Source organism: Diabrotica undecimpunctata, chromosome 8, assembly GCF_040954645.1.
Source record: "Diabrotica undecimpunctata isolate CICGRU chromosome 8, icDiaUnde3, whole genome shotgun sequence".
NCBI classification, from domain to species: Eukaryota; Metazoa; Arthropoda; class Insecta; order Coleoptera; family Chrysomelidae; genus Diabrotica; species Diabrotica undecimpunctata.
In genome coordinates, this window is record NC_092810.1 from 135,983,335 (window position 1) to 136,044,282 (window position 60,948).

A 60,948-nucleotide genomic window follows, 5' to 3' on the forward strand; every position below is an offset into this window, starting at 1 on the left:
AAAATATTAGAAAATTGTAAAAAAGTTTATATTTTACAATTAAAATGTAATTCCCCATATTTATATGATATAAACCATATCATTCATTGTTTAGAAACCATCCCTCTATAATAGAACAACTACAACAAAAAATCGAATACACTTAGACAGATAGCAGTCAATGACGGATATGATCCCAACATCATCAGTAAACTCATTCGCAAAAACAACTCAGAATCTTACAAAAAACTGCATTCCCCAGAGATCTGACCACCACACCCATTTATACTTCTTTATCATACCATCATGAGAGCTTTTCTACAGATAGCAGAAATCTCATCAAACGATCAGTTCATAACATCCAAATTTCTTTCAAAGTACCTAATAACTTGGGCCAGTATCTCACCAACTCGAAAGATCCTAACAACTATATGAATCGAACTGGTGTTCACAAACTCGAATGTTTTAACTGTGATTCTACATATATAGGGAGAACCTGTAGATTAATATCATCACGCTCTCTAGAGCACACCAAAAGAGAAAACACTTCCACTGTCTCAAAACTTAAAACAATATAACCACACCCTCAACATCAAAGAAGATATATCTCTTAGACACAACATTCCACAAAAAAAAATTAAGAATGGACCTATACGAAGATTGCCACCGAGATATTCTTCTTCTCCATCGGCAATTATTTTCATAACCCAAATCTTATACAACTTCTCTATACTTCCAGCTCTTTCCAACCATTTCTTCTTTAGTCTTTTAAAACCTTCTAGTCTGCCTAATCTTTTCTTAAAGCCAATTTCCAATCAACTAGCACCTAAAGTATACACGTCAAACTTTTTTTCTTTATTCTTCCTCTTTATTCCTTCTCTTAATCTGTCTTTGTTCTTTATGTACAAAAGTATGGAAGTAGTAGAAATAGATTTTCTAAGGAGGCGTGTGATGTATCCAAAAAAGATCATATTAGAAGGAGGACAAATACTGTATATTCCAGTATAGACAGAATTGAAACGAGACAACTAGTGTGGTATGGTCACGTGAAGCGAATGAATGGAGATAGATAGCCAAAAAAAGCTTTAAATTACCACAACAAAGAAGAAGAAGGGGAAGGCCTTCAGTTGCCTGGGAAGAAAATGTACGGCACATAATTAAAGATAGAGCCATCCAAGAAGACGAATGGACCGACATCGTTTTCTGTATAGAAAACGATTACGGTCGAAATGCGAGAAGCGGCAGAGGCTGTAGGAACCTTGCTTATATATATATATATATATATATATATATATATATATATATATATATATATATATATATATATATATATAATTAAAAATATTTTCCGAGTACCAAATGTCTTAAAACAAAAAGGGCTCAAATATTATTATGCGTATTTTACATTTAATCGGTTCTTACAACTGCAACCTTACACATAGTGTTATAGACTTACAAACATACCCTGATCTTTCAACATGAAACACCTAATCTATATTTATTAACACCTAATACCTTTCCATTCTCGATTATAGTACACTTTTATCTAATCCTTTTCACACATTCTTTTGTTGTTCGTAGTTAAAGCCCTGAAGATCTCAGTTTCTTTCCAGTTATTTCACCCCGCCCAACTCTCTTTTCAGTTTCAGTTTCAGAATTCAGTTATCAACACTCTTGTTTTTCGTTCTATAAGATTTAGCGACAGCAATCACAGATCATCCGTAATCAATTCAATAAGGCAAACACTTTTATAAAATGGCTACCACAAAACCCAAATCAGTAGGAGCATTCAAAAACATCTAAGCCCCATTCCACCCAAAAAAAGAAACCTTGCTGCCTGATCAACCCAAAATTTTTCTACCTTTCGTCAAAGGTGTCATTTACAAGATAAATAGTCTCCAAGTTTTCCAATCCTGTCAGATTCGTAAAAGACCAAATGCCCAATGAAGATGGGGTGTCTATGAGATACCTTGTTCCGGTTGCCCACGAACATACATAGGACAGACAAACCGATGAATCCACAACCGTATTTATGAATATTCTATATGTAAAATATTCAGATACCACTTCAGCCCAAGCCAACATCATATTCACATATCGCTCCTATCCGCTCCTTAAAATCGAGAATTATTCGTGAAGCCATCGAAGTGGAAAATTTTGTGCGTGCCTGTTTTTTTTTGCTTCAGAGAATGAGTAACCAGTTATGTCCTTTATTTGGTCCCACATCGTGCTAAATAAAGGACATGGCTGGTTAGTCATTCATTGAAGAAAAACCACACGCAAAACTGCAAAAATTATATTTGCATTATGTTAGTAACATTTTTTTTTTATTTTTTAGGTATTGGCTACCAGAAGTGATATTTAAAACGATATTCTACTTTTTATTTTTATGGATTTTTATGTACAAATTAGATTTTTTTAATTTAGCTACTGATAAAGTTATTTGTTATTTAAAAAATTTTGGTACAAAAAAAATATAAAATGTAATGTACAAAATAAAAATATGTAAAGATCGACCATTATGTGTGTGTTTTATTTTAAAGCTTCTTGGATGCCGTTCCGCAATAAGCTACAGAGCGAGATGATTTAATTTTTTCCAGTACGGTAACTGTGATTTAATAATTAGTGTTATTAATACAGTGTAAAATACAATGTGGCATTTGTTTCTAAATTTTCAAAAAAAAAACTAAATGGACAACGGTGAGAATTGATTGCTAAGGTGATTCACTTTATGCAGCGTCAAGCAGAGAGTAAGGAACCAGTTATCGATTTAAAAAAAATCAAGAATGTGAAGCCCATGCAACTGGGATAAAATTGCAAAATGTAAAAAAAGTAGTCCAAGAAATGAGGAGAAAAACGTTGGTGGATAAGGAGTTTGCAACGCCTGACAAAAGAAGAAAAAGTGACACCGCAAACACAATTGGTCGATTTTGATATTAATGTTTTAAGACGATATCGTTAACTATTATATTAAAAAAAAATAAATACAACTTTAAAGAAAATTCATCAAAAATTTATAACAACAAATAGTTATAATGTAAAACGTAAAAGTTTATGTAAAGTAACGAAAAAATAAATGTTGTTGGATAGGAAAAAGAAACAACAGAAAACTTCTGAAAGAGAACCCGTCATTCAACAAAAAAAAACGAATTTTTTCGAAGTGTAGAACGTTATCTTGCACAAAGGCAGCCTTTATAGCAATATTAAATAACACTATGACCCAAAAAACCTAAATAGAGGATCAATATTTGGAAATAGATAAATTCTTCTTCTTCTTCCTTCTTGTATGTAGGCTTTAAAGCATGTTTCTTCTTCACTATTTGCCTCATAAATTGTTTAAATTATTGCACCATATTTTTCTTGGTCTACCAATACTTCTTCGTCCATTTGGTGACTTATCTCGTGCTATTCGTACTATCCTATCTTCTGCCATTCTACTAATGTGTTCGTTCCAGTCCTGTTTCCGTTTTGTCGCCCATCCATTTATGTCTTCTATATTGCATGCTCTTTTATGTTCTCGCTTCTCTCCCTATCCAACAGACTTTTCTCGTTTTAGATGTGTCAGGTCTTGTTTCCGCCTCTCGCCATGTATATTAATATAGGTCTAATGTCTGCTTTATAATTCTTGTTTTTGTATCTTGTCTTAGGTGTTTGTTATTCCAGATTGTGTCATTAAGAGATCCCGCCGCTTTTCTTGCTTTTAAGCTTTGTTTTCGTACTTCTTCTTCAACATCTCCTAGTTATATCTATTCCCAGATATCTCAACCTTATTTCCTATATATAGGACATATAGGACAGTTTCAAATGAGGCTCTATATGTCACTGGAGCGGTGATACCGATCGTTTTGTTGTGTAAAGAGCGAGCAAAGATGTATGCGAGGAGGATGGATGTATATGTAAATTTATACAATCATTTAAATTAAAATTTCTTTTGGATTTGCATTATAGAATGTTTATAAATTATTTATATTTAAAATTTTATACTACTTGTAACGGCAAAAAATTTTGTTGTGGTAAAATATAGCGATATTTTTGGATTTATTTTTAAATGCACTTTTTGAAATTCATTCATCAATATCTTTGTTGAAAGAATATAAAAAGCAATGAAAATGGTACGCTAAGTACTTGAAAGTGTGCTTTTTCTAAATAATGTTTTACTTTTTTTTGTATTTACATTATTTTTTAATTAAAACTCAATTATTACATTATATTTTTTAAAATGAATGAAAATTTGATAGTGTATTTAAAAAGACTTGACTTATATAAATATGTATATATATATATATATATATATATATATATATATATATATATATATATTGTTGTGGTATTCAAAATTGAAGAGTAAAAATGTTAAATCTACAATGAAATCGATATTTCAGAGATTATAGAAAGTAAAAATACTCCAAACTGCCTGGAATTAACCAAAGGTAATCTTAGTCATAAATAATCTTTTGTATAAATATAACAAGTGGATAGTGCGGATACAATGAGTAGAAGTTAACGATGGTTTTTTCCCATAAGCCATAAAGTGTTCCGTAATCCGGGTTTGCGCCATGAACAGGACAATAAAAATAGTTAATAAGTAAATGGTTTTTCGGAATCTGTAAATACCCAGTAGAAATTAAGTGTCCTTGTAGAAATAATATGAATTAGGAAAGTTTGTAGGTATTTCTGATTTTATGTGGGGAGTCGTATGCAAATTTCTGATTGGCCGAGAATTTGGAAAGTGGTGAGATGGGTGTGTATAATGAGAGGTTGGATTGATGGATAAATGAGATGAGAGAGGTGGTTAGTTCCAGTTTCTTAAATCTTAAAGTGAATGGTTGGTTTTCGAGGTGGTCTCCAGGGGTAGTAAGTGATAAAGAATAAGTTGTGAGTTGGTGAAGTAAGTGTGTCCGAAGGTAGTTGATCTGGTACAAATTTGTAAGTAAACTTTTCCTACTTGTATTCTACGTATCGCTGTTTATTTCGGAACGAGAGATTAAGTTTGGCGAGAGGAAAAGAGGCTGGCATCATTGGAAAGGTACTTGAATTCGAAGGAGAGCATTGAAGAAACTAAATTGCAATATCTTGTTTAATATTGCCAATTACATAGGAGGCTGCTGAGAACCGATAGTTAATTTTGCATAGAACGAGGAATTGGACAACTCAAGGCAGAGGAAGCGTTTCAACGGGAGAAACATTTATAATATATTCAATTTGAGAATTTTGGGTCAAATAATATTATATCATATTGGTAACGTGTGAATAAGTTGTCGATAGTTGAAGGAGATCAAATTTGTTCTGAGAGGGGACACGGAGCTCTGGAGAGAATTGGATAATTCATACACATTTTTCTTGGTACAATCGATATACCAAAATTAGGAAGGACACTGAATATTACTTGATTTGTTTATGTAGAATAATAAGCTGGATTGTAGATTGTAATTGTATTATATTATCCATGCATTATTGAAGGTTCACGTACGTAGAACGAATTTTGTTTGATAAACATTGTATGCTAATAATTTTTGGAGGTATTTTAATCAGTTTATTTTATTACATTATTTTCATATCATATTATGTTGTTTTATTCCGTTATTCTTTGGACCTAACCCATCAGCTGTAAGGTATAGATATTGAAGCACGAGTAAAACCTGAGATAACAAAATTGAAAGGTGTGATATAAATCATAAATCAAAAATTTAAATAATGTTTTATATATTTTTTTGTAAAGTTTTAAAATTAAAATTCTTATTATTTTGACGTTTATTCAGTGGTTAGTGTCATTCGCACATTTTATAATAAAAAACCTTCTTCACGTAAAGCAAAAGTCATACTAATTCGGATATTTTTAGTTTAATTTATTAAGTTTAATTAAATACTGTTTTTATTTAACTAACTTTAAAATAAGTATCCCACCAATTGGACACTATGATGAAGCCCAAGTAGCACATATTGTAATTTTGTACAAGGAAGAATATGCACAAAAAGATATCGCACGACGTCAGCAGAACTGAATTTATAGTTTCGAATACTCTAAAAAGATACCTCGAAACAGGGAATTTTGTACGAAGGGCTGGTCAAGGGCGCCCAAGGTGCACAACCGCAATTGATGATCGTTTTTTGGTTCTTAATTTTACACGAAATCGTTCATTGACATCGATGCACCTCAGAAATAAATGAGCTATTAAATGTTAGACAAGTTAATTTGAATTCACAAACAGTTAGACGAAGATCAAAAGAAGAAAACTTAGAGCCCAGACGCCCCGCCAAAGTTCCACGTTTTCTCCAAAATCATAAAGCTCGTCGTTTGGAATTTGCAAGATCACATTTTTTTTGTGGCATAGGCTTTCGTCATTCAGCCAGTCTTGAAAGGTTATAATATATTTGTTAAGAAAGTATATACACATAAGTACAGATTATTTCTCTCAGATAAATGCACAGCGATATCCCTAAAACGAAATAGACGAATAATTAATAGAAGAACACGTCAAAGAAAAATACAAGGACACTCGCTTCTCGTCTAGGGGTCCGTCAAGACATTTATTTTAACAGACAAACAATACTGGACCACGGATAAGGTATTGTTACATATAGGATAAACAAAGGGTACAAGTCTAACCCTATACACGCTCATGAAAGTTTTCATGAACGAGTACCAGATTTTTAAAGCTATGCATGTGTCTGACAAAAATTCTATAATTAAATTATATATTGTTACAGAACCTATGGCTAACAAGCACTGTATATTATATGGAGCTTATGTATTGCATTTAGTTAATTTTGTATACAGGGAGTTTGAATGCTGAATAAATTTAGAATATTCAAAGAAGATGTGATCGAGGTCACCTAGCTTACCGCAATGTTTGCAGCTATCATCATCGATGACTTTTATTTTAAATAAATGGCATGGGTAGCATGCATGTCCAAAGCGTATTCGATTTATAGTAGTAATACAAGAACACATATTTAGTGAAATATCGACAACTGGAAAAACGTTCTTTTCACCGATGAGATCAGAATCCTATTACGGAAGCCAGATGGTCAAAACTACGTCTACAGAAGAGTTAGAGAACGATTCGCCAACAGCAGTCTTGCCTAGACCATTAGTTTTGGAGTTGATGGCATAATTATTTGCGAAGGTATTAGTTGGGAGGTACGTATCGCACACAGTGGAAGTGATTGGACGGATGACTAGTGATTATTACGTTTAAAACATCCTGCAAGATCTTGTTTTGTCATATGTTGGTTACAATGGATATGAAAGATTCACGTTATTGCACGATAATGCTCGACCACATGCCGCTGCCATAGTGAATAATTATCTTGATGAGGTCTAAATTCGAAGATTGGATTGGCCGCCGTTTAGCCCGGATTTAAATCCAATAGAGCACATGTGGGATCACCTAAAACGCACCATAAGACAAAGAAATCGCGTTCCAAATACAATAGAGTAGCTTCGGCTTGCTGCACAGGATCAATGGAATGCAATTTCCCAAGGATATGTCCAAAATTTACTTGCAAGCATGCTGAGAAAGATGCAAGCAGTAATAAGAGCTAAAGGCGGGAATACTCGTTACTGATCATGCACTTCTTATAGTTAAAACGACTTGTTTAAGCAATTTAAATTATTATTTAAGTTTAGAGTAAAATAACTTTATTTCTCCGTATTTATTAAAAATTTAAAATTGTTCATTAAACATTGTTAAAATAAACTCTATTTTACAATAAACGACTTGATTGACCAGAATTTATTTTGAAATATAAAAAATTAGAAAATTCCAAAATATTCGATATTTTTATCCATGAATGTATATATATATATATATATATATATATATATATATATATATATACATATATATATATATATATATATATATATATATATATATAATATAATATATAATATATATATATATATATATATATGTATATATATATATATGTACATATATATATATATATATATATATATATATATATATATATATATATATATATTCAGGGTTTCTACAGTATTCACTGCCTTCCCTCGCTCAACCGTTTCCATCTCTCTCTGTTGTCACATTCTCCATCGTTTAGGCCTCTCTTAGTCATGGCGTCGTCTACTTCGTTCCTCCAGGATTTTCGGGGTCGTCCTCTTTTCCTCCTTGCTATGGGGCTCCATTCGGTTATTCTCTTTATTCATCTGCTGTCACTAGTTCTTCTTACATGTCCATACCACTTTAGTCTTTTTTGTTCTATGTATGTTAGTATGTCTGTTTCTATTGACGTTCTTTGCTTTATTCCGTCATTACTTCTCCTATCCATTCTTGTTACTCTGTAGCATCTTCGCAGGCATTCCATCTCTGTTGCTACTATCTTACTGCTGTTTTTCTTGTTTATGATCCAATTTTCAGCCCCATATGTCATAATACTTCGCACTAATGTTTTATAAATCTGTGTTTTTATCTTCATATTTAGGTGTCTATCCCACCATACTGAGTAAAGTTGTCGGATTGCTGTTCTTGTTTGTCCTAATCTTTGTGTAATTTCTTCCTCTGTTGTTGCCTTTTTCGTGATTATAAACCCCAAGTATTTGAATTTATCCTTTCCTTTGATTGTTACGTTGTCATCAATCTGTAGATCTTCTATGTCTTCTTCACTTGTAGATAGGTACTCTGTTTTCGCGAGGTTAATATCTAGGCCAGCCTTGGTATATTCTTCTTGTAGTTTCTTCATTATGTAGCTGAGGTCGTCTTGGTCTTGTGTAATCACTACTTGATCGTCTGCAAAGCTTAACGTATATAGGTATTCGTTCCGTACCGGTACTCCCATGCCTTCGCATTTTCTTTTCCATGTAGTCAAGGCCTTCTCTAAGTATATTTTGAATAGGGTTGGAGACGTGGAAAAACCCTGCAGGAGCCCTTTTGTTGTGGTGAAGTCTCCTATGATTCTTGTTCCCATTTTAATGGACACTTTATTTTCTTTATACAGAGCTTTTGTAGCTTCTATGAGTTCCGTCTGTATTTCTAATTTTAAACTAACTAAACTTTGTAAAATTGGTTCGCAGCCACTGTTAGTTGTAATTTAAACAAATTAGTGCCTGTAGTTTTACCGAATTGAATCCAACGTCTATCCTATTTAAATTTGATATGCTGTTTAACATATGCAATTAAATCACATATTAAATCCGCAATACTATTACCCAATTTAACATCATATGATAAATTTGATATATGTAAACTAAAAATAATTTGATCAAAATTAAAATTTCATGGATAAACTGGCTCTATGTAGAATGTTTTCCAGCCTTCTGCTTGAATATGCTGGACGTAACTTCAAGCCCTTTGGTATTAGGTTGTTGTCTATACATCTTCGTAAAAATTTGATTGAATTTTGACAATGTGCCAGTTTCTTGTATAGAATTTCCAATCAGCGAAAATTTTGAACAACGCTGGGCCCATAACGGTTTCTTAATATTGCTGATAATTTTAGTAACTGTTAAAAAATTTTTAATATATATTGCTGTTAATTGTGACTTTAAAAGTTTTGTAATGTATTTAATACTGATAATGAATGAGTTCAAACGACAATTTTGTTCCACTGGTTTTCACAACACCATCCAAGGGCTTTATATATAGCACATGCTTCAGCGGAAAAAATGCTGGATTGATGTTTTAAAGTAAATGCTTTTTTAGTCTTCATTTTTGGTACAAAGTAAGCACTGGTTGTACATGTTACTAATTTTAACCCATCTATATAGATTGCAATGTAATTGTTTAGCAGAAAATGGTTGACTTTAATTAGTGCTGTAGATAGAGTAGATAGAGTTGGTCTTTTGACAATTAACACTGACTAGACGGTACTCCTATAATAAAGCAAAGGATCCACAAAATTTACAATAATTACAACGACAAAAACAAAAAACGGATGTAAAATATATTGCTTTGCTTTATATACCCGAAATTAATGTTTTCAAATGAGTTTTAAAATTAAGTAAATCTATTTTAATTGCTAAGATTATAGATAATCAAACAGTAATAATAATTTGTTGTTCTAAACAGAACCGTTATATTATGATCTACATGTACATATGAATTTTCTTTACTTATTACGTGTCGGACTGAATTTCTCCAACTACTTGGAAGGATATCATTGACACATTTTCTTATTAACTCTAGAACAGTACTACTTAACGTTGGAGAAATATTTTGTGACCTAACGTTAGACTTCAATTCGTACCACATATGTTCTATAGGATAAAACATACAATAATAAGGTGGAAGCCACAAAGGCACAGGTTATTTGGAACCCAACCATTTTCTGATCCAGCATGTAAAATCGTTATTCTTTTACCTTTATTTGACGGAGCTTTTGTCTTACATTTACCGGAGGAATCGGCAAATCCTTAAGGTCGCGTTGAATGTGTGTCAAAGCATGTCTCGTCGAAGTAAATTATCGGACGATTTTCAGAACGGAATTTTCTTATCGAAGTTATATACTTATAACGCCATTTTTGTAATCTATTAGATTCCATAATCACTTGTCTTTTATCAATTATACGATATCGAAAGCCCATACTTTTCAAAATTTTTCATAAGCTGGTGAGGCTACAGCTTATTTGGGTTTCGTCAACATTGAGCCGTTGCTTTAGAACTCTTAATGTAGGTATGCGTTGCTCTTCGTACATGGTATAGACTTTTCGACGTATCAAGTCCTTATCGGCTTCGCCCATTCATTTGGTGGAACTGGAGTCTTTACGTTTTTTTCTTGTTTCTATGGGATTTGATGTAATTCTTTTTACAGTGGTCAGAGGTATTTTAGTCAAATCGCATATTTTACTCGTAGCGGAAGTTGTGTGAAGTCCTCTTTTAAGTAAGGTACTGTATATAGCTTTTACAATTTGCTTTGCATCTTCAGATAAATGTTTCTTCTTTACCGGAACACTAGAAGAAGCCCCATTATTATTATCACACGGACGCCACATAATGATAGAAAACGTAATGAATAAAATGAGTAGTACTACTTAACACTTCCCGTGATACATAAAGACAAACAAATCAAGAACTCGTATTTAAATACTGGTTGGTGTTCAGTTCCATAAACTTATTATATAAATACCTGAAAACCACTTAAAAGGTGATTAGCAAATCAGTCGCGCACTACCATCATCATCATCATCATCCAGCCTCAAGAGTCCACTGCTGAACATAGGCCTCTTCCTTATGTTTCCAACCCCGTCGATCTTGCGCCGCTCTCATCCAGTTTTTATCGAGTCTTCTTAAATCGTCAGTCCATCTTGTAGGTGGTCGACCGACGCTTCTCTTGTCTTCTCTTGGCCTCCATTCCAATAACCTCTTTGTCCATCGCCCATCTGTCATTCTGGCTATGTGTCCTGCCCATCTCCATTTTAGTCTGGCTATCTTCTCGATGATGTCAGTCACTCCGGTTCTTCTCCTGATGTCTTCGTTGGTTATTCTGTCTCGCAGAGTTATTCCTAACATGGACCGCTCCATTCTTCTCTGCGTGACTCTCAGTTTGGTAGCTGCTGCTTTTATTAAGGTAAGTGTTTCTGCTCCGTACGTCAAGACTGGGAGGACGCACTGATCAAATACCTTTCTCTTTAGGCATGTGGGCAGCTCACTTTTAAAAGTTTCTCTTAGTTTTCCAAATGCTGCCCACATAAGGCCGATTCTTCTCTTCAGTTCATGAGTCTGGTTATCCCTGCCAATCATAATTTCATGTCCCAGGTATTTATATCTATCTACGAATTCTATTTCTTTTCCACCAATACTGATGTTCTGGTTGGGTACCAAATTGGTCATGATTTTTGTTTTCGATATATTTATATTTAAACCTACACTTTCTGTAGCCACAACGAGTTCCTGTACCATCTCTCTTACCATACCTAGATCTTCAGCTATTATAAGTATATCATCGGCGAAACGTAAGTTGTTTAGATATTCTCCATCTATTTTTATTCCCTTTGTCATCCAATCCAAATTCTTAAAAGCATGTTCTAGCACCGTATTAAAAAGTTTAGGTGACATTGGGTCTCCTTGTCTAACCCCCCGTTCTATTTTTATGCGATTACTGGTAGTATGTAATCTGACAGTGGTTGTTGCCTGCAGGTATATTTTGTATAATAATTTAGTATATAATCTAGCCTGCATTCTTTAAGCGCCTGTAATATTTTGCTTAGCTCAACTGTGTCAAAGGCTTTGTGAAAATCGATAAATATTAGAACTAAAGGTTTATTGTATTCCACTGCTTTCTCTATTAAGGTTTTTATACTTTGTAGATGGTCATTTGTTCCGTAACTTTTTCGGAATCCTGCCTGTTCCCTTGGTTGATAAGTCTCTAATTTTCTTTCCATTCTCTTAACTAGTATTCGCGTAAACAACTTATATATATATATATGGCTGAGGAGGCTAATCGGTCTGTAATTCTCTAAATTTGCTTTGTCTCCTGCTTTGTGTAATAGAATCATAGTAGCGTTGTTCCAGTCTGTTGGAATATTGGCGCTGTGAAGGCAGATATTGAAAAGTTGTTTAATTTTTTCAAGTAATACATCCCCTCCAATTTTTAGTGCTTCTGATACTATTCCATCTTCACCCGGGGTTCGATTATTTTTCATTTTCTTCAGGGCTTCTTTGATTTCTGATTTTGTTATATCGGGCATTAAATCTGACCCTTGGTTTAATACCCCAGTTTTTAGTGTAATTGGAGGTTCCGTATTGTTATCTTTTTTTCTTGATCTATATAACTCTGTGTAGAACTCTTCGACTATTCTTAATATTTCATCTCTGTTCGTTGTTTCTTCTCCAGTGCTGTTTCTCAGTTTGTTAATTTCTATTTTCCCCTTTTGTACGCTCCTCTTCAAAACTTTCATGTTCTTATTGTTCTCTATTGCCTGTTTTGTTTTTTCTACATTGTAGTTTCTTATGTCTTTTCTTATTGCCTTTGTGATCGTCTTATTTATTTGATTTATCGCTTCTTTGCTTGTAGTGTTATCTCCTTTCATTTGTCGCCTTAGTTCTATAAGGGTTTTCGTGGGTTGACTCAGTTTTTCATCTTTTTTGCTTGTCGGACAATATTTAGTTTGAGCCTATTGCATTGTGTTGACTATTTGTTTGTTCAATATATTGATGTCTGCTGTTGTTGTATCTTTCAATGAATTACCAATATATTTTTCGAACTCCTGAATGTTAGTTGGTTTTGTCCATTTCTTTGGTTGTTTCTTGTTTATCATTTTGAGTCTTTCTTTTTCGGTTGATATCGTTATTTTAGCTCTTACTAACCTATGATCACTGCTTGTGTTGAACTGGTTTAGCACATTTACGTCTTTAAATAATTCTTTTTTGTTTGTTAAGAAATAGTCGATTTTGTTCCTTGTTTTTCCATCAGGACTTTCCCATGTCCATCTTCTGTGTTTTTTCTTTTTAAAGAAGCTGTTCATTTGATAGAGATTGTTTTCCAAAAGGAAAGTCAGTAGTTGTTTGCCTCTATCATTTCTGCCTTCGCTTCCAAAATTTCCCGATATTATTTCAGAGGGGTCTTCCTTAGTGCCTATTTTGGCGTTGAAATCACCACCTATTATTAAGAAGTGGCCAGGATTTTCCTTGATTGCACAGGATATTTGGTCGTAGAATATTTGGACTTCTTCGTCTGGATGTCCTGTAGTAGGGGCGTACACTTGAATGAACTTTAGGATATATCTGGCGTTTATTTTGATGTTTATCAAAAACCTTCTTATCAGTACAATTTTGTCAATATAAGCCTTATCTGTACTATTGAATTTATAATGAGTTTGTATTGTACGCAATTAAATCAACATTAAGAAATGAAGATTGACAAATTTTACCATGAAACATATTTAATTTTTATACTATTATCGGTTAACTCAGGATGTTTATAGTCGGTACTAATTGAAGTCAAATATTTACTACTAAACAAACTGTAATGTCAATAGTTACTTACTTAAGATTTTCTTGAGAGTATTATGACAAAATTTAGTTTGGTATTTAGTGGTGGGGAATTTTTTTTAAGAAAAACGTAATTTAATTGATTAATTATTTTAGCATTATAGGTGCACCAATAATGTTGGATTAGGAACTATTTGCTTGCCAGATAGTCTCTGCGTAATGAGAGTGGATTTTCAAAGGCTAAAACCAGTGTGGCTTCATTTGGAGTACTTTTCATCAACCCTAAAAAATGTTCAAAACTTTAAATTGGATTCTATCAAGTTTATGTAAATTAGTTATTCTACCTGACCCATATACCAAACAGCCGTAATCTGGATAATGGAATATTTTGGTCTGCACCCCGCGATCTCTTACAAAGCATTTTAAGTAAATTAATACCTTTTTCGCAGCGACTACTTGTGTAGTTAAGTTGAGTCCAAAGCAGTTTTCTGTCAAGTATTACACCAAGATATTTGTATTCCAAAACAATTGGTATGGAATTGTCCTGTACGGATACAGTGTCGCCTTTAATAGGGTGTTTTCTAGGCAAAAATTCCACAGCACACTTTGGGTACGAAACAGTGAGGCCATTTAATAAAGTCCAGCTATCAAAGTTGTACATTATATGTTTTAGTTCAGTAATACATTCAATGTACGTTTTCTTCTGTGACTAGATGACAATATCATCAGCATATTATAAACAACGAATATTGGGAGGCCATAAATTGTGCAAATATATGTGTACAGATTAAAAAATAGTGGACTTAAAACAACTCCCTGTGAAATGCGTTTTGATGTAATTATTAGTCCTATGATATTATGACCTACTCGCATCAATACGTTTCTGTCTTTATATAAATTTGATAGTAAATATACCATATATTTTGGAACTCCAAGAAATACAAGTTTATCGCACATGGAATTGGGAAAGCCTATAAATCAATCGTCAGACCTGTAATAACATACAGATGCGAAACGTGGACCATGACCAAAGCAAACGAAGAAAAGCTCAGCTTTGAACGAAAAATCCTTAGAAAAATTTTCGGACCTCGCCATGACATCACCACAAACAAATTGGAAAAAAGTTGTACAGTCAGCCAAGACCCACCCAGGGTTGTAGCGCTACGTGATAATGATGATGAATTGGAAAAGCCAATTTAAACATCTGTAGTCAGACGAACGACTGCATCCATCGTATCATAGCCTTGTTTGTAGCCAAATTGTGTTGTAGTATACTTTGCTGCCTTATCCAAGTTTATCTTTATTTTTCCCGGTTTTAGAATTAACATAACAAAGCAATCATTAAATTTGTAAGGAAGTATTCCAGTTGTAGTATTCCAATCTTTTGGTCAGCCTACCCATTTTTTGTAACATAATATACGAAATTTGATCTTGGGCTGTATTTTTAGATATCTTTATAGCATATTGCAGTCGGGATGGTTACTTATTTTTAGTTAAAACCGTTATTAGAAGGTTTTTTCTAAAGGTATCAGATACCTGTGATAAATTTTCAAATATTCATATTTTCAAATCTAAGTTATATCTAGTTGTCTATGATCGTATGCTATTCATTGCAAGTCACTCCCAAATTTACTACGAACCGATAGATTAACAATTCCGTGTTTTGGAATACAATAGGACTAGCATAATTGTAGAAATTACAAATGTAGATTCAATAGATGTTAATTTTTTTTTCAATTTAGGGTGCCAGTATTCATAGTAAACACCAGAGTTCCTCCACGTGTTTTAATAAGCAGAACATTATTTCATTTTTATACCTTTTCGAACTCACACTCTCTATAATAAAGTTTAACCACCATTTAATTATATTGAACATTGTAAGTACAAAAACGTTATTTAATATTCTGAAGGTTTTTTATGTATTTGATAAAATAGTTGTATAAAAAGCTCATAGGTAACATGTTAAGTTAAGTTTAAATATGAACTTTAAAATATTAAAATTTTTAGCGATGATTTCAAAGATAAAAACAAAGATGTTAACTTGACCTTCTTCTTCTTTAGGTGCCGTGTCCATAGTCAGACGTTGACCGTCATCATAATTAATTAATGTCCTGAACTCTATCGGCTGCTGTGAGAAATAATTCTTCTACTGTGGAACCACACCGTTGTCTAATATTACACAGCCGTGATATATTCTTTCGACAAATCCATCTCTTGTCCTTCACTTTTCCTTGTATTATAAGGCTAGTTAGATGGTATTTAGGTCCTCTAGTTATGTGGCCGAAGTACTCTGGTTTTTCTTCTCTTTATGATGTTTATGAGCAGTCGTTCTGAATTCACGTATTAAGAACATCCGTCTAAGTATTTTTGTCCTGATGGTCTAACTAATTCCTGGTTTCCCGTACAGCTCTCCGATCTCATTATTTCTTCGTCTCTTCCAAACGTCTTCACAGTCTTTTACTCCCCCGAATATCTTTTTTAAAACACTCCGTTCCCAGATGTTTTTTTATTATTCCATAATCATCACTACGATGATGATTATTATAATTACAATCTGGTCATAAGTGTCCAATGAGCAATTTTAATTTAACCAAAATTACTACTGTTCTTTAAAATTAAGAGCGTCTCTTATCTTAACTAACAAACTAGTGCACCACTCTAACATGCACATGCGCAAAAGCACTATGCTCTGCTTTTTACTATCACCTATCACTCAAACTAGTACAAAAGGCTTTGTCCTCTTCAATCTTATAGTTTCCCCTGTAGTATCGAGGAGCTGGATTGCCTCAATATTTTTGTGTCTATGAAGTCGTTGCTCGTGACTTCCTGCCATCTTCTTGATGATTATGTCCAGTTTCCATTCCTAGGTCCTTATGGAGGTCCTTGGTCCTTGGTCTAGTACACCGCCATAGTGGGCATCCATAAGTTCATACAGGTCTCAATATTTGTTTGTAAAGTAATAACTTATTATGCATTGACAATGTGGAGTTTCTTGCAACTAGCCAATACATTTTTTGTACCTTATATTTAGTTCTTCCCTTGTTTTCTTTACGTGAGCCTTCCACCGTAGCTTTGCATCTAATGTTATTTCCAAATACTTAGCAGTATCACCATATTATGGTACTTGGATATTATTGATTATAACTGGTATATATTGTATTTCATTGTTGGTGAAATTAACATGGACAGAGTTAGCTTCATTCAGCTCCCAGATGTTCAGCATATTTTTTTGATTTTTGTTCATAACCCATGTTTTGCTTCTGTATAGGGCTGTTGGTTGGATCACTGTTTAGTATAGTTTGAATTTTGTCTCTTTGGAGATGTTTTTTGCGCTTAATAGTTTATGTAGAGCTTTGACCGTCTTCCTTTCTCTCGAAATCCGCTTCTTAATTTTTTGGCTTTCTTCCCCACTATTTATTAGAGTTACTCCTAGATACTTAAACTTCATCAACTTTTTGAAGCAATACTCTTTTCTATCGTTGTTTTTGGTTATCTTTAGCTGTGTGTCTTCATATGTGGTTTGCTCCATTTCCATATACTTTATTTTTTATTTGGTTCGCTTCAAAGAGTTTGAAAAACCTCAGCAGTTCACCTCTAACAAGTTCACTGTCCACAGACCACATATGGTCTGTGGACTAAAAGCACTACCAGTTCACAGACCATATGTGGTCTGTTAGTTCATCGATACAATTTTCAGGTTGTTTATAAAAGTGGACGTAGGGAGAATGGCCTTTAGTAGACGTGGACTTGACAAAACATATCCCATATATTATAAATAGTGTTGGAACAAAGAGAAAAAATGTGTAATGTTATCGTAATTGCGATAAAATGTAATATCGAAACTAAACACCTAAAATTTTTACATTTTATTGCGTTTTCACTTTAAGCGAACTAAATAATGGATATGTAAGATAAAATAATATACAATATAATGAAAAGTAAATATTTATTAAAAAAAAAGAATCGAAAAAAAAGTTACATGTTCAATGGACTTTTTGAAAACATTGTAGACAATACGGTTTGGTACAGATGTTGCATATTTGTGGAACTCTTTTGGCTTTATTATTGGCAGCTGCTCATGTTTCTCCTTTTTGACGAAATTCATTATAGCATCCGGCACAATTGCGTCTAGTAATTTTTCCATTTTTTCTCTCCAGCGGTTTAAGAAAATGCTGTACTTGTGACGTGGACGGCGAAGGTATGGCAATTTGGGCCTGCAATATTGTACATTTATTTTACTGGTTCAATTTATTGAACAAATAAACTGTATTTATGATACCCACTCCAAACAGAACATCGATAGCATCTTTTTTGTACCAGGTCAAGGTCTTGCGAATTGGTGAATAGTAGCTAACCAATTCGTCAGAAAGATCCATACCTTTTTTTCGATTATTGTATTACAATATCATATTAGGCTTTGGACGCGGATTTAGAAAGGTACTTATCGTTTGTTCATCTGCATGACAAATAGATATCATAAGGACATCCCTCTTGTCCTTCCATTTTGGATCGTCACATTATTTTTTTGTGCAGCAATTTGCTCTCCTCACTTTATTTTCTTGTTTTTGGCCAATAAAGGTGAGTTTTTAAGATTTTTTTCTCAATGTCCCACAAAGATTAGTTTTGCGTTGAAGTAAGTATTCAGCTAATGGAACACTGGTATACCAATTATTTGCAACAATCATTTTCCCCTGGTCTAAAATTTCTTCCCAAAGCTCGACAATTACGTTTCCAGGTTTATCAAAATTAGAGATTTGAGGATCTTGGCCAGAATAAACTTTATATTTCCAAACATATCTATCATCAGTTGTGGCTTTGTAAATCCTTAGTCCATAGTGAGTCTTGTTTGGATTGACACTTTTGTTCGGTTTGATACTGACGAATCAGAAGTCGCCCTTGAAAGGGAACCATAGATTCATCCACAACAACTTAATCTTTTGGCGAAAGAAACTTTCTGCAGTTTCTTATTACAATGTCTATAACTGGTTGGATTTTGTATAAGCGATTATTGGTATCTCTTTCAATTGTATTGTCATTAAAATGACAGCAGCGTAAAATTGTTACATAGCGATTGTAGGACTTTTGTATCTGGTGCAACAAAGGATGATAAAAAATGGGATCTTTTTTCCAATAACATTCTAATGTAGGGAATCTGATTATACCAGTCAGCAAGTAAATACCCAAAAAATTTTCCATTTCTTCCATTTCTTCAAAATTTTGCAGTCGTCTTTTATAATATTCTTCTAAGGCAGTACAGCTAAAGTAGGTATATTAAAGCTATATCATTACAAACTTAGTTTCTATGTAGAACTATATCTTTAAAAAGCCTTACTGTTATTTAACTGAATTTGTTGGTTTGGTGGCCATGTGTTGATGCATCCCTATAAACCAGGCACTAGTCATTCTTCTTTTCCAATATTCAGTAATTTCTTCCACTCCGGAAATCGTTTTCAAGTTTTCAAGAATAATCCTAAATGACTTCGTGGCATTGTCTATAGTCGATGCTAATAATATAGCTTAAAATGTCTTGAATAAAAGTTGTCGTTCGTCTTGGGGTACCTATTCCATTCCTTTTTCACACAGCCAGCGTCAAATTGATTGGCATATATCAAAATGGCATAAAAGTGTTTGTGATGCTGGCCAAATACGTTTTGAGGCTTTTCTTTTCGCATCAGTATCATCTGTAATAAATATTTTAGGATAAATCATTCCACCGAAGGCATTTGGTATCGACCCTTTGAGCAGTTGGTATGCTGCAGCATAATCTTCAATTGTTTGAGCTTTGGTAATAATAATTGCCAAGGGCACTGCTCCTATTCCACAAGGGGTTAACATAAACGAAACCGAATGGTTGAATGCATCGCAAGAAGCTCTAGTATCTGTAAAAACAACAATTTAGAGCTTATTACATAATAGGTGTTACAACAATGACGGCAAACGGGTTTTCATTATATTTTACTAAAATTCCTTCTGCTTCATAAACCTCAATTGTTTGTTTCATTTTCTAAAAAAAACGAAAAGGTCAATGAATTCAGTGACTTTTACCGAGACTCTCTTTACCTACAAAACTCCAGTTCCATCGCGAGGTCTCAAATTTTCAGTTCTCCATATATTATGCCAATGCTGCACTGTACGATATTTTGTTATATATATATATATATATATATATATATATATATATATATATATATATATATATATATAATTTTGTTTGCTTATTACTATATATTTAGTTTTCTTAACGTTGAGTTTTAATCCATATTGATAACAGCCTGGTTTATTTTGTTCATTGGACTTTGAATGACTTCATTTGAATGTTCACGGTTACACCATTAAGAATAATACCTTCTATTGTCTCCATTAAGGCTTCCTTAAATATTTCCTCTATATAAAAGTTAAAGAATAAAGGCGAGAATATATAGGCTTTACTTGCAATGCCGCAAGTCAAAAAATATTTTGGAGCAAATCAAAATGACGAGCAACTTGAAGCGCTAAATGAAGTTGAACGAAATCGATGAAATCAAAATTAACAACATGAAAATGTTGCGTTTAATTCTCATTGACAAGCATTGAATTATAACGTGGCAATCGATTACAGTTTTCAGCAAATCGTTGCTATTTAACCAATGAACGTTGTATGTCGACATTAATAGACATATATTGATTTCCGAAAACAGAACAGACTTTATTCATTTTTTGATTCACAATACGTAAGACAAGGCAACGTCTGTCGGGTCGGCTTGTATTTGATAAAAGTAGGCAATTATTTATTTTTTTTTATTTCAGACAACATGACAATAGCTGATTTTTATAAAGGAAAGAATGTATTCATTACTGGAGGAACAGGATTTTTGGGACAGGCCTTAATAGAGAAACTTTTAAGATCATGTCCAGACGTAGGAACAATATATTTGTTGCTAAGACCTAAAAAGAACGACACAGCTCGCCAAAGGCTTGAAAAACTAAAAAACGTGCCAGTAAGTATATTTGCTTATTTTCTAGGTGGTTTAAATATTTTTTGGTCTATACTTAAGGTCTAGGAATTCTGTATAATAATATTTCTCTTCGGCTTTTTGTGATTTGCATTTATTGTTTTGTTTGTTGTGTTTTTTTTTTCTTCAAATAGATATTTTGATCAAACCTAGACCTAGAAAATATCATGTTACAAAATAGCAACTTTAAAGCGGAAACACCTACAAACAAATGAATATTTTTTTATATTTTAGGCTTTCAACATAATAAGAGAAAAAAATCCTGAAGCTTTGGATAAACTTGAACCCATCGATGGAGACTGTTGCAGTGTAAATCTAGGTAACTTTGTTTTTCTTCTACACTATCCCGAACATTAACCAAACCAGTGAAATTTCAAAGATTTCTCCTTTTAATTTTGTCGAATTGCCGTGTATTAATCAAATATATTGATCAAAATATAAGTATTTGTATTTATCCATCCGTTTTTAAAAGTTTTTCATTTTTTGTGGCTGAAAACAATATTTTCGTAAAGGTAATCCCAAGAAATCCAATATTTACATATAAAATAATGCTACTAAATTTAATGTATTTCTTTTTGGTGGATTGTTGGCTGCTTTATTTATCAGTCTCTCCTACACATATGTCCTAACACTAGTTGTTACTCCCTCATACATGTCTAATCAACATATATTCATATATTCACCGGGGTTCATTTTCTATTGAGTACCCACCACAAAATCTCTCAAGAAAATCGATCATATGCTTTCTCAAGATTAATAAATACCATAATAAGCGTTTGATTCTTTATTGCTGTATTTTTTCATTACCTTCATTACCAATAAACGCTCTGAATACAATAATTGTATTCAGACCGTTTATTTATTATAGTTCGGCAACAAGTATATTGTATTGTATTTTTGAAAATAAAGTTTTTAAAAACGAAGTTTCCACGAAAATAAATTTAATTAGGTACGTTTTTACTGGAGCGTCTGTTGCGATAATCGCTGGGCGATGATCGCGGTGTACCGCGTGTGTGGTCTGTTACGGCGCCGTTTTGACTGAAGCGTCTGTCGTTGGAGCCGCTAGCGTCGATCGTTGGCGACTGGTCCGATCGTTGGCGACTGGTTAATTATTAAGGATTAACTTCTTAAATGCTTAACTTAGTATTAATTTATTATAAACTATAAATTTATACCTTCTGATCGGATGGACTGTGGTCGACGGATTCCAATGGAATTATCTGTTTATGTTTATATAATTCCTCCCTCCTTAAGCTCTGAAAACAAGGGACTTGCTTTTTCTGAGCCATTTTTTGTCTTCTGTGTTTTCCTTTTGGTACAATATTCTTTGAATTTACTATTGAACACCTTAAAAATTGCTAAAATAAGAATTATTAGTATAATTATAATAATTAGACTTGAGTTGGTCTAGTTGTGACATGTTGGGACTTCTTTTAGTTCAGGCATTTCTATATTCTCTTCTACATATTTTCTGTATCTTCTTAATTTCGCTGCTATCGAATGTTTTCAATTCTAGTATGGGTAGATTCGTTATATTTTCTTTATATTCAAATCTTGGTAAGTCGAATATGTATTCTTCGTGTATTGTCCCTTCTTTTTCATAGATTTGATTATTGATTGTTATTTGGCATTTTCCGATAGTGATGACTAGACTTAGGCAAATATGCAAATAAAAAAGTATGAAATATGCGGATAAATATGCAGTATTTTATGCAAAAATATGCAGTATTTTATGCAAAATATGCATATTTATCTAGAAAATATGCATGTAATAAAAAATATTTACAATATTTTTTTATTTACAAAAATATTTACAATATTATCAATATATAACATATACAATTATTTTAACATATAAATATTATTTTGAATTGTGGTAACAATAGATTATCAAATGATGTTCAAAATTTTCTAATAAAAACTTATGGCTTCTATCTGAATACATATATTTGTAAATAGAAAAACTTCTTTCGACATCAACTGATGTAACTAGTGCATTTTTCAAATTTACTATAATAGATGGTTCTAAATTAAGTGGTTCGGAAAATGTCCCAGCTAGTACTTGAACCACTTCAAAAAGAACCTGTTAACCACTATTTTTTTCCATGGTTACTTTAAATTTTTGAAAAATTTCCTTTCCAATAGTACCTTTAACGTTTTGACACAATGACTAAAATTCTTTTATTAAAACTGTACTCTCTAACAATGATAATTTGGAGGATTCTAATTGAGTTATAGTTTTCTGGATAAAACTATAATTTGATTTTATGAATGACAGTTGCTGTTGGAGGATGTTATTTTGGAAGGCTTGCTTAGCTTCCAATAAAGATTGGCAACTGTGATCCGTTATAAGGTTAATTATTTTTTTTAAATCAGCAAAATGATCAGCATAGAAATTAGCTGCTTCCAACCATGTTCCCCAACGTGTTAAAATGGGTTGCGGTGGCAGTGGAACAGCAGGAAGCATATCTCTGTAACATTGTATTCTTACAGGTGATTTCAGGAATACCTTTTTGACGCTCGCTATTAAACTGTTAACTAGTGAAAATGTTTTTCTTACTTCCTACGGAACTCTGTTTATTCCATGCGCTAAACAAGTGACATGTATTAAGTTTGGATAAAATATTTTTAAATTTTGTCCTGCTTTCACCATATATGGTGCGGCATTAGATAAAATAAGCAAAAATTTATCATTAGGCACAGCAGGAGGAAGAAAAAAGTTTGCTCATGTTTCTTGTAGAAACCGTGATATTGTTAGAGCGTTGGTTTTTTCCACTTGCTTACAGGAAATTAAATACGATTTTGGAAAGGTTTCATCGCTAAGTACACCAATCAATAAGTGCACAATGTATCTTCCTGACGAGTCACTGGTCTCGTCCACACATATGTAAAAGTAATTATTACCTATTTCGGCTTTTATGATGTGGATAACTGAGGAGTATAACAAATTGACAATATTTCTCTTTAGAGTTCGTTCACTGGGAATGTTTTGTTTGCAATATTTTTTTAAAAAGAACTAAATTTTTTCATTAGATAATTTTGAAAGCGGTATATTAGAAGATACTAATGCACGACACAAGTCTTCGTTAAAAGTTTCTTGTTCGGTTTGTTTTTTGAAACTTGACTGAAAGCACTTGAACACTGAAGGTTGATATTTTTCACCGGATGTGGTTTTTACTTTTTTAGCTAAATATTTCGCGGTTCTGACATGCTGATCTATTTGAAATTTTTTTTCAGATGAAATCTAAAAAAGAATATAAATATTCTATCGTTGTACCAATTTTTAAAATCTAAGATTGTAGAAATAAACTAAAATGAACCGTTTTTGCACAACAATTAAAATATTTAAATTAAATCAAATAAAAATCGGTGTAGTAATCTTAAAAATGTCAAGAAATGACTGTGCAAGAAGGAAGAACCCCCAAATATTTACAAGAGGCACGTGGTCTTTTCTGTTTACATTTAAAGAAAAAATACTGTGAGCATAAATTAAAAGCACTTAATTAATTAAGTCCAATATATGATATGTTTTTGTTTTTAGAAAAATTAAAGCAAACTATGCTATGTTAGAAAAAAAATGTTAGCGACCTTTCAGTAGACTATTGAATGATTTGAATCTTAAATAGGTATCCCACTTTTTATCGCAAGGAGTTTAAAAAATGCTTGAAAAAAGAAAAAATACATCGATTTATTGCGAACTAGCCTTATATCGGTACTTTTCTTAAACATTATCTCCAATTTTAAAATCTTTGTTTGTACCACCGTGTAAATTTTTAAAATAAAATAAAAAATAATATACTTACGGTTTTGCCACAACATGAGCAATAAACTTTATCCATATCCATAGATAGCTCTTTGTAAGGTTTTATCCAAGTTGAAACATTGCTTATTTTCGGCATTTTCAAAGCACAATAATTATTCACAATTAGAAATACACGTTGTTTGCGCCTCCAATTTTACAACAAAAGTGAAACCAAGTGAAACTGACCGTCAAAATAAATATTTTTACCTAGAGACATAAACTGGCAAACACAAACCCTTAATTCCAGGACAAAACGTGACAAAACTATAAGCCGCTGTCTTTTATTAGTTACTATACCAAGAATTTGAATACCAAGTAATTATAAAACAAAATTAAATATTGGCATTTTCGTGCTATCTGTAAGTTTGAATATAAAAATATATAGTTAACACCAAATTTTCAAATTATATGCACTTTATGCTCACTTTTATAAAAATATGCAAAATTTGACATTTTTGCAAAATATGCAATTTACATACATTTGGTTTCTATTGTTGCTGAATTAACAGGAATGACTACTAGTTGATTGGAATTAATGGTTGATATTGTGGTTTTCTTTAAATGTATATTCGTACTTTTACATTCATTTTTACCAGTTTGTATAAGTTTACTTAGGCATGGTTGAGAATTTTCGTCTTGTCTTCTTTAAACAATAATAATTATTTTCAATGTCGGGACATCTTTTGGCTGTAATCCAATTCTCTTTGATACTGAGAAGTAGGAAATGTTAGTCAGGAATAATTGTGAGGTTATTTAGAGGTATAGGATAAATTTGGAAATATCTATAGGAATTGCTGGTGATTGGAGTATGAATTTTAAAAATAACTAAATTCCTGTAAATTTGAACTTGAGTAGAAAAGAGATTATAATAATTCATTAAATCTTTAAGTTTTGGAACATTTTGTGTTTTATAATTTTTTTTTTAGATTTGTAATTATTGATTCTAGTTGAGAAGGGTTAATAATAGAATTATGAAGAATATTCAATTTTGCCAATGACATTGCGGTCTCTATATTATTAATAACAATTTGCAAACCATATAATTGATTTATTAAATTATCGATTACTATATTTAATAAGAAAACTTTTTCAACATTTATTATTTCTTTGATTTCTAGCATTTGATATCCTTGTAGCAAGAGGAATATCGTCGTCGCTATCAGCCTCATGTTGTTTACTGGTATCTGTAACAAAGCGTTGTGGTTTTATATTTCGTAAACGATATATTTTGTTTTCTGATAATATTATATGTATTATCTCCGACTATTTTAGCATTGATTAATTTTTTATATGGTTGATTTGATTTTGCTAATCTCTGTTCTGAGCCTTTTAATTGATATAAAGGGCGATTTGTATCTAATTGTATCTCTTTTTGTTTTGTTCTATTGGCTCTTTCTAAATTGTTTTTTTGAGTTTTTGTTAATTTATTTTGAATAAAATCATTACGTATATTTAAGTTATTTGAATGTTCATAGATATATTGTGTTATGCGTTCGTTTTCATCTTGTTCAAAAGGATTTTTATATTCTAGTTTTCCTCGCATAATTTGAAAAGGGGTATAACCTGTGCCATTATGTATACTATTATTATAGGGTAATATCGCGTAACTCATTAGAATATTAATAGGAATATTTTCTTTTTCTTCTTTTAGTTGGATGTGTCAATATATACATGTTCTAGCAGAGAGTTTCCGATTGGTGTTGGTTTAAAAACAAGAGAAGAGGGATGCCTTTCATATTTTGATTTCTGACATAAATCACAAGTGTTAACATAATTTGAAATGTAAAAATGATTTTTTAACGCAGCGAGGTTTTCATTGATTCCTCTGTGACTTGTTTTAGTTTTATGGTAGAGTTTAAGTTTTTCTGCTTTTTCTTCTTCATCTATTATATCTGTTAGGAATTTGTTTGAAATAATATGGAAAAATGCATTATTTTTAAAGTTATTTTCCATAAAACGAATAAATGGTATCTCTTGATTTTTATCTTTAAATAATAAACAATACGTTGTGTTGGGTCTTATAATTTCTTTTACTAAGCATAAACATTGTTTTTCTTTAAAATTTTCTTTCAGTCTTTGCCAATAGTACCTATTTTTATCAAATATTTGTACATATGTATTTTTTGGTTGTGTAGTATTACTCGAGGATATTATAATTTGATTTTTGTATACATTTATAGCTTTTTCTGTGTAAGGTATTTTTAATATAGGGTCTTCTAGACTTGTATGAACAGTTTCTAAGTCATCTGAATCTTTTTTATTTTCTTCTTTGTCAGAAATAACAATATCTTGGAGGACTTTGATTTTTGGACAGGAATTTAATTCAGGTGTTCGTTCAGGTGCTAATGTTTTATTTTCAATACTTTCTGAGACATTATTTGATGTCGGTAATTCTGTATCAATAATATCGTCTATAAATTCTTGTGTTATATCTTGATAAGGATTAATATCATATCTATATTTTCCGATAAAATGTTATCAAAATTAAAAGGAGATCTAGATATAATTTCTTGAGAGCCTAAATTTCTAAGTTGCGTTTCAGTTTCATAACCGATAAACTCGCTAGGGTCTAAGTTCATTAAGAGTGAGAGATTATCATCTTCAGTTTCGAGAGGATGAATTTTTACACGTGAAAAAACATCTGCATTCGTATTTAATTTACCTTTTTTGTAAATGTTATAATCATATGCTTCTAATTTTAGCCTCCATCTTATTAATTTGGAATTTGGTTCTTTTAGTGAGAAAAGCCATTGCAAGGTTTATGATCACTGACAATATTAAATTTTGTACCATATAAATAGGGTCTAAAATTTGACAGCGTAAACTATGGCTAAAAGTTCTTTTTCGATTGTGCTATAGCAGTGATTCCCAACCTGGGGGCGATCGCCCCCCGGGGGGCGATTTGAGATATTCAGGGGGGCGATAGAGCGAAGGGGGCGATATGGGGGGCGATAAGGGGGGCGTTTAGCATCCGGAAAACGAGAAATGGGTAAATGAGAAAAATAATAAAAGAGAAAAAAAATACAATACTTTCGATCGGATATCCATAGAATAATAAAAAGTAAATATATGTATACCAATGCAGGTAATAATAACACAAACATCTCGTCTGGTCACAGAGAGCTATGAATCATAATACAATTTAATTCTATACATTATCGTTATAATTATACATTATAACGAATTCTGCATTTTCCTTTGAACGAGCTTTCGTATTGTGCGATCATCCGCACAAAAGAGAAAGAGAGAGAAGTGGGATAAGAATGATGAGAAGTAGGTACCGCTCCTGCCGATCTGACTCGAACAAAAAGCGATCGGCCGAGGTTGTCGTCGCTTCAAATGCGGAGTCTGTTCAGTGAGTCAAAAAGTGCCAAGCCGCACACAATTGGAGAAGAACTCATCCTCCCAGCTGTCAAAGAGATAGTTGATACTATGTTGGGACCCAGTCAGGCCGGCCAAGTAACAGATGCAGTTCCTCTCAGCAATAATACTGTCTCCAGAAGGATTGATGAAATGGGAGCGAATGTCGAAGATGTTTTCTGCAACAAATGCAAAAAGCAGAGAGTTTACTGTGCAACTTGACGAGAGTACCCTGAGTGACAGCACAGCTTTGCTGCTGTCATATGTCCGATTCATTGACGACAATGGAGAAATGGCCAAAGAAATGCTGTTTGTTAGAAGTCTGATTACTGATGCAAAAGGATCTTCCATATTTGAGGTCGTTAAGAGATTTTTTGAGGAAAAAGAGATTCCCTTATTAAATATGATCGCCTGTGCTATTGACGGTGCAGCAGCAATGACAGGAAGCCATCGGGGATTTATTGCACATCTGAAACAAGCAGTACCTGGAATTTTGTGTGTTCACTGCGTCATTCACAGAGAGCATTTGGCTGCCAAGAATTTGAGTGGGAGGTTGCACGATTCTCTTCCACTTGTCATAGATGCGGTAAATAAAATTAATAACCAAAGAATGATCGAATATTTCGTACACTTTGTGAAGCAAATGATGAGATATTTAATACATTGCTACTACATATGGAAGTCCGCTGGTTTTTTAAAGGCCATTGCTTAAGGCGGTTCTTCAGCCTCATGGATACTGTTATTGAATTTCTTAATACTACTGACCCCACACTGAGTACAGAACTACAAGAAAAGCGAAATGACATCGCTTACTTATCAGATATTTTTCAAAAATTAAATGAAATGAACCTGCAACTACAGGGAAAGAACATAAATATGGCCAAAGCGAAGGGAGTAGTCGGAGCATTCATTGACAAACTATATATTTTTGAAGAAAATATGCAGAGAAGAGATCTGACCAAATTCCCCAACTTGAAATCTTCTTGTGTAGATTCTGAGGATCGTCAAACATACTGCCTTCACCTTCAAACACTGAAAGAAGATCTGCAGTCCCGATTCCAAGATTTGACTAGTCTGAAAGTGCCAACTTGGTTTATCAATCCTTTCAGCGTGGAAGTTTCAACGGTATGTCCTTCTCTTCAGGAAAACTTGATTGATTTGATACATGATGTTGAAATTGAAAGTTTGTTTCGGGAGTGTGGTACGAAAGATTTTGGCCGCGGATAAAAGAAGTGTATCCAATCTTGTGGAATGCAATCAAATTATTATTATTGGCATTCCCCACAACATATCTAGTGGAGAAAGGTTTTAATTCTATGTGTATATTGAAAAACAGACAAAGAAATAGGCTCGACATAATAGAAAGAGGGGATTTGAGGTTGTTATTAACCAACATTGAGCCAGAAATAAAGAAATTATGTGAGGGACACCAGGCCCAAGGAAGCCATTAACAATTCTTTTACACACATATAACCATTTATCATTTTACGAAATTTAAAAATAAATAAATATGGATACTTACCTTTTGTATAGATTCATTATTTGTTTCAATTTAATTGGGTGGCGGGGGGGCGATTGTAGTATTCATAACTAGTGAAACCTGTCTAAGGGGGCGATCATGGGAAAAAGGTTGGGAACCACTGTGCTATAGTGACATTCAGTGAGGTTTAGGGTTCTAAACGCGAAAGCAACAGGTATATCGTTACATATGAGACCTTGGGAGAGAACAGCACCGATTGCAAAATTGGAGGCATCGGGTGTCAGGATATTGTAAAATGGGATCATTAATTAGAATATCTTCAAAACTTTCAATAAATTCAGGAGTATGTTTAATTTGAACACCTGTTTAAGGCAAGAAGTTAAAGGTTTGGTTAATTTAGCGAAATTTTTTATAAATCGTCGATAATAACCGATAAAAATGATTAAATTTGTTTTGCTGTTTTTGGAATTGGAAAGTTTTTATTGCATATATTTTCTTTAGATTTGGTTTAATACCTTGGGGAGTTATAACATGTCCTAAGAATTCTACGTCTTTACAAAAGATTCAGATTTATCGTGCTGTACTTTTAATCCAGCTTTTCTTAATCTTTTGAAAACTTGTTTTATGTTACTGACATGTTCTTGAAGAGAAGTTGAAAATATAATTATGACGTCCATATATTCGAAGCATATTTTATTTAGTACGTCTTTGAGTACATTATCCATTACTCTTAATAAAGTTTATTAATGTTTTTTAGGACTGAGCGAATCGAATCGAAAATTGTTGATAGACAACGTAAATATTATATTCCACTCAGCCGCATCAGTACGTTTTGATGACATTCTAAAATACGCAATTCTTTTAAACGTGAGGGGAACAAGAGAGGTCGCAAAATTGGCGCTTGAATTAAAAAATATCTCAATGTTGGTCCATATATCAACAACGTATTGTAACTGCGACCGATTTCTAATTGAAGAGAAACTGTATCCTTCTCATGGTACCTGGGAAGAAGCTATTAGATTAGCTGAAGAATACGATGAGCAAATTTTAAAAGTTCTATCAGAAAAATACATAAGTCCAATGCCCAACACATATACGTACGCCAAACAGTTGGGTGAACAAGTAATAAACGATATGTGTAATAAAAAAATTCCTACTTTGATACTACGTCCGTCTATTGGTGAGTATATTTTATAATATAAATTTAAAAACCGATCTTTATTCCCAATCTAACAAACCAAATGATCTCGTTTATTTAAACCTTAAGCCGGACTCAAACGACTCGTGTACTTGGAGAATAATCGTCACTTGCATATACTTGCCATGTCGTGTGTTACTCGCACAATTATTTGTCTCTCGTTGGTTTTCCATCTGCTGTCGGTAAAAATGACCCCGAGTCAAAGGGATCACGATTATTCGTAAAATTGTGAAGTACTACTTGCAGAGGCGCTACAACGAAATGTGTAAAATAATGAGGAGTTACTACGACTATTTATTTAGTTTTCAAAGACCTCAGGAGCGTACAGTTTTTTATTTGAAATGAAGTGAACAAATAACGTTGTGTTGCAGTTTCTTGAGCTGGTTATTTGGATTACCAAACATAAAGATCATATAAATTGTAATGCAGTTAATGATGCCTGGAAAATAATACAAGATAACATATCTGTTCAGTACACTGTAAATGAACTGAAGAAAAAAAAAAGAGTCGGTAATGGCCACATGGCCTAAAGGTTCTCGTTTGAGACCCTGCAACATATGCGTGTCGCTGTATCTACAAAAAGATTTATATATATATTTTTTTTAGTTTCTGTATCTACACTGCTATTTTAGTTCATTTTAATAAGTAACTGTATTTTTTTTATTAATTTAAATAATAAAAATAAAGTTACTTATTTGTTTCGACTTTTATTTAATGATACCATCAACCATCTTCTTTTTTTTTAATTTCATTAAATAAGCAGAGCTCATCACAACAAAAGCTGCGGAAGCAACAACGACAACGAGATTTTCCGGACGACATCTATCCATATTAACTGTCACACCACTGATTCAGTAGTCAAGGTTTTTAAGAATACTTGCCATGTCTGTTCACGCTCGTGTACTTGTGAATTGTACACATCGTGTGAGCGTCCTGCTTGCCGTCGCAATCGCAAAGCTCGTATACTTGCAAAGTAGGCAAATAATTCTGTACTTGCTAAGTACACGAGTCGTTTGAGTCCGCCTTTACACTAGTTTAAAAATTAGCAACTCTAGTAGCCTAAATAGTTTAGGGAAATAAGCAAAAAAAGAACCATGTTTGTGACATAAACCCCTCCATGCAAACGACAGTTGTTTTAAGTAGTATGGATCTCTATAACAAGAACCTATTATCTCAACTATAGTCTTTTTTTTTTACTTAATTAGTTATTTACAAACTAAGGTCAAAAAACGGTCAATTTACGGTTAAGATACCAAATTTGAAAGTAAGAAACTTATGTCATATAAAATTATTTTTAATGGCGTTTTTAAAATTCTTATATCCTTAGTTGTTTTATTTTTTCCTAGAAGTGCTATTACATGAATGAAATACTAAACTTGCAAGATAATTTGCAGAAAATTTTTCAATATTTTATTTCTTTTATTATTTAAATTTTTTTTTATTTTATTAGAAAGTATAAGAAAACAATATAGTATAAGAAAATATATCGTGTCATTTTTATTCATATAATTTAGAAAATTTTTACCTATATATCCTTATCTTTATATATACATATACAGATCACGACATTGTTTTATTGACCATACGTACAGCACAATGGCAATAATAGCTGTGACATATTACACGTTTTTACCTCTATATTCATTTCACAGTAGGTATGAATTGTCGTAATTGTCACATTGACATTTAAAATTTCAATCTAAAAGAATAAACAAATAATTAATAAAATGCCTATTACGTTGTATACCGTCCAAGAAAAAGTGCAACTTGTAACATGGTACTTTCAGGGTTATTCGATACGCGAAGTAATTGATTTATTTATCGTTGCCTTCGAAAATAGACCTCCACAAATGTTCAACAGTTAAAAATACCATTAAACATTTTCAAACTTCGGGATGTGTAAACAGAGATATTGATATTTGTGCTTTTGTGGAAGCTAGTGAACCCTGCAATAGTGTACAAATTGCTAGGGAAGTTAACGTAAATGCTCGAACTGTTCAGCGAGTTCTCAAAAGGAACGGTTATCACTGTTTTAAGATACAATCAACACAAGAACTGTTTCCGGAAGATAACTTTAGGCGGATGGAGTTTTGTGAATTTATGTTAGATAAACAGAATGAAAATGTACACTTTTTAAAAAATCTTCATTTTTATGACATAAAAAACACAATCCATCCGTTGCAAGGTATTATTCTCAGAAAAATAAGCACCTCAGTGTTGCAGTGCGAACGCAGCATAAGCAAAAGTTAAATGTTTGAACTGGGATGTTAGGCGACCATAATATCGGTCTATTTTTTATCGATGGCAACCTAAACGGACCCAAATATTTACAACTTTTACAAAACGAGATCATTCCGGCAGTTCGATGCCTTCGCATTAATTTTCAGGAGGTTTTTTTCCAACAGGATGGGTGTTCGGCTCACAACTCTAGAGCAACTATTGACTTCCTCAATCAAACGTTTCCTGATCGACTGACAAGTACACGTGGTACAATTAAATGGCCCGCTAGATCCTGTGACTTAGCGCCTAACGATTTCTTTTTTTAAGGTTTTTTCAAAGAAAACATTTATAGGCATCAGGTTGAAAGGGCCACAAACCTAGTCGAATTAAGGACAAAAATACTTCATTTCTCTGCAAGCATTACACCAGCCCCTCTCCAAAATATGAGGAGAAATCTGTATGACAGATTTGGTTACTGTTTAGCACAAGGAGGTGGAATATTTGAGCCCTTAATTCATTAATCTGCTTTCCTAATTTTTATTTTTTGTTAGGTACATTTTACGAAGTTTGTAGGTTCTTAATTAGGTAGTATTTTTTATGTTTAGGTTTGGCAGAATTTTATTGTTTTTTTTTATTTAAAATTACAAACGATTCTTATTCTGATTTTTTTGCAAGTCGCACAAGACTGAGACAGATGGAAAGAGCTGAGGGAGACATATGTCCAGCAGTGGACGCATACAGGTTGATAATGATGATCAATATTACACTTGATATTTCCTCGGGAGCTATATGTGCTTTCTGTGGTTTTTCTGGTTTGACTCCGCGTTTAATCATTTTGGTTTTGATACAAACCATTATTTTGACGACGTTTCGGTAAGGTCGCACTTGCCACTGTCAAGTTAGGTAGTAGCGCTTCTTGGTGGTGCTAGAACAAGTAATTAATTTTTAATATGTTTAAAAAAAAAGGCATAATTTCAAAAGTAATGTGGAATACAAATGCATTTACCACCAACAGAGTTTCTAGTATCGGTATGAATAAAATTTGGTAGGCGTAAAGCCCTTGCAAATGTAGGAATATCTTGTCGGCTAAATCTAAAATTTATTTTTACATCTCCTTTCAACATGTTTTCTAAATTAAATTCTTGATTTTGTGGATGTAATACATGTTCACCCTCAATGTTATTTAAAATGATGAACTCTACATCATTATGATGAGCATTTGCTAAAATAAGTGATTCTAAATCATGATCCATTTTCAATATTTTGCGAACAAATGAAAGAAAACATACACAACGTAAATAACGCAACAAAGTATGCATAAGCTCAATAGCAATATCTCTATTTTTGATGTGTCAGCCGTATGTCAAAACTGTCAAAATAGGGCGGTGTAAATAGTGCAACGCAGACACTGTTAACTTTGCAATAACTCTCTAATGAAAAAGTTAGTATTTTGAATTTCTTTTTTTTTTCTGAAAAATTTGTCTGTTGGACGTTTTGATTGTTTATTTAAAACTAGTTCCTCTAAAAAATCATTGAATCCTTAAATGAGAGCATTATACTACACATTTCAACTAAAAGCCGTCTTTAGATTTGTGTCGAGTAGAGATCTAACTTAATTGGCCTAATACTTGAATTGTGGCGAATTCCGTCTGTATTCTTGAAATGATCTGTGCACTTCTCTGCAGCAGTTACATGTATGGGGTGTAGTCGAAACATTGTTGTTTTTAGCTTTGTCGATGACTAACTTGTAACAAATAATAATATGAACAAGTAAACGTTTAAAAAAGTATTTAAAAATTTTAAATATTTATTTTAAGTATTTAAATATATACTTATATATGTCTTTTGTAGTCATTAGCTCCAAGAATGAGCCATTTCCTGGTTGGAATATCAACTTTAATGGACCTGTTGGACTTTTCATAGCAGCAGGCAAAGGTAATCTTTTATTCGTATATTTGTGGTTTTTATATCTACGTATTATATGCTCTACCTTCTGAGATTATTTGTGATATGTTATTTTTTTACCATTTCAGCATCTTAATACTATTTTGGAAGCGATTGTATTAATATTGTAATGTTTTTAATTAATTTATAATTTGTTCTATTTTATTTATTAATTCTTTTCTAATTTATTATTTTGTTCTTATTTTAATTTATTAAAACACACGGTAATTTATATCAGTTTATTAAACTACTGTACAATTTATTTGACGAACGTTACAATTAAATCGCGGCGCGAATCTTCAAAATTAACTAACTCTCTTCATAACAACATTCCTCTATAAATATAAAATCCTGTTATTCGAGAATAACGGTGAAGCGGCGACTCCCCATCCAAGTAATCAGAAGCTCAGACTGGTTTTATTCGGCCTACTTGGAAACTTCGAGTCGGATGACTCATCATAATTTGGGTCTACATAGATGCTTCTGGTAAATAAACGCCGAAATGACTACAACAAAAACAGAATTAGTCATTATATATTTACAGTTTTGTAGGCCATGATATTTATTATCGTAACAATATGTACCGATTTAAGTATCCATACTTGTGTATAAATTGAATTTTATAATTATTCAAGATTGTAGCGTGCATATGTAGCAAAAACAGCTTGTGACAAACCCCTCCCTCAAGTGCGGTCAATTCTTACTGTATTTTGAGAATTGTTATAAATCTGTTTAAAATATCCAAGCGGTAAACATCGAAATTCCAAACTACTTCCTTGTTCTACCGTTTGGAAACTCCAAACGGTAGAACAAGGAATGAAATCGACTACATGATAAGTGACAAAAAACAAATAATTAAAGATGTAACAGTACTCAACAAGTAGTTCACCACAAGCAGTGACCACAGAATGATACGAGCGAAAGTCCAAATCAACACAAAAAGAGAAAGAAACGTAATGATTAAAAATAAATCTCATTGTACCTGGACACCCCCATTTGATATCAACCAATATCAGGCACATTCCAATAATAAGCTACTACTGCATGAAACCTCCGAGAATAATCTTAACGACTTGAATAAATGCATCATAAACGCCTTACAAGAAAGTCACCGTGCACTGTCCTAAAAGAAAATCAGATAGTAAAATAAGTCCATGTACTGAAACGTTGCTAGATCAAAGAGGACAAATTAGAAGCGATAAGTATGCGATAAGACAGCCACACTCTAAGAGAACTGAATAAAACTGTTTCGAATGCAGTCAGGAGAGATTTAAGAAAATTTAAAACCGATAATATTAAACGCACTATATAGCGGAAAATAACAGCCTAAAAGTTCTACCTACAAAGCTAACGAATGGGAAATGCGAAATTCATAAATTAAGAAACAAGGAAAATGAAATAATATCACGTAGAGACCAGTTAATACATGTCGTCGAAGAGTTTTACGAGGAATTATATGGCAGTAGACGAAACGATCAAACAGGATTACAAACGGCCGTTTCAAAGAAGATCATGAATCAAGGTTCCGAACTAATGCAAGATATAGGTAGATGGGATTCGACAAGCAATAAACAAAATGAAAAATAACAAAACCCCAGGACAGGGACAGCTCCAAAAGAAAAGTATTTGACCAATGCGGATTACCGGTCATTACCTATGGGGCGAAACTATGACTCTAACCACAGAATACACCAGTTGGGTTGGTATATTCTGTGCTCTAACCAAGACTACGGCTTCGAAATTGAGAGTTGCTCAGAGACGAATGGAACGGTCTATGCTGAGAGTGACGTTGCGGGACCGAATAAGAAACGATGATCTGCGAAGAAGGACGAGTATTGCTGATGTTGTGGAACGCATAATACTATAAATGACAAAATAGGATCTTCACATAGCGCAAAATCGGTCGTGTTCGCGCATAATGTAATTGGAGAGTAGAATTTGAATTCTTGATAAATAGGATTTGTATGCATTTTGAGATCAAATTATTCAATTAGCAATGTAATAATAAACGATTTTTTTCTGTTATTTGTTTATAAAAGACAAGAACAATATAATATTAAAAAAGTATAAGAAGAAACTAGACGAAAATAAGTTTAAGAGGTTTAATAATTACAATAATAGTACACTTAAGGATATCTCCAAACTATTTAAGTTTTTTATTTACTATTTTTATAACTATTTATATTCCTACAAAGTAGCATACAATATTTGTTGTTTAAGTTAATGCGCTGATGAAATATTGTAAAGTTCGATTGGATTTTAGATATAATTTTATCACGAATACATCGCTTTCGTATACGTTCCGGATGATTTTCTTCTACAATGTGATAAACTCTAAAAATTCTTCAACTTCTTCATAACAATCCAACAATTTTTTATTGTAGTTAGAAAAACAAAAAAATATATATTGAAAGTAAATTGGAAAAAATTATTATTTAAACATAAACAAACAAAGTTAGGTTAGAATCGACGTGTGAGGTTGTCCGATACTGATTACTGGATTACCGCAACGCCGAGAAACATATACCAATGCCAACAAACCATAGTTGGAAATTATTTCCTGACATTTCACCTTCTACAGTTCCCCTAAAAACATTCAGAAAAAATTAAGAAACACAAAAACCTATCACAATGAAAACAAGTTGTGTGATACTTACGTTGTTTCCTTCTCTAATATCTGCCAACACGGTGTTTGAACATTTCTCTCAACTAATCTAGCATTACGTAATTTTTTACAGGGTTCCTCTAATCTGTTTCCTAAAAGGGAAGGTACTGAATACTTTTTCAAAATTCTTCTACACTTGCAGGCATTTTCTGATAATTCTGCCACGAAATTTATTTCAAAATCATCAGTAGTAAAATGAATATAACACATTCTTGCAGTGAGCACATTGAATTTGTCGGACCGGCGACAAAAATGAACCCATTTCTTACATAAAACATTATCTTTGGGAAACCGAAAAAAATCTTATTTCACCAGCAAAACCTTTATTTTGATTATCATTATCACAATTGAAAATAGCACACCTCATTTTTATACATTTTAGTAAGGTAAATCTCACTTTTACACACATAAAATATAAAATTAACTTAGCTAACAATCGCGAACCATTCAAACTAAACGGACATTACGAACTTGCAACTCTCCAATTACATCACGACTACAATCTCCCCTCTCTTCAGTATGCGCAATATCTTATCTTGTTAGTTATAGTATCATGGTGAAACGCATAGCGGAATTGAAATGGGACTGAGCAGGTCATGTAGCGAGAATGCACGACTCACGATGGACAAGCAAAATTACAAATTGCACGTGGGCCCTTCGCACGCTAGCGGCCAACTTCCTAGGGCTCTGTCTTAGGTCTATCTTAATTACCTTTTTTTAGATGGCTTTTTCTGAAATTAGCGTACTAATAACAACCCTTTTTATTGTAGGTTTACTTCGAACTGTATATGGATACAATGAAGCATCTCAGGATATGGTGCCTTGTGATTATGTTGTAAAAGCCATATTTATAGCAGTTGATGATTATAATCAAAGCAAGTATGTCATTTTAGCCGAATACAGTACGCGTCTTTTCATTCAGGTTGTATCGATCTCAAAAAATATGGTTAATCCCACAAACACTCACAAAAAGCCTTAAAAGACCTGAAAAAACATGTTTTTTTAGAGGTGTTTTGCCCAATTTTTGAATATTATAAAGAACTCAGTTGCTTCAAATTATATGTAACCTATAAAAACCATGATTTGATCTATTTTGAAGTCTCTAAAACAGGGAAAATCCCCAAAAAAACACTAAAAAATAGTTTTTCGGGTTTGTGAAAGTGGCTTACGGAAAAATATGAAAAAAATCAGAAATTTTTTTTGATAAAATACACAAAATAAAAAAATAGACCTGCAGCTATCTCCAACAACAGTTATACGGTTTTTTCGAAAAAAAAAATGCATTTTTAGATTGTGTACGCTCAACCTAGGAGTCTACAAAAAAAAGACAAGTTTTATAAGAGCCTCAACAATGCGTGTGAATGTTTTTAAATTTTTAAATGGATTGCAACGTATTGAAAAAAAAATAAAAAAGTTTTTGCAAAATTGCACTGAGTCTTATTTTTTATTCACATAAAACGCAAAAACATGAAAAAATTTATTAAGATTGTATCGACCTCAAAAATATGATTCTTCTTCTTCTTCTTCAGCCTTTATTTATCCATTATTGGACATAGGCCGCCTCCAATTGTTTCCACGCTTTTCTATCTTTTGCAATTCTCATCCACTGCTTTCCAGCCAGCTACAGCTGTTATATCGTCTATCCATCTCTTTTTGGGTCTTCCCACGATTCTTTTTGTTTCTCGAGGTCTCCAGAATGTCACTTTATGAGACCATCTGTTGGTGTCTTGTCTTGCTACATGTGCTACCCATTACCATCTCAATGTCGCTATTTTTTCCATGACGTCGGTTACTTTGATTCTTCGACGTTTTTCGGTGTAAGGAATTTTGTCTCTGAGGCTTATATTTAACATGGCCTTCTCCATGGCCCGTTGAGTTACTCTTAATTGTTCTGCCATTTTTCTTGTTATTGCCATAGTTTCCAATTCATAAGTTGCAACTGGTAGTATACAAGTGTCATAGGTTTTTCGTTTTAAGTGTATTGGGATTTTTCTGTCTTTTAAAATGAAGCTCAACTTACCAAAAGCAGCCCATGACAATTGACTAATATGACAAAATATGATTAACCCTACAAAACACTTAAAATCTCTAAAAAAAACATGGCTTTTGGGACTTTAAAGATGTTTTACCCAATTTTGAATGTTCTAAAGGACTCAGTTACTTTAAATGATATATAAGCCATAGAAAAACCTGATTTGATCTATTTTGAAGTCTATAAAATGGAGGAAATGCCCAAAAAAGCCCTAAAAATAGTTTTTTGGAGATTTGAAGGTGGCGCACTTGACGGAAAAATCAGAAATACAGTTTTTGATTAAATACATAAAATAGAAAAAAAACTAGACATGCAGCCACCTCCAAACAAAAGTTATACGATTTAAAAAAAAATGCATTTTTAGGTTATATACACTTAATCTATGGTTCTTTAAAAATATACAAGTTTTTTGTATTAAAAATACACAAGTTTCCTATGAATGTAAATTTTTTGAAATTTTTAAATTAACTGCAACTCACCGAAAAAGTTCCTAAAACGATACATTTTTGGCCTAAAATTGTTATTCATTTAAAATGTACACCGAAATCAGTCCAGGAAACATAGAGGTTTTGGTTATACAGCTCCACAAAATTCAAAAAAAATTCATATATAGTCCTACCAGAGACCTAAGAGAGTCATTAATATTTATTATCGATAAATGTCTACTGCAAGGCAGCGGGGGACCGCCTCTGGACAGGATGGTACATTTATTTTCAATTTACATTACTTATTCGTTTGTAAAGTGTGTTAAAAGCCGGTCTGTATCATTGTCTACTAAAGTTATAATAGTTGCAAAAATATTTACTAAAAAAATGTCTACTAAAGTTATAATAGTTGCAAAAATATTTACATACACTACATTCACATATTTACAAAACTTTATCATTTCTAAATAGAGTACAAAAAGAACAGAGGCAAAAATATTTTAGAAAATTATTTTCAAAATTGAGGTGTGTCTAAAAGCTGGTTCCATTATCAACTAAAGTTAAAAATATTTACATAAATTACGTATAAAAAAAAGTTTACCATTTATAAATACAATTCAAAAAGTACTTATATTTAAAAAAAAATTACATAGACAAGTTAGTTTCACTATCACTGTCGTTATCTAGATCTATAATAATTATTGTTTCTTTGAGAAACCTATCTGTATTTTTCCAGCTGTGATTAGTTATTTTCTTCATTTCTAATTCAATTAGACGAACCATAGATGAATTTAGGGTAAGCGAAAAATTACTTCTCCTTACCGATGCTTTAAGCTCATGGCATATGTGCTCAATAGGATTGAACATGCAATAGTAAGGAGGAAGTCTTAATACTGTATGATCCATTTCTTCCGCCAAACTGTCGCAATAATATTGTTTTCTGATGGAAAATGATTTTAAAGTTTCAAGTAATTGTTTTTTAGAATAATTATCTCCATAATATATATCATTTTCCAGCATATATTCTTGGATTTTAAGTTTGGTGTCATTAGAACATAGAACTTTATTCGACCTACGACTGTGGTAGCTGGCATTGTCCATCACAATTACACTGTTTGGTGGTATATTTGGCAATAACTTGGTTGAAAACCAGTTTCCAAAATTTCTGACGTGGTGTCATCATGACAGTTGACACGGTAGTCCTTAATGTTGTTGCATGACAAGGCTAAAGCATTAGGTGTAAAACCATTTTTTTTTTTTTCATTTTTGACAAGAAGAATCTGCCCAACCACATTTTGGAACGTCATGGGTTCTACTACGTCCCATCCAGATAAACAATTTCTCTTCCACTTTCTCTGTATTTATGAATTTAAATTAAAAACTCCGTCCTTCATATTTGTAGAAAAGCAGATTCGATAATCACTTGGCGTTTATCGATCGTTTTTATTTTAAAGCCGTTATTTAGAAGACATGGCCTTGCTGTCTCACTGCAGCACTTGATTCACATGATCATATATTATTCATACATGTTATAAATTTTTCTTCTAATGATGTCCACATCACTCAGGTCTAGTTTCCTAAACATACCAGCGTCTTTTTATTTTTCCTCTACTTACTATCGGTTGTGTTGTTATTGACCACACTGTCTTCATTGGTCTTTGTGTTACTGCCGCTTCCTTCACCGCATTAAATTATTTACAGATTCTGAAATTTGTATTTTTGATTTTGAACAGTGAGATAAAAAATATATTGTAATACATAAAATTTAACGCCCGAAAAGGAATTTATGAAAAGAAAATATTTTTTGAACTCCAAAACGGTAACAATTCAGGTATATTTTTTCGATCCTGATAATAAACTAGCTTTGAAAAAGAGGATTACAAATAACCCGTCATTATATCCTCATGTGAAAGTCAATTAAAATAATTTCTTGGAATGGTTTTATTTTGAATATTATCTAAAGCATCAATCACGATATATTTAAAATCGTATTTATATTTTCTTTAAAAAAAGTTGACACGGTTGAAATGGACTACCTAAGTAGAGCTTGCCGTATATCAAGAGTAGAACGTATACCTAATTCTGAAATTAGAAGAAAAACAGATAGAGTACATACAACTTCTGAAAGAATAGAAACTAGACAGTTAATATGGTATGGACACGTACAGAGGATGGACGACAACAGATGGCCAAAAAGAGCTATGGAATACAATCCAAGTAATAGAAGGAAACGAGGAAGACCAGCCAAGTCTTGGATACAAGGTGTTATGGAAACCATGAAAGAGTGAGCCATTGATGAAGACACCTGGAGAGATAGAAAAAGATGGCGATCGAAATGCGGGAAGCGGCAGAAGCTGTAGGATCCCCGCTTATATATATATATATATATATATATATATATATATATATATATATATATATATATATATATATATATATATATATATTTATATTTTCTGACTTGGGGAACAGGTAGACTAAAGACTTGTTTACACGAGTAGGGGAATGAGGAGAGTAGAGTAGCGAGTAGAGTCGACTCTACTCGCTACTCTACCAAAAATGGCTTGATACCGTTCACACGAGGAGAGTTACAAGTATAGTACTTATGCTAGTATACTGTGGAGTAGGTGTTTGTTTAGTACAAAATGAATTCAAGAAAAAGAAAATTGATTCAAAATTGTTTAGCTACTGTTGCAAATGCATTTGTAACTGAGGTCGCTTTGTAACAAAGAAAAGAGTGGATGAGAGAGTGGCTTAAAAGAAGGAATACACACGGGGCCTCAGCTCTTTTATCTTGATAAGAATACATTTTTTATTTCTTATTGTATTTTTTATTAACAAGTAATAAAAACCTGTAACTTGCCCGTGAGCCTTCAGTTTTCTTGTTTCTTTTTGCACCTTTCATGATTGCTTCCATAGGAGTGAACCATTTCACGTTCGGAACGTATACATCGGCTGAACCTGAACCCCATTTTTTTGATTTTTGTATTTTTACACACTCTTGATTATAAGTGCACCTTATATTCTTAATTTTTTGCTTGATCTCGTTTACTCCAAAGCCCCCTTTTGCCATTCTTTCGACGATTTCATCCTCCGCAGCTTGCCTCATATTTTTATTTCTGTAGTGTACACTACCTAAATTCCATAAACACTGGTATTCGCCATACATCTCTACAAGTTTTAAAGTGAAAGTGAAATGAAGTTCATCTTCGGTGAACTTCATTTTCACTATTTACACAAAACACAACTCCAGACGGAATGACAGCGTCCCTATGCACTCTCCTACCTACTCTACTCTACCAGAATTGACCTGGTTCCATGGGTAGAGTGCGCAGGCAAGTGGATATTTTGGCGGTGGTGGTGGTAGTAGAGTAGAGTTACTTTGCCACATGTTGCTAGTCACTCTACTCTACCACGTACTATGCACTCTACTTGCTACTCTACTGCGCTGAGCGTTTTTACCTGTAGAGTTACTCTACTCTACCAAGTACTTGCATCATTACTCTACCCGTGTAAATGGGTCTTAAGATAATATTATGACAATTTCGTTAGTTATTTGTTTGACTTTGTTCAGAAAGGAAGACAATTTGTGTATAAAACAATATTATTTAAAATGTTTCGTCCGTGGGAAGAGCCTAGTACTTCTCGTGAAGTTATTGATAATAATAATGCCGAAACAATAGACGTCAGTGTTAACAAACCCGTAAAGCGCAGTGTTTTGTCAGTTGACACAAAAAAAGTGATATTTGACGTTTACCCTACCCTCCTTAAACGAGGACTTTCCAAATTTAATTCAGTGAAGGAAGCGGCAGCCTTAACCCGAAGACCAATTAACACAGTGTGGTCTATAACAAAACAACCGATAGTAAGTAGAAGAAAAAGAAAAGATTCTGTTATGTTTAGGAAATTAGGCCAAAGTGATGTGGAGATCATTAGAAGAAAAATGTATAACATGTATGAAGAACAGATGGTCCCCACGTTAAAAACCATCATGCAAAAGTTGCAGAAACATGACACAGGAATCAAGTGCTGCAGTGAGAAAGTAAGGCAATGTCTTCTAAAAATCGGCTTTAAAATAAAAACGATCGATAAACGCCAAGTGATCATGGAATCTGCTCGTCTACAAATACGGAGGACAGAATTTTTAATTCAAATTCATAAATACAGAGAAAGTGGAAGAGAAATTGTTTATCTGGATGAGACGTGGTTTGACACCCATGACGTTCCAAAATATGGTTCGTATGTATGGTTTAGTACAGTCGGTCGCTGTACAACAAAAGCTCCATCAAATAAAGGAAAACGTATTACAATAACCCATCCAGGAAAAAAAAATGGTTTTACGCCCAATGCTTTAGCCTTGTCATGCAAAAACATTAAGGACTCCCGTGTCAACTATCATGATGACACCACGTCAGAATTATTTGAAAACTCGTTTTCAACCAAGTTATTGCCAAATATACCACCAAACAGTGTAATTGCGATGGGCAATGCCAGCTACCACAGTCGTAGGCCGAATAAGGTTCCATGCTCTAATGACACCAAACTTAAAATCCAGGAATATATGCTGGAAAATGATATACACTCTGGGCCAAAATAATGGGTAATTTTTAATGTCTTATATCTCCTAAACCTGTTGTCTGATTTAAGTGATGTTTTTAATATGTTATAGCCTTATTCTTTGACAATATCGTTATAATAATATGGTTGCTAAACAGGTTAATTGTCATTGTATACCGGGTGTACGAATTAAACTGTGTTTTTTCTTAAAGTTTGCATCACCCTGTGGAATATTCTAGCATTTATAAAATTATGAAATTAAAACCTAACTATAGTTTTATGTTTTCTCAACATTTTGTTTTTTGATTCATTCGCTTATGTTGGATAATACAAAAGTTAGGTAGTGTAACAACTAGCCATGTTTTTCATCAATACAGACGATTTAACTCACCAGCAAAAATAACCCCACCTTTATTATTGTTTTGTTTACTTATCCTGTAACAGTTTGTTTCCTAAATTTGTGCCATCGAAGAATTTTAGACATAATATAGTCGTTGTACGACATTGTTGCAAATCTGTTTCCGTGTTAATAACAATTCTTGAACAATTTGTAATTAAAATTAAATTTGTAATTAAAATTAACAATTAAAATTGTAATTTTATATCATTGTGAGCGAATATTGTTTAAGTTGAAATTTTAGTGCTTATTTATTGTTGGTGATTTTAAAAATGCCACTCGTTCCAACTGATGCTGCTAGGGCAGTGGCTTTAGTTGATGCTGGTTACAGTCAACGTCATATCGCTGGTATACTCGATGTACCCAGATCTACCCAGAACTAGAAGATGCTATCAGACGATTTCGGGAGACAGGATTGTACAACCACAGGCCAGGCCGAAAAGTCCGAAAACGATGCACTTCAGTTCGACATGACCGCTTCGTTAGTGTGTGTAGACAAACGATTAGAAGAAGACTGTCCGAAATAAACTTGCTCCCCACAACTGCTCCCACAACACCGTAGGGCTAGACTTCATTTTGCGCGAGAATATGCTAACTGGACTATGGCGGAATGGAAGAATATACTGTTCTCAGATGAGAGCAGAATAGCCCTAAAAGGTCCAGATGGACGTCAACGTGTCTATAGGCGTCAAAATGAAAGGTTTGCTGCATGCGCTATAACCGAAACAGTGGCTTACCGAGGAGGGTCAATAATGATTTGGGGAGGTATTTCTTACGAAGCGCGTACTGATCTTGTTGTGTTCGGTAGGGGCAGTGTGAATGCCCAAGTATACGTGCAAAAAGTTCTCCAAGACCATGTTATGCCTTTTGCACCATTCATTGGTGATAACTTCAGACTAATGCATGACAATGCACGTTGCCATACAGCAAGATCTACCCGTGAGTACCTTACTTAATGAGGTTGGGATTCAAGTTCTACCATGGCCATCACACAGTCCTGATCTTAACCCAATTTGAGCATATCTGGGACAACCTCAAAAGACTGGTAGGAGCAAGAGTACCAGCCCCTGCATCCTTTGAAGAGCTGAAGACAGCTGTGGTAAAGGAGTGGCACAATATCACCCAATCTGATATTCAGGATATCATGAATGGATTTCCAAACCGGCTCCAAGAGGTCCTAAGGGCTAGAGGCGTCAACACCCATTATTGATACCCAATTATTTTTTTCAATTAGACTTTGATTTCCAAAATATTGTTAATTTGAATTTTCTTCGAAGATTTTATTCATTGGATTTTTACTGAAACAAATGACTTTTTTTCAAAAAGATTATTTTTTCTCTTCCGCGGAGATAAAAATTGATAAAAAAACATGTCTAGTTGTTAAAGCACCTAACTTTTGTAGTATTTACCATAAGCGAATCAATCAAAAAACAAAATATTGAGAAAGCATGAGGCTATATTTACTATTTAATTTCAGTATTCTACAAATGCTAGAATATTCCACAGGGTGATGCAAACTTGCAAAAAAACACAGTTTAATTCGTACACCCGGTATACAATGAAAATTTACCTGTTTAGCAACCATATTATCATAACGATATTGTCAAGAAATAAGGGTATAACATATTAAAAAAATCACTTAAATCGGACAACAGGTTTAGGAGATATAAGACATCAAATATTACCCATTTTTAAGGTGGCCGGTTAAATTTGGCCCAGAGTGTATATTATGAAGATAATTATTCTAAAAAACAATTACTTTAAAATCATTTTCCATCAGAACACAATATTATTGCGACAGTGTGGCGGAAGAAATGGGTAATACAGTATTAAGACTTCCTCCTCACTATTGCATGGTCAATCCGATTGAACACATATGGCATGAGCTGAAAGCATCGGTAAGGAGAAATAATGTTTCGCCCACCCTAAATTCATCTGTGGTTCGTCTAATTGAATTAGAAATGGAGAAAATAGCCAATAACAGCTGGAACAATAAAGTTGCTCATGTTTTAAAGATGAAAAGATCTTATATAAATACAGATTAGAGTTGCTCAAAGAAACAATTATTATTATAGATCTAGATAACGACAGTGATAGTGAAACTGACTTGTCCATGTAATTTTTTTTAAATGCAAGTACTTTTTGAATTGTATTTGTAAATGGTAAACTTTCTATGTATACGTAATTTATGTAAATATTTTTAAATTCCGTTGATAAAACCAGCTTTTAGATACACCTCAATTTTGAAAATAATTTTCAAAAATATTTTTGCCTCTGTTCTTTTTGTACTCTATTAAGAAATGATAAAGTTTTGTAAATATGTGAATGTAGTGTATGTAAATATTTTTGCAACTATTATAACTTTAGTAGACAATGATAAAGACCAGCTTTTAAACACATCTAACAATCGAAGAAGTAATGCAAATCGAAAATAAAAGTACGATCCTGTCCAGAGGCGATCCCCGGCTGCCTTGTGGTAGACACTAATCGATAATAAATATTAATTAGTCTCTTAGATCTTTGGTAGGACTATATCTGGCCGGGTCAAAGAATATAAAATTACATCATTTCTCTGGACTAATTTCAACATTTTATTTTGTATGTTTTTAGCACTCAAGAATTAGAGGTATACAATTTGGCACAGAATGACATTTTACAAATGAAACAAAAGGAAATACTTACCTTAGGTAGAAATCTTCTAGAGGAAACCCCATTTTCAACCATATTATGGTACCCTTCAATCTATATTACATCATGTTGGTATTATTTTTATATCAGTGTATTACTGTTCCATGTATTACCGGCACTGTTCTTTGATACACTCTTAAGGATATTTAACAAAAAACCGATGTAAGTAGATATTTTATTTATTTCTGAATTGTAGTTTGGAGAAAAGTAAAACACAGGTAAAGTATTGAATATTTTTATATGGGAATAAACCACAATGAATTCTAATAAAAATTACATTTTTCGTTTAGCTTTGAAGTTTAAATTTCCCAATACGGAAATCGTTTTCAGATTGAAAGAACAATTTAAGAGACATGTCAGCTATAATCAACAACGTAACACACAACTAACAGTAAGCATAGAAAGATCACAGGTTCATAACTCAAAATTCATAACTTCAAATCTATAAAAGTTGCAATATCTTTCAGTAATTTGTTTAATCCATTTAAAATAAATATTTATTTTGCAAAATTTGACTTTTTTCTTATAATTAGTATAAAAGGTTATGAAATGCTGCTAAAATAAATGTTCAAAATGTCCACCTCCAACATCTACGCCAGTTTGTGACCGATATTTAAATGACCGAGCCACACGTCTTAACATTTATAAGTCAATATTATTAAAAGCTTTTCTTATTCTATTTTTCATACCATCTGGCGGTGTTAGAGGCTTCTGGTACACAAGGATTTTTATATAGCCCCATATGTAAATATCAATTTTTGAGAATTCCGGTGATCTCGTGGTTAAAGAGTTGGTTCTCCTCTGCTTGTCATTCTGTGTAATATTAAATGGAACATTTTGCGGTAGTAATGGTATATGATACAGCCGTCAAAAAAATGTGTGCCAATCACATACTCCCCAACAATACCACCCCAACCATTTATAGACCACCTAGTTTGACGGTTGACGGTTAATAAAGCAGGGACTGCTTGATATTCACTGTTCCATTTTTGTGAAATGTAGCCCCATCTTCAAAAAGCACATAATTGTAAAAAAATTAGTCCCTATGCACTTGCTGCTGATACCATTGACAAAAAGCTAATCTGCGATTATTATCATCGACTGTTAATTCTTGATGTAACTTTATGCGACAGAAATGCATTTTATTTTAACGGATGCTTATTAGTACATTATATTCCTTTTCTTCGGTTATATCAGTTTTGGTTCTTTTATTTTTTTTTTCATATGCAACTGACCCAATGCGAACAAAACGAATCGTTCGTTTTTCAAAAGTTCTTACGTTTGGCTTCCTCCGTTCAGGATATCGCTATTGATATATTCTGGATGCAACTAAGCAATTTCTCGAACTTTCTAGTAATACCCAGATCACGAGATCTGTTAATTCTTCTACAGAAAAATTCATTTTTAACAATAAGGACAAGCCACACAGACCAATTAAAAAGGTAATAATATGAAAACTGTCATTTTTTCAAAGCCTACTGTTTTACTGTTGTTTACTGATAAATAAAGTCGATTCGCTATATTGACGCGGGTTTCGGATTAACAAAATTATGCTAATGACTCATTGATAACCAGTTGCAGTAAATGACTTCCCAGAAAATTAGGTAAAAACTGCATTAATGGTCATATTTTAAAATACATTAAAATATCATTAGGGTAGGTATAAATTTGTTACAATATTGCAGTTGAATTGATTCTTTGCCAGTGTTGACATTATATGTTTGGTGGAAATATTTAAAAATGCCTAGACGTGTGTTAGATGTAGATAGCCTAATTTTTAGTGTACATAAGTAGTTTACGGATGAAAAAGAAAATGGCGGTCCTTTAAAATCGGTAATGTCTGTTCAACAACGCGTATGTGATGCTCTAGGAATTAGTGAAACCAAACTAAGAGGAGTATTACAAAATCGCAATAATGAACGGCCGAAAGAAGATCACCGAAAAACTCGCCTATCATTGAAAACGAAAGATATTCCAGATGGAAAAAAAATTGAAATTCGTGATACCATTTATCGAATGCGAGCCAACAAGGAACATGTGACCTTAAATACAATTCTCTCGGAATTAAAAGATAGAAAATTTGACGAAATTGGCAGAACAAGTCTATGGCAAGTGATACATAATTTGAGTTTCAAATTTCAAAAGAAGGATAACAGAAAAGCCCTTTGTGAAAGAAGTTCTGTTGTGCATAAAAGAATTAACTTTCTAAGAAAATATTCTAAATTAAAAGAAGAAAGGGCAAATTTTATATATTTAGACGAAACATGGATATTTTCTAGGGGTGCAACCAAGAGAATATGGCAAGATGATAACGTAAAGTCTATCAAACATACTGATGGAGAAGGGAAGCGACACATAATTTTACATGCAGGAGGGAAATCGGATTTTATAGAAGGTGCTGATTTAATATTTTCATCTAAATCAAAATCAAGTGACTATCACGATAATATGAACACAGAAATGTTTGTAAAATGGTTACATGAAAAACTTCTCCCAGGTTTAAGTGAGCCCAGGGTAATTATTTTAGACAATGCACCTTACCATTCTGAAGTATTAAACAAAAGTCCAACGAATTCTTGGACTGTTAATAAAATTAAAGAATGGATGACAAAGGAACATATACCATTTACACAACATATTTTAAAATCAGAATTATTACGCTTGGCAAATATCCACGCAAAACCAAAAACCTTTGTTGTGGATCAGATTATTGAAAATTATCAGATTATTGAAAGTTACGGTCATCAAGTTTTACGTCTGCCACCGTATCATTGCCAGTTTAATCCCATCGAATATATATGGGGAATAGCAAAACAATATTATGACAACCATATTGGGCCTAACGGTTATAGCGGAGACGCAGTTCGGGAAACTTGGCGAAAGGCACTTTCAATTGTAACTCCAGAAGTGTGGTGCAACTGTATATTCAAGTGCGAGAAACTAATAGAAGATTGGTGGACTCGTGAAAATAAAATAAACGAAATAAGTCCAATCATAATAAAAATTAATGGTGATGACAGTGATGATGATGACGATTATGATATTTTTGATGATAATGACTGATTTTCATTTTTGTTGGCAAGTTAAATTTTTTTATTTTTGATTAGAAATTCTCTCCATGGAACAAATATACATAGACCATATTTTCTGTGTGAAGTGTAATATAAAATTATTATTAGGTTTATATTAGCCACATTAGACTCCATTAATGAAGTAATTCTCCTTATTATACTGTCAATTATATAAAAGATTTTCCATTATTATTTAATTAAAAAAAGTTATGGATTATTTTTCATTTCATTTGACCAGTTGATATTTCCCCAAAGAGCAGGTAATTAAAACTGGATACTCACAATAAAATTTTTAATCCGAAACCCGCGTAAATATAGCGAACCGACTATACACAGTGACAATTCGTTTGTTGTGATATTTTTAAAGTTTACACGCGAAATGGCGAAATTGGTAGAACAGTTGTTTAATATAAAATTAGTTAAAGAAGTGGAATAAATAAATAAATGTTACTTCCTCACCTGAGGGTTATTAAAATCCTTTCTTTTGTCCCAACACATCCTCGCATTGGAGTATTTTTCTTTTGAATAGCAGGTACAAGCAATTGTATTAAATGTAAATAATTGATTTTTTTGACATTCTATAAGCTGCAAGAAATTTAGCATCACTTTCTTGTAATTCTTTTGCAGCAACAAAGGCTCTGCAATTTATATTGTGTGAAATGTAGAATGTAGGGATAAACACAATACCTCCTTTTTTCTGCAATTTACGTCTTCTATTATAATAATAAAGAATAATATCTTCATCACTTGAATCACTAGACATTTTTAACGCGATAATAACACTCACTAATATAATATAAAGGTTAAAATTTAAACACCCTATAACAAAACTACTCGTACAGGCAAGAAGTGACTAGTTTCTATTAATTTTCAGTAGCGTAGTGTGCGAGTCACAGTTAGTAAACAGTTGGTAATTCTAGTTACCAACTAGTTTAGTTTCTTTTAAGTAGCTTCATGTGCGGACGGCCTAATGGAATTATCGACCAAACGCACCCTATATTCTTCTTCTTAGAGTGTCATCTCCCTACGGAGGTTGACAATCATAATGTCTATTTTTATTTTTGAACTTGCTGCTCTAAACAAATCAATCGATCTGCATTGATACCAATCACCATATATTCACACAGATCACCACAGTAGATTCTTCAACCATGAGTTCTGCCTTCGACCAACAGATCTTCTTCCTTTAATATTTCCCTGTATTATAAGTCTTAAAATTTCATATTTTGGTCCCCTCATCACGTGGCCTAGGTATAGGCCTAGACAGTTTTCTGGTTTGTATAGTGGTGATTAGTTCTGTTTCTTTACCAACCCTCTTCATTACTTCTTTATTTGTAATTCTTTCAGTCCATGATATTTTTAATACTCTACAGTATGGTACTTAGTCTGATCTCCAAATTTAGATTTTTGCACGTTAGGAGTGGCTTCATTCGTATGCCGATATGGCAATCTCTATTCGCCTGTTTATTTCTGCAGTATGATCATTGGTTTCATTGATCAAAGATCCCAAGTACTGATATTTTTCTACTTGTTCTATCACGTTACCATTGATTGTCAATAGGTGATGTATATTTTGTGGTCTTTTTGTAATTAGCATGTACTTCGTTTTTTTAGCGTTTAAAGTAATTCCCATCTCAGCACTATTTATACTTAAGCTTTCGATAAAATGTTGTAGATCTTCTATACTCGTTGCTCTGATCACAGTGTCGTCTGCATATCGTAAGTTGTTAATTAATTAGTCGTTAACGGTAACTCCCGCTTTGATATTATTGAGCGTGTTTTGGAAAATTTCTTCAGAATATAAGTTAAACAAAAGTGGCGATAAAACACATCCCTGTCTAACTCCTCTACAGATCTTCATTTCTTCTAAGTGTTGCCCATAAATTTGAACTATGGCACTTTGGTTCCAATATAATATTTGCATTATATTCATGATTTTACTGTCAATGCGCTTGTTCATAAGTATTGATATTAGTTTTTCATGTCTTACTTTATCGAAAGCTTTTTCGTAAATTTATTTTTATTTTTAATAATGAACAGTGGCTTATATAGTTCCATACAATATCTAGATATTTATATCAGTCCAAGTATTGAGATAATTCCTACTGGCGTTGAGGGCATAATATTACTCATTCGTCGAAATCCGTACATAGTTTTATATTCCAATAGTTTGAGGGATAAGTTGAGGGGTGTAAAATCACGGCAATCTCCACTTTTTCTTGTTCTGAGTTAGGGACGCCATCTGTTGCGTTTCACATATTCATGCTAGGATCAAAAGCGTCAATCTCCATAGCTGAGTGCGTACCAAACACGGCAATCTCCGCTGCGGCCAATAAGAACCACGAAGCCCACGCACGTGATCAACACATGGTTAGATTTGCCGTTACATCGTGCTATTATAATTTGTTTTAGTTTTGGGAATCTGTACATTGCTTTTGTGCTTTTCCTAAACTATAATTGTGTCTCAGAAATTAGTTTTATATACAAAAAAAGTATAAATATTTTATCATGGAAGTTAATGCATCTCCTGTCACACCAACAAAGACAAAAAAGGGAATAAGATAACCAGAAAAATGGAAGAAAAATATTGCAAAACGTCTAAGGTGAGTACTTTGTGAATGTTATGATTCCATTTCCAAGCCGTTATTGAATTTTGATATTTTGTTTTTCGTTTTTGTTAAATTTTTTTTTAAAACTTGAACCCATTTCAGTACTTATGTTCATAATTATTTGTTGTTGTAAATAGTCTGCGAACAATATGCCAGAATACCCAATATGTGGTCACAATTTAAAAACATAGAAGTGCTGCTTGCTAAAAATGAACGATATACAGAGCTTAATTTCATAGCTTATTCTATGAAACTAAAGATAAAGCTACTCAAGATGCCTTTATTTTAAAATACTGCACTGTGAATCGTACTGTCCGTCGTCGGCCGAAAAATTAAAAGTATTCTCCAAAGAAGCACCAGGTAAAATGTTTCATCCGTAATTTTTTATCCAAGGAGAAAATTCCAGTGTGCCAAGCAGCTTTTTTCAACGTACTAGGGATAATAAAACACAAGCTTTCCTATGCGATAAAACGATTTAATGAAACATTAAACGCAGAGGTGCTGATCGAAAAACTGCGAAATATCGGGATAAGCTGGAACGAGTGCAACAGTTTATAAACCAATTAAAATGTACTGAATCCCATTACTGCCGTTCAGTGACGAAAAGAATGTATTTTCCATCTGAACTCAGCGTCTCAATTGTATATAATGTACCTACACTGCTCAGGCGATTCCATCGGAGACTGTGAAGAGATCGTATTTTCGCTATATATTTAACAGAAAATATAATTTAAACTAAAGCTATCTTTCTTATATTCATAGATTATGAAAAGGCGTTTGATACTATAGATCATCATAAAATGCTTCGAGCATTGGCTGACTGCCGCATTAACTACCGATATATCGCCGCATTGACTACCGAGTATCTTCATGAAGATACCAAGAAGTTTCGAATAGAACGTGGAATAAGACAGGGTGATACTATCTCCCCTAAATTGTTTACAGCTGTTCTTGAATATATGTTCAAGCAAATGGAACTAGAGGATAACATGGGAATTAATATAAATGGGGAAGATCTGAACCACCTAAGATTTGCCGATGACATCGTTTTAATATCTGATAGAGTTGATAAAGCTACAAAAATGCTGCACACACTCTATAAAGTGTCAAAAACAATTGGTCTTAAAATTAACACCTAAAAGACAAAATTTATGACCAACCTTGTAGTCAGCGGTAAAATTCTGATTTAGAGCCATAGCATCGACCAAGTAATAGCTTACATCTAGGGCATGAGATTCGCTTAGGCCGAGATAATCAGACAACTGAAATACAAAGAAGGATAGGTCTCACACGGGCTGCCTTTGGTAGATTGAGTAACATTTTCAAGTCTATTATCCCAGTTTGTTTAAAAAGAAAGGTTTTTAACCAGTGCGTTTTACCGGTTCTTACATATGGTGCAGAAACACTGACTCTGATAAAAAGAACAATAGATAAAATAAGAGTTACACAACGCGCTATGGAAAGATCAATATTAGGTATTACCATCAGAGATAAAGTACCAAATCTAGAAATAAGAAGAAGAACAGGAGTCACAGATGCAGTTGAAAAAATAGCCATGGCTAAATGGGCTTGGGCCGGACATGTTGCCAGATTAACGGATGATAGATGGACCAGAAACATTCTGGAATGGCGACCAAGGCAAGAGGCATATCGAAGCAGAGGACGACCACCGACTAGATGGACGGATGATATCAAGCGCATCACCACAAACTGGATGCAAGAAGCTGAAGATAGAAATAGGTGGAAAATTTTACAAGAGGCCTACGTTCAGCAGTGGACAAATATAGACAAATTCATGATTTGATGATAATTTGAACTTTAAAACTCTAAGAACATACGTTTGCTCAAAATATTTACAGATAAGTGAACGCATTAAATACGAGAAAAATGAGCAATCTAAAATTAAACTAATGACTGAAAAACGGCTCCACAAGCTTAGAGCGAAAGCATTTTTCCAATTTCTTCAAGAAAACAGAGAAGACCGAGTCACTTTGTCGTTTGACTGCTAAAAAAATTTTGGTCCTCTCCAAAGTTCCTGATCAAAGTGCTTATTATTCAAGGAAGCTTTATTTTTTAACTTTACTGTTGTTGAAGGTCCCTCAAAGTCTCCACTTTCAAAGGAAAACGTATTTTCATACTGTTGAACTGAGGACATGTTTGGCAAAGGATCAAATGAAATTTCCTCTGCAATCTTTCATCGACTCAATGACACTGATGTTGGCAACATGTCAAAGAAAGTACGACTGGTCGCCGATTGCCAAAATAAAAACTCAATAATTATTGGTGTAATTGAGTGCTGTAAATGGCTAGCCGAGAACGCACCACCAAATGTTAAATTACTTAAGTAAGTTTGTCCTGTATTATGTATATAGTGTACTATTACATGGCGTGGAAGCTTGGACGTTAACAGTCAGCTCGTTACGACGTTTAGAGAGCTTTGAGATGTGGGTATTTCGTCGTATGCTGAAAATTCCATGGACCGACCGCCTTAGAAATGAAGAAGTTTTAAGGTGTATGAATAGAGAACGTGAACTCACAGAAACTCACAGAACTTGTCAAGAAGCGTAAAACGTCTTATCTTGGACACATATTTAGACACGACAGGTATAACTTCCTTCAGCTTATTATAGAAGGGAAAATAAAAGGCAGATGCGGCCCGGGTAGACGACAAATGACCTGGCTGCGCAACATCAAAGATTGGACAGGATTAGACTTTCAAAGTTTAATAAGGAAAGTCCAAAATAGGGAAGACTTTGCAGAGGTCATCGCCAACCTTCGCTAAGAAGACGGCACCTAAAGAAGAAGAAGTTTTTCCTGTAGTTGGTCACTCATTCTTACCATCCGTTAGAGTTTTCGGTCAAATTTAGAAGCATTTACGAAAACAAGAAGTAGTAACGACACCTAGCGAATACAAGGAAATTATCTTTGAATTTTCTACGGTCGTTGATATGAAACAAAGCTGTGTTTACGATTGGAAGTCTGTTGTTCAAGAGGTTCTTACACCAGTAGGAGCATGGGGTTTTCAGTTAAAGGGTTTATCAAAGATACATTTTAAAACCATGTAGGACAGGAAATGTTTTAATACGTGGTGAACTTCATTACAAAAACGATTTCGGATCTTTTGTAAATATCAGTATTTGAAAAGGCATGATGATGATATCATGATCAATCCAGAAAAACTTATCCCCAATGCTCACAAAGTAAATAATTTAGAACTGCGTGATGTGCGAAATCATTTGACCAAACATTTTGGTTTAGACTGGACACAATCTGCCGTTATGAACAAGAAGGAAATCAGAACTACTTGGAAAATCCAGTTTCAGAGTTAGAGTCTGTCGAAACCTGTGAATATATATCCGAACCGAACTACCGGATATTTTAGTTTAAGTGATATGTATATAAATTGTTTACATATTATATTATTGTTCAATATCAAAATATATATTTTTTTTTTACTAAGTAACCGACGCAATGATGTTTTAGTCTCAACACTGGGATCATTTTCATATCCGTCAATATCTAAGCATTGCAAACAAAGACGACAATCTCCATACTAAAATATTAAAAAAAAGAAAAGAAATAATTTCTTAAGCTAATCTTTCTAAACATCCGATCACAAACCAAATTTTACATCATTCTTCATCAGTTTTATTGTTTTAATTTAATTTTCTAGTTTTTCGCGATTTTCCAAAATTATGGAAATGGGTGATTGCCGACTTTGATTATACACCCCTCACTTATGGTGTTTTCGAAAAAGTGTATATTGAATAACTGCCGTGCCCTTAGACATCTTTTATGTATTTAATTTTTTGACAAAAAATGACTTGACCCATTTTTAACTTTAGCTGACCAATTATAACTTTTTTATTTTCTATGGGATAATAAAAAACAATATAAATCGGAAAATAACTAAAGTGGTACTTTTTAAGACTATTTTTTTTGTATTTCTGTTTCAGTGTCTTGATCCTCCAGCGAAAGATTTATATAGCTAATATGATATTAGCGCCATTCACGAAAACCTCGTACCAAATTCCTAACCATAAAATAATGAAGGCTATAGAAAATGTAAAAGACGAAGATTCGCCATTCGCACTTGATGTACATCGTCATAATTATGATGAACAATACGAATATTTTGTACAGGCTAAAAATGTAGCAGTAAAGTATTTGTTAAGAGACGAAAAGGATTTTGAGCTCGAAAAGGCCAAAAGAGTAAATTACAAGTATGTATTTGCATTTCTTTGTAAACCATTTATACTGTTAAAATTTATTAGTTCCAACTTATTAATGGAAGGTACTCTTAACGTCCATGTTTCCATGCCGTTTAACAATATGGACTATACATAGCATTTAACCATCCTGTAGCGGAGATTGAAGGAAATATTGCGGTTACATAATAGCGGTTTAAATTTGATAAAAGATTGTCTTGATTGTTCGGTACGGCATTTTATTTCTTGTTGTTATATCCCATTGGTCATTTATCATCATTCCCAAGTATTTAAATATTTTCACTTGACCGATTGGAGCATTATCTACTTGCAGTTGTATTCTTAAAAGTGCGTTTTTTCTTATTACCATGCATTTAGTTTTTCCAGCATTTATCTTTAAGCCATATATTTTTCCTATGGTGTTTATTTTATTTAACATCAACTGCATATCATGTTTGTTGTCTGTTATTATCGCGGTGTCGTCGGCGTAACGAATGTTATTAATGTTATTTATCGGGAACCCGTTTACCTTTATTCCACACTAGTCTTCCAGTGACTCTGCAAAATGTTCTCCACATAGAGATTGAAGAGCATAGGAGACAAAATACACCCCTGTTGCACCCCTCTTAAAATTTCAAATTCTTCTGTGTTGGTTAATTTGTTCAGTCCCACTTGTGCTTTTTAATTCCAATAGAGATTCTGGAGAACTCTTATGTCTTTTTCGTCAAAGTTAGCGTTGTGTAGCATTTTTATCATTGCGTCATGTTTTACGGTGTCGTAACGCTTTTTCATAATCGAGGAATGTTATGACTATATCCTTTCGTTGATCCATGCAGTTTTGTACAAGCGTATTCAAACAGAAAGCTGCTTCACGTGTGCCCAGTCCGCTCTTGAAACCAAACTGTGTCTCACCGCTTAGATCTTCCAGCTTTCTGAACATTCTTATGTGAAGGATGCGAAGAAACACCTTAAGCATATGGCTCATTAAACTTATCAGTCTGTGGTCTTTGCATTTTGTGATTTAGGGATCATTATAAAGATTGAATAAAGCCAATCCGTTGGAATGTGGCCGGTGTTATATTTGGCATTGAAAATTGTGAAAAAAATGAAATGAAGACTATATAAAAATTTCTAAAATCTGCTTTTAAATAGAATTTCTCATACTTATTTTTAAGGTCCACAATTATAATGCTTCTGTAAGTTTACACATCTAATAATTTTTGATTACTATGCTTCTATTTGTACAATACTAATTGATTTGTTTTTTATTTTTAGTTATTGGATTGCACACGTGGCCTTACAGACTGTGTTGTATGGATTATTGATATGGATCTTGTTTTTCAAAGTGGATATTCTTACTGTATTATACAATAGAGTTATTCAATATTTTGAAAACTTATAATTAAATACTAAAAATTTCTTGAACAAAATATTAAAACAAAAAAGTTTCAACTGTTTGTTTAATAAAGATTTTGGGTGAAATTTACCTTTAATATTATCAAACTCCTTTAAAAAATAATCTTTATAAGTAAACGACAGCAAGCGACCATACTAATTAACACATCCAAACAATATGAAAAGTTTATAACACTATTATTTTATATGGGATTTAAACACAATTAATCGTAATTGGAAATCGGTTTCAAACAACTTTAAAATAAAAATCTATTAGTTATCTTAGATGAGAAGAGACCATGATGAAGAAGAAGTGGATCTATTTTATGATGATCTCGAAGCTGCTCTTAAAGACCATCAAGGACATTTTACTTTTATATGTAGTGATTTTAAAGCCAAAATAGAGATGAAATCCAACCCTAATGAAACACCACTGGGAAACTTTGGCTTGGATGGTAGAAATGAACGTGGCGAAATATTGTTAAGGTTCATGCTGCAACATGAAGTATTCCAAAGGAACAGTTTTTTCAAAAAGAAACCACAGAGAAGATGGGCATGGCAAAGTCCTAATGGAAAAACTCAAAACGAAATAGATTTTATTGTTACGGAAAAAAAACACACCGTTAAAAACATCACGGTTCTAAACAGATTTGATACCAGTAGCGATCATAAAATGGTACGAGGTAAAATAGAAGTAAGATTAAAGAAGGAGAGGTATAAGATGATTAAAAAGAAGAACAAATCAAAACCATGCATGAAACCATAAGATGTAGATAGTTCTCAGCAATGTATTTCCGACATACTTAGTAGTCCTGAACCAGAAAATAATATAAACGACTTAGATAATAAATTAACAAATGCCTTACTGGAAAGTCAAAACAAATTCTATCCTAGAACTCAAAAAGAAGAGAAGCTTAGCCAAAATACCGGCAACTAATGCAGAAAAGAAGAGAAATGAGAACCGAGACGGAAACAAGCATTAAACAAAAATTAAATAAAGAAATATCCAAAGCTGTTAGACACAAATACAACCAAAAACAAATCGAACTTACCATTGAGAACAATAGAAGTATAAAGTATTGAGAAAAAGACTAAGAACAGGAACAAGGTACATAATAAAGATTAAAGATAGAAATGGTCATCTTACAACCAACAGAGAGGAAACTCTTAAAATAGTTGAAGACTTCTACAAATTGCTGTACACAAGCCAACACAAAGCAAATAGCAGAGAAGATCAAGTACTAGAAATATTAACAAGGAAAAAGCGCATTGTCAACCAAGGATCAGAACTACTACCGGAAATCACGATACACGAAATAAAACTAGCCCTAAGAAAAGCTAAGAATAACAAATCTCCATGCGAAGATTGTGTAGTTACTGATGCAATTAAAATCGGAGGCACTTGCCTACTCAAAAAAATAAAAAACCTTTTTAACATGTGCCTTTTGGACAGTAAAATATCCGACAAATGGCACAATGCTGTGGTAATTCTATTGTACAAAAAGAAGATCCCCGTGAATTAGAAAACTACAGACCTATGTCTTCTTAGTCACCTATACAAACACTATATCGATGAAACTACATAAAAACACGGATCATATCCCAATCAAAACCAGGAAAACGTCCACAAGAAGCTTCTTCATATGGGCCTATTTCACTGTTACCCGTCGATGTGTAAATTATACGAAAAATTATTCTTGAAAAGACTAAAACCGATTATAGAGGAAAAAAATCCAATTCCTAATCATCAGTTTGGGTTTAGAGCAAGCCACTCAACGATAGATCAGGTGCATAGAATAACAGATATAGTAGAAAAAGCTCTATGTAGCTCTCGATGTAGCGCAGGCTTTTGACAAAGTGTAGCATGACGGATTATATCATAAAAATGAGATGCTACTTACCAAAACAATATTCTGAACTACTAGAATCGTATATATCTGACAGATACTTTCGAGTTAAATATGAGGAAGCATATTCAGAATTAAGCTTAAAGTATTAAGTTAAAGCTGGAGTTCCACAAGGAAGTGTCCT

General features: G+C 33.1%; 2 protein-coding genes across 4 annotated transcripts in view; both read left to right on the plus strand.

The window, feature by feature from the left end:
- LOC140448608 (putative fatty acyl-CoA reductase CG5065) overlaps positions 1-2,501 on the plus strand; it is a 50,655-nt gene extending 48,154 nt beyond the window's left edge. For all 3 annotated transcript variants that reach the window (XM_072541701.1, XM_072541700.1, XM_072541702.1), the window contains exon 9: positions 2,318-2,501. In XM_072541701.1, coding sequence (XP_072397802.1) covers positions 2,318-2,459 — 142 coding nt within the window. In that variant the 3' untranslated portion in view covers positions 2,460-2,501. The remainder of the gene's footprint in view (positions 1-2,317) is intronic.
- A 13,095-nt stretch (positions 2,502-15,596) lies between these two features.
- On the plus strand, positions 15,597-59,004 carry LOC140448066 (putative fatty acyl-CoA reductase CG8306). Its single transcript, XM_072541118.1, has 9 exons — positions 15,597-15,751; positions 20,661-20,851; positions 21,101-21,185; positions 30,266-30,688; positions 34,778-34,861; positions 38,306-38,414; positions 47,557-47,796; positions 57,271-57,537; positions 58,798-59,004. The coding sequence occupies exons 2-9, from the start codon at positions 20,666-20,668 to the stop codon at positions 58,922-58,924; spliced, it is 1,521 nt and encodes a 506-aa protein (XP_072397219.1). The 5' UTR covers positions 15,597-15,751; positions 20,661-20,665; the 3' UTR covers positions 58,925-59,004.
- Positions 59,005-60,948: the final 1,944 nt, after the last annotated feature.

Bases quoted from the DNA above. Each gene is read 5' to 3' on its own strand.
- LOC140448066 (XM_072541118.1), top strand. From the start codon at position 20,666: ATGACAATAGCTGATTTTTATAAAGGAAAGAATGTATTCATTACTGGA. The intron at 34,862-38,305 runs GTAATCTTTTAT...TTTTTATTGTAG, and splicing joins TTTCATAGCAGCAGGCAAAG to GTTTACTTCGAACTGTATAT. The intron at 57,538-58,797 runs GTATGTATTTGC...TTTTATTTTTAG, and splicing joins GCCAAAAGAGTAAATTACAA to TTATTGGATTGCACACGTGG.